The following is a 71,085-nucleotide window of genomic DNA, read 5'->3' as shown; positions in this document are numbered from 1 at the left end:
GCACGAAATAACCAATAGTGGAGCCGGTGGAGACAAGGATGTGTTACCGGAGTTCCTTCCTTTTAAAGGGAAGTACGTCTCCGTTAGAGCGGTGTGGAGGCACAATGCTCCCCAAGGAGCCACTAGGGCCACCATATTCTCCTCACGCCCTCACACGATGCGAGATGCCGTGATTCCACTATTGGTGCCCTTGAAGGCGGCGACCGAACCTTTACAAGCAAGGTTGGGGCAATCTCCACAACAATCGGAGGCTCCCAACAACAACACCACGAAGCTTCACCGCAATGGAGTATGGCTTCGAGGTGACCTCAACCGTCTAGGGTGCTCAACACCCAAGAGTAACAAGATCCGCAAGGGATAAGTGGGGGGAATCAAATATCCTTTGGTGGAAGTGTAGATCGGGCCCTTGTCAGCCAATCCCGAGCAAATCAACAAGTTTGATTGGCTAGGGAGAGAGATCGGGCGAAAATGGAGCTTGGAGCAACAATGGAGCTTAGAGGTGGAAGAGATAGTCAACTAGAGGTAGAAGACATCCCTTATATAGTCGTGGAAAGAATCCAACCATTATCCACTAGTTCTGCCCGCGACTCACGGTACTACCGCTCCAAGGACGCGGTACTACCGCGGCGCCGCGCGGTACTACCGTGGACCACCACGGTACTACCGTGGCAACTGCACAGGCCGGAACGAGCCTGAAGAAGGAGCAGTACTACCGCTTGCGCGGTACTACCGCTCCCCTTGCGGTACTACCGCAAGGCAGGAGGGTCATGGCCTCGGAAGGGCGCGGATGAAATAAAATACATCCGTGCAAACTTCCGCAGAAACTAGGGTGGTGCGGAAACCCGACGCGGTACTACCGCCTGCGAGGCGCGGTACTACCGTGGTCGGCGCGGATGTAAAAAATTTCATCCGTGCCTACTACTGTGACACTGCGGTACTAGGCCTATGGGCCACGGTACTACGACTCCAAGGGAGCTGTACTACCATGGGCCGCCACAGTACTACCGCGCTGGACGAGCGGTACTACCGTGGGAGGCGCGGATGTAAAAAATTACATCCGCCCCTACTACCGCACCGGAGCGGCACTAGGCCAGGGAGCCGCGGTACTACCGCACCAAGGGGCGGTACTACCGTGAGGCGCCACGGTACTACCGCTTGTACCTGCGGTACTACCGCAAGTACAGCAATAGTCGCCAGATTTCCACACAACCAAGATAACGACGGGAAGCTCCAAAGTGCAAGGAAAGGAGGGACAAGTGTACGTGTGATTCCACCCTACCTTTCCGCCGCGGACCCCCTCTTAATAGTACGGCTCTCCTACGACTCAACTCCACCAAGGAGAAACGTAGAACAACGCCGGCTTCAACAGTCTCCGAGGGGCACGAAATCGTCTTGTGCCTAATGATGAGGAGTCTGAGGAACTCAAAGCACACGATTAGTCCGCACGAGCATTGTCATCAATCACCAAAACACTTAGGGAAAGATATGCCCTTACAGTCTCCCCCTTTTTGGTGTATTGATGACAACACGGGATTTGCACAAAGATAAGATAATATTAGAGCAGTGGCAAACCCCACTTCTCTAAAATATAGACGGGGCTCCCCCTAGATGTGTGCACTTTAGAAGAATGCTTTGGACTGCATGGCACACACACTAGGATCAACACTCCCCCTATATTTTTGAGACCAAGACAGGATAATAGGCATAGCATAGCATGAAAGTAGCACAATAGCACAAGCTAGCTAGGATAGATAGAGTGCATATGTCTTACACCATATGAGGTAAGAAACCAAGGTTCAAACGAAAGCAGAGAGAACAACTGAAAGCAGCAAACACACGACACACACACTCGCAAATCCCTACACTCTCTCCCCCTTTGGCATCAAGACGCCAAAAAGGCAGAGAGGACACCTAAACACACAAGAGGTGGCTCAAGCAGAGAAGTCGTCCCATGGCTCTTTGTCAGACGCCTCTGTAGATGGAATGGACTCCTCGACCTCCTCCTCAGAATCAGTCCACCTATATCCTTGCTTCTCCATCCACTCGGTCTCAGGAGTGATGTGCTCCTCAGACCCGCCAGACACATCCTTGCCATAGAGCTGCAAGACCTTGTTGTGCCGGCGACGACTCTCCTTGGACTCCACGTGAGCCCTGTACTGGCCCTTGGCTTGCATGCAGAAAAGAGACTTCATCTTATCCTTCAACTTCTTGGCCCAAGATGGCCTAGAGTCACTCTAAGAGGGCCTAGCAGAATGGCCCTCGGCGCCAGCAACATCCTCATCAACAGCAGCAGCCCTAGCAGCAGACGCCTCAGCACGGGTAGCGGTGTTAGCCCAGTTGGGTTTAACCCTCAAACAAATGGGCTCGTGGCGAATCCAGTCTGGAGCCAGGAACTCCTCCGCAGGGTACATCTTCTCCCAAGTCTTCGAAATCAGCAGAAACAGGTAGGGCCCATAAATAGGCACCTTGCGGTTGAACACGGCAAACCGAAGCTCACACCACATGATGTGAGAGACATCAAGTGGCTGAGTCTGAGACGAGCGAGCCTCCTGGCAAATAAGCATCATGTCCACCATATAGGCATGAACCTTGTCTTTGTCACCGATGCGGGGGAACAAGGAGTTGCGGAAGATGCGGTACATGATATCCAGAAAGGGGTTGAGAACCAAGATTGTCTTGCTATTGGCGAGCGTCTTCTCAACCATGAACGGGGTGAGCTTGTCCTTGTCAGCAGAGTCAGCATTGCCGTGAGGGCGAACACCAACAGGAGTGTCAAGTCCATCATCAACAACTTGAAGCAAATCCATGAACTCCTTCCAGGTAGCAGACAGCTTGCGGCCATTGGTCATCCAAGTCATCCTCCATTCATCATTGGTGTGAAAATACACTGAGGCAAAGAACTGACAGATGATCTCAGGGTCATAATCCAAGTGGAAAGAGAGCACATGCTCAATTCCAAACTGCTCCACCAAGTCCAGAGCTTCCCCAAAGTAGTCACGAAACTTGTCCTTCCTCATGTGGTGCATATCAATCCACTTTACCTCCACATAGGTATTTTGCTTGTTCTTGATGACATCCAAGTAGATCTGGGTTTGGGTCTTGTTCCAGAACAGTTCACACCCTCTGACAGTGGAGCGAGGGGTCGCATAAGGGTGAAGCTGCCTGAGACGGACATACTCTGTAGGGCCTATCTCATCCATACCCATGGCGGGCTCCTTGTGCTTGCTAGATGTGGTCTTGACATTTCGCTTGGACGCAGAAGATCCCTCGGGAACTTCTCCTGGGTTGTGCAGACGCTTGGAGCCAGTGTCACGAACGGGATTGGCCCGGCGAGAGCCACCACCTGAGGCACACACGCAAGACACCAAAACAAAAGGCGAAAAGAATCAATGCAAAGGCCAAAGACAGCACAAGAAACCCATAGAAGATAAACGAGAAAGTTGGCATGCGATAGATGTGAACCACGGTAGATCTGCCATGGTTTGCGGTACTAAAGGCCTAGTACAGCTCCAGACGCGGTAGTACCGTGCGGGGTCACGGTAGTACCGTGGCTAGGGCAGTAGTAAAGTTTTAGTACCACACAATGCGCGGTAGTACCGCACCGTAGGGGCGGTAGTACCGTGCGAGCAGTAGTACCGCTCCCTACGGGCGGTAGTACCGCGTCGCGACAGATCTAACAGGATTTGAATCTGAAAAAGAACCGCAAAGCCATGGCGGTGCTACGGAGATCAGATCTAGCGCTAGACAACAATACAAGTGTAAATCCTATGCAATACCACACTCCTTCATCCTAATCTTGCAGAGATTTAGTCTAGGAATCTCAAGAACATACAAGCCTCCCCCAAAACCTAGAAGGACCAAACACAAACAAAAAGGAGAAGGAATTGGGGAAAAACCTTGGTCCATAGCAAGAGCACGTGGTGGGGAACGATCCCACCGGACGGAGTCACGGGAGGGCAGCCGGTGGAGGAGATCCGGCGACGAACGCCGGCTCCGTTCGTGAGCACGAGAGAGGAAGAGACAACGTGGAGAGAAAAAGGATGAAAGGGTATGGGAAGTTAGAACTCCCCTTGCCCGGCCTTATCCCCACGCGCTCGAACCGGCACGGTAGTACCGCGGGTCATCGCGGTAGTACCGCCCGGGCGGAAGTACCGCGCCGAGGCGGTAGTACCGCTCCACCAGGCGGCAGTAAAAAATTACTGCCGCTTGGGGACGGTAGTACCGTGCTCCCATCAGCGGTAGTACCGTGGTTGGCTGCGGTAGAACCGTGGCCGATTGCGGTAGTACCGTGAGCTCATGCCACCGAAGGTTTCAAACAAGAGAAAAGAAAATGCCTTTGCACGGAAAAACAGACACAACCCAAAACTACACAAAAAAAGCAAGCACAAACCAAGGAAACAACAGAAAAACCCTAAGCGACAAAACCTCTCGAGGAGAGAGGGCGGTGGCCGAAGCCACCTATGTTTGAGTTGGATGGTATGGCACCGCGAAGAATTATCCTTGGGCCCATGACCAAAACTCGTCTTTGAAGCACAAGTACCATCAAAAATGGCTAATGTGAAAGAGGTGATCTATTTATGCATAATGGGGGGAGGGAGAGTTCATTGAGAGAACAGCACTCCCCCTATGTCCATGCCTACACCTAAACTAGACAACAAGTTGAGTGTGGTGGGGGTGCACGGGTTCAAGTCACATTGCTCAAATCAATGATATTTAGCTCATGCCTTAACTCACGAAATCTTGCTTCATCCAAGGGCTTCGTGAAAATATCTGCAAGGTTATCATGAGTGTTGACATACTTGAGCTCGATCTCCCCTCGCCTAATGTGATCCCGGATGAAGTGATACCGAATCTCAATGTGCTTCGTCTTGAAGTGTTGCACCGGGTTGAGAGAGATCTTGATGGCACTTTCATTGTCACACCAAAGAGGCACTTTGTCACAAATGACACCGTACTCCTTTAAAGTTTGCCTCATCCATAGGAGTTGAGCACAACAACTACCGGCCGCCACATACTCCGCTTCGGTGGACGAGAGAGACACACAACTTTGCTTCTTGGAAGACCAACTTACCAAGGAGAAACCAAGAAATTGGCACCCTCCAGAAGTGGACTTCCTATCCACTTTGTCTCCCGCCCAATCGGAATCCGTGAAACCTTCAAGCTTGAAGTTTGCTCCTCTTGGGTACCATAAGCCAAAGTTTGGGGTATGAGCCAAATATCGAAAGATTCGCTTGGCCGCCACAAAGTGACTTTCCTTTGGTGCGGCTTGAAAACGTGCACACATCCCCACACTCAACATGATATCCGGTCTAGATGCACAAAGGTAAAGCAAGGAGCCAGTCATGGAGCGATATACCTTTTGATCCACCGCTTTACCATTGGGATCGATGTCAAGTTGGCACTTGGTAGGCATTGGTGTAGTAGCCGGCTTGACATCACTTAGCTTGAATCTTTTAAGCATGTCTTGAGTGTATTTGGCTTGGTTGATGAAGGTTCCTTCTCTTCTTTGTTTGATGTCGAAACCAAGGAAGAACTTCAACTCTCCCATCGAAGACATCTTAAACTTGGAGGTCATGAGAGCGGCAAATTCTTCATTGAAAGCTTTGTTAGGAGAACCAAAGATAATATCATCAACATATAGTTGGCATACAAACAACTCCCCGTTTACCTTCTTAGTAAAAAGAGTGGGGTCGATTAGCCCTACTTCAAAACCACGATCTTGTAGCAACTCGGTAAGGTGGTCATACCACGCACGTGGGGCTTGTTTAAGGCCATAGAGTGCCTTATCGAGTTGATACACATGATTCGGAAAGTAGGGATCCTCGAACCCGGGGGGTTGTTTGACATAGACCAACTCATTAATAGGACCATTAAGAAAAGCACTTTTCACATCCATTTGTTGCAACTTAAAGTTGTGATGGGAAGCATAAGCAATCAACAAACGAATGGATTCAAGACGAGCAACGGGAGCAAAGGTTTCACCGTAGTCGATACCCTCGACTTGGGAGTAGCCTTGTGCTACCAATCTCGCCTTGTTGCGAATGATGTTCCCATGAGCATCTTGCTTGTTCTTGAAGATCCACTTGGTTCCAATGACGTTGTGGTTCCCGGACGGTCTTGGCACCAATCTCCACACCTTGTTGTACTCGAAGTTGTTGAGTTCTTCATGCATGGCATTGAGCCAATCCGAGTCTTCGAGCGCCTCATAGACCTTTTGGGGTTCGACACAAGAGACAAACGCGTGATGTTCACAATAGTTTGCCAATTGTCTACGAGTGCTTACCCCCTTTCTTAGGCTTCCAACCACATTTTCCATGAGATGGCCTTGGGTGGTGAGCTTGGAGGCAATCTTCACGGCACGACGCTCTAATTCCTCCTCGGGTGTGGAAGGAGGAGGGTTGACTTGATGATCTTGAGCGCCGTCTTGAGCTTGTTCTTGACCTTGAGGTTGATCTTGGTCTTGAACTCGCTCGAGGGGAAGAACTTGACCTTGGGCATCAATTAGTGATTCATCACCGTCTTGAGGTGGATCTTGCCCTTGGTCTTGTTCACGAGGTTGAGGGCCTTCACTTTGTTCTTCAGAAGCGTGTGGGTCTTGATGAGGTGATGGCTCTACTAGAGTAGAGCATTGTCCTTCTCCTTCGGCCACAAGGGGTTCCTCAATGGGTAGGATTTGACCAATACCCATTCTTCTTATTGCTTGGGGAGGAATTTCATCACCTATATCACAAGTACCACTTTGCTCCACTTGGGAGCCGTTATTTTCGTCAAACTCCACGTTACACGTCTCCTCGATGAGTCCGGTGGACTTGTTGAGGACACAGTAAGCATGAGAGTTTGTAGCATAACCAACAAATATGCCCTCATGAGCTCTAGCCTCAAATTTAGACAACCGAACACCTTTCTTGAGAATGAAACACTTACAACCGAACACCCGGAAGTACTTGAGGTTGGGCTTGTTGCCGGTGAGGATCTCATAAGGAGTCTTGTTCAAGCCTTTGCGAAGATAGAGCCGATTGGATGCATGACATGCGGTGTTGATGGCTTCGGCCCAAAAGTTGTACGGAGACTTGAACTCCGCCATCATGGTCCTTGCCGCATCCATCAACGTCCGGTTCTTCCTCTCCGCAACACCATTTTGTTGAGGGGTATAAGGTGCCGCATATTGATGCTTGATCCCCTCATCACTAAGAAACTCATCCAAGGTGTAGTTCTTGAACTCAGTGCCGTTGTCGCTTCTTATTGTCAAGATCTTTGCATCATGTTGACATTGAGCTTCATTTGCAAAGTTGATGACGGCTTGTTGGGTCTCACTTTTCCTCTTGAAGAAGTATACCCAAGTGTATCTTGAATAATCATCCACAATCACCAAGCAATACTTTCTTCCTCCAAGACTATCAAAAGATGGAGGCCCGAAGAGATCCATGTGAAGGAGCTCCAAGGGTCTCTTCGAGTAGATGATGGTTGAGGGAGGGTGAGCCTTTTCATGAAGCTTTCCTTCGATACAAGCACTGCAAGCACGATCTTTGGCAAAACTAACATTTGTTAGTCCACGAACATGGTCCCCCTTGAGAAGACTTTGCAAAGATCTCATATTGACGTGGGCTAAACGGCGATGCCAAAGCCATCCCACGTCAACTTTAGCCATTAGGCATGTCGCGGTCTTAGTAGGTTGCTCCGAAAAGTTAACCACATATAGACCGTTCTCGACATGCCCAACGAAGGCTACTTTAAGAGTCTTGCTCCACAAGAGGGCCACGGTATCAATATCAAAGAATATGGCAAAGCCCATGAGTGCAAGTTGACGAACGGAAAGTAAATTAAATGCAAGGGACTCAACAAGCATCACTTTCTCGATCGTTAGATCATGAGAAATGACAACCTTGCCGAGACCTAATACCTTAGAATGTGATGCATCACCCCACTCGACATTGGTGGGCATAGATGGAATCTCTTGCACGTCCACCACCAAGTCCTTGCTCCCGGTCATATGATTTGTTGCTCCACTATCGAGCAACCATGATCCCCCACCGGAAGCAAACACCTACACGAGATCAATGCTTGGTTTTAGGTACCCATTTTGTAATGGGTCCTTTGATGTTAGTAACAAGGGTCTTGGGAACCCAAATAGACCATTCAATGTATTCATACGAGGAACCAACAAATTTAGCATAAACATGTCCATCACTAGCACGGCACAACACATATGAAGGGTTAAAGTCGCCGGCTTTGTTTGAGGAAATGTTCTTGCCCTTTTGGACATCAACTTCCTTCACTTTATCCTTCTTCTTCTTAGAAGTACCCTCTCCCTCTTTCACGAACGTTTGTTTGAGGGGAGGAGGACGATTGGCCTTGTTGTTCTTCTTCTTCTTGCTCTTAGACTTGGGTGCAAACCCAATTCCTTCTTTGCCCACAACTTCCTTTTGGTTGCTCAAAAGGTCGTTGAGGGTTTTCTCACCTTGAATACAAGTCACAAGGCCCTTCTCAATTTGTTCCTTCAACTTGGCATTTTCCTCACAAGATGCACATGCTCACAACAAGGGTTAGTAGCACATGCATTATCAATTAATACCATATGAGGAAAGGTGGCCTTTTCCTTGATTAGCTTAACTTGGAGTTGAGCATGAGACTCCTTGAGGCTAGCATGAGTACCCTTCAAGACCTTGTGGGCCTTGTCAAGTATCTCAAACTCCTCTTTGAGTCTAGCATGATCAACCCCAAGTTTAGCCTTCTCGGAGGTTAGCACACGAGACATGACAAGAGCATGATCAAAATCTTTCTTTAACTTAGCATGGTCATCATTGTGTGACTCCTCAAGAGTCAAACGATGCACACGCTCTTCCTCAAGAGCATTAGAGAGATCCGATATCTCATCGGCATAGTCACGACTATGACCTTCCATCTTGGAGATGGTTTCTTCGTGAGCCTCGATCATGTCATTGGCCTCACCAAGTTGTTCCAAGAGAGCAACAAAGTGCTTCTTGGACTTTCCCTTGAGCTTACTCATAAAAGACTCAAATTCATTCACTTCCTCATTAGACTCAACATGTCCATCAATGCAATCCTCCACAGAAGGATTAGTAATGATGGTGGTTGTGATGTTGGGGGTTACCTTGTTTGAAGCCTTAGCCATGAGGCATCTAGCGGTGATGTTTTCGTTGGGTGATTCGAAGAGAGACACCCGGGGAGTAGCAATGGCAATGGATGCCATGGCCGTTGCTTCTTCATTCTCATCATCATCATCATCCTCTTGGTATTCTTCTTGAACCACCAACCCACGCGTGGGAGTCTTCTTGGCGAAGTTGTTCTTGTTGGGGAAGTACTTGGCTTTGTCTTTTCGAATGAACTTGCCACCATTGTCTTCCCGCTTCTCGTAAGGACAATCCGCAACGAAATGGCTCACATTGCCACAGTTGAAACAAGTTCTCACTCGTTTCTTGCCCTTGACGCCACTTGAGTTGTTCTTGTTGAAGTTGGGTCTTGAGCTCTTCTTGCTCCAAAATTGTCTTGAAGCAAGGGCCATGTGCTCATGGTAGTCAAACTTGGTGTCTTCGGGGTTGCTTTCCTCATCCTCCACTTCTTCCTCTTCTTCCACAATAACCTTGGCCTTCAAGGCAATGTTAGGCTTCTTTACTCTTTGAGAACGGAGTACCGCATTGTCGGCGGTCTTGTCCAAGATGCTCATTGCAACAAACTCATCCAACACTTCACTTGAGGTCATGGTGTGGAAGTCCGGTCGTTGACGAATGACGGAGGACATGGCTTTGTTGTAGGGCATCATGGCCTTGAGGAACTTCCGCTTGATCCAATTGTCATCCGTGTCCTTGCTTCCATGATCTCGGAGTGCCACCGCGAGTTTGGTCACTCTTCGAAAGAGCTCACGAGGTTCTTCGTCTTCTTTCATTGCAAACTCATCGGCTTCATCTTGCACCACTTCATAGTTGGACCGTTGAATGCTAGCACTTCCACGATAGAGACCCTCGACACATTTCCATGCTTCTTTAGCCACGACATGGGGTCGAAGGTGAGGGAGATCTTCGGGGAGGATTGCATCTTGGATGATGAAGAGAGCACTCTCATTGAATTGATTGTCCACGGCTTCTCGGGGGGTGAAGTTGCTTGGGTCATGAGGATAAAAACCTTCTTCAATGATTCTCCAAAGGTTAGTGTTCACATGTTTCAAATGACGCTTAAAGCGATAGACCCAATTATCAAAATCTTCATGTTTCTCATATTTAGGAGGTGGACCGGCATGATTCAAATGAGTGGAGGGGATAGGCCCTCCATAAACCGGGGGTTCCACATGGGCAAAGATGCCGGTGCCATTTCTACCACTAGTAGAAGGACTCTTTTCATTGTTAGCTTCCCCTTTGTCGGAGATAGCATCCGTCACCTTGTTAGTAGGATCACCCACTTTCATAGGCGCGGTAGATAGTTTGAGTCCCTCTAGGAAATCATTAAACATGCTTTTAACCTCGGCCGTCATGGAGGTTTTCAATGTGTCTAAAGCCACATTGAACTCCTCACGAGAGACCGAGGTTCCCCCTTCGGCCGAAGATGAGATGGGATTCACACCGGAGTGTTCCTCCGCACCATCGTTGGTGTCAACCATACTCTTCGGACGGCAAAGTCCTTAATAAAGAGACGAGGCTCTGATACCAATTGAAAGGATCGATATGGTTGACTAGAGGGGGGGTGAATAGGCAACTAACAATTTTTAACCTTTTCTTTACCAAATTAAACTTTGCAACAAATAGGTTGTCTAGATGTGCAACTAAGTGAGCAACCTATATGATGCAATATCAACTAGCACGCAAGCAAACAAGAGATGTAACAATAAGTAAGCTTGCGAAAGTAAAGGCACGAAATAACCAATAGTGGAGCCGGTGGAGACAAGGATGTGTTACCGGAGTTCCTTCCTTTTAAAGGGAAGTACGTCTCCGTTAGAGCGGTGTGGAGGCACAATGCTCCCCAAGGAGCCACTAGGGCCACCGTATTCTCCTCACGCCCTCACACGATGCGAGATGCCGTGATTCCACTATTGGTGCCCTTGAAGGCGGCGACCGAACCTTTACAAGCAAGGTTGGGGCAATCTCCACAACAATCGGAGGCTCCCAACAACAACACCACGAAGCTTCACCGCAATGGAGTATGGCTTCGAGGTGACCTCAACCGTCTAGGGTGCTCAACACCCAAGAGTAACAAGATCTGCAAGGGATAAGTGGGGGGAATCAAATATCCTTTGGTGGAAGTGTAGATCGGGCCCTTGTCACCCAATCCCGAGCAAATCAACAAGTTTGATTGGCTAGGGAGAGAGATCGGGCGAAAATGGAGCTTGGAGAAACAATGGAGCTTAGAGGTGGAAGAGATAGTCAACTAGAGGTAGAAGACATCCCTTATATAGTCGTGGAAAGAATCCAACCGTTATCCACTAGTTCTGCCCGCGACTCACGGTACTACCGCTCCAAGGACGCGGTACTACCGCGGCGCCGCGCGGTACTACTGTGGACCACCACGGTACTACCGTGGCAACTGCACAGGCCGGAACGAGCCTGAAGAAGGAGCAGTACTACCGCTTGCGCAGTACTACCGCTCCCCTTGCGGTACTACCGCAAGGCAGGAGGGTCACGGCCTCGGAAGGGCGCGGATGAAATAAAATACATCCGTGCAAACTTCCGCAGAAACTAGGGTGGTGCGGAAACCCGATGCGGTACTACCGCCTGCGAGGCGCGGTACTACCGTGGTCGGCGCGGATGTAAAAAATTTCATCCGCGCCTAATACCGTGACACTGCGGTACTAGGCCTATGGGCCACGGTACTACGACTCCAAGGGAGCTGTACTACCGTGGGCCGCCACAGTACTACCGCGCTGGACGAGCGGTACTACCGTGGGCGGCGCGGATGTAAAAAATTACATCCGCCCCTACTACCGCACTGGAGCGACACTAGGCCAGGGAGCCGCGGTACTACCGCACCAAGGGGCGGTACTACCGTGAGGCGCCGCGGTACTACCGCTTGTACCTGCGGTACTACCGCAAGTACAGCAATAGTCGCCAGATTTCCACACAACCAAGATAACGACGGGAAGCTCCAAAGTGCAAGGAAAGGAGGGACAAGTGTACGTGTGATTCCACCCTACCTTTCCGCCGCGGACCCCCTCTTAATAGTACGGCTCTCCTCCGACTCAACTCCACCAAGGAGAAACGTAGAACAACGCCGGCTTCAACAGTCTCCGAGGGGCACGGAATCGTCTTGTGCCTAATGATGAGGAGTCTGAGGAACTCAAAGCACACGATTAGTCCGCACGAGCATTGTCATCAATCACCAAAACACTTAGGGAAAGATATGCCCTTGCACCCTCCCATGGCAGCGGGGTCCTATTGGAAACTAAGGGATATTAAGGCCTCCTTTTACCGGACCAAAGCATTAACACATAGTGAATACATGAACTCCTCAAACTACGGTCATCACCGGTAAGTATCCCGATTATTGTCACTTTGGGGTTAACGGATCATAACACATAATAGGTGACTATAGACTTGCAAGATAGGATCAAGAACTCTCATATATTGATGAAAAGATAATCGGTTCAGATCTGAAATCATGGCACTCGGACCCTAGTGACAAGCATTAAGCATAGCAAAGTCATAGCAACATCAACTCAGAACATAGTGGATACTAGGGATCAAACCCTAACAAAACTAACTCGATTACATGATAAATCTCATCCAACCCATCACCGTCTAGCAAGCCTACGATGGAATTACTCATGCACGGCGGTGAGCATCATGAAATTGGTGATGGAGGAAGGTTGATGATGACGATGGCGACGGATTCCACTCTTCGGAGCCCCGAACGGACTCCAGATCAGCCCTTCCGAGAGAGTTTAGGGCTTGGCGGCGGCTCCGCATCATAAAACGCGATGAACCCTTCTCTCTGATTTTTTTTCTCCCCGAAAGTGAATATATGGAGTCAAGGTTGAGGTCGGTGGAGCATCAGGGGGCCCATGAGGCAGGGGGCGCGCCTGGGCGCGCCCCCCACCCTCGTGGACAGGTGGTGGGCCCCTGACGTGGATCTTTCTTCCAGTATTTTTTATATATTCTAAAATAATTCTCCGTTGATTTTCTGGTCATTCCGAGAACTTTTATTTCTGCACAAAAATAACACCATGGAAATTCTACTGAAAACACGTCAGTCTGGGTTAGTTCCATTCAAATCATGCAAGTTAGAGTCCAAAACAAGAGCAAAAGTGTTTGGAAAAGTACATACGTTGGAGACGTATCAGGAACGCAGTATTTCAAAATTTTCCTACGATCACGCAAGATCTATCTAGGAGATGCATAGCAATGAGACGGGAGAGTGTGTCCATGTACCCTCATAGACCGAAAGCGGAAGCGTTTAGTAACGCGGTTGATGTAGTCAAACATCTTCACGATCCAACCGATCCAAGTACCGAACGTATGGCACCTCCATGTTCAGCACGCGTTTAGCACGATGACGTTCCTCAAGCTCTTGATCCAGCTGAGGACGAGGGAGAGTTCCGTTAGCACGATGGCGTGGCAACGGTGATGATGAAGTTACCAGCGCAGGGCTTCGCCTAAGCACTACTACGATATGACCGAGGTGTGTAACTATGGAGGGGGGCACCGCACACGGCTAAGAGAAGACTTTGTGTTTCTTTGGGGTGCCCCTGCCCACGTATATAAAGGAGGGAGGGAGAGAGGCTAGCCCCCTAGGAGCGCTCCAAGAGTATGGAGTCCTATTAGGACTTCCAAGTCCTAGTAGGAATCCCTTTCCTTTTCGGAGTAGGAGAGAAGGAAAGAGGGAAAGAGAGAGGGAGTAGGAAAAGGCAAGGGGGTGCCTCCCCCTTCCCCTAGTCCAATTCGAACCCATGGGGGGGCGCGCCACCCCCCCTTGGCCTGCCTCCTCTTTTCCCGTATGGCCCAATATGGCCCATTACTTCTCCCGGTGAATTACCGTAACTGCCCGATACTTCGAAAAATACCTGAATCACTCGGAACCTTCCGATGTCTGAATATAGCCTTCCAATATATGCATATTTACCTCTCGACCATTTCGAGACTCCTCGTCGTGTCCGTGATCTCATCCGGGACTCCGAACAAATTTCGGTTATCAAATCACATAACTCATAATATAAATCGTCATCGAACATTAAGCGTGTGGACCCTACGGGTTCGATAACTATGTAGACATGACCGAGACACATCTTCGGTCAATAACCAATAGCGGAACATGTATGCTCATATTGGTTCATACATATTCTACGAAGATCTTTATCGGTTAAACCGCATAACAACATACGTTATTCCCTTTGTCATCGGTATGTTACTTGCCCGAGATTTGATCGCGGGTATCATCATACCTAGTTCAATTTCGTTACTGGCAAGTCTCTTTACTCGTTCCGTAATGCATCATGCCGCAACTAACTCATTTCACATTGCTTGCAAGGCTTATAGTGATGTGCATTACCGAGAGGGCCCAGAGATACCTCTCCGATACACGGGGTGACAAATCCTAATCTTGATCTATGCCAACTCAACAAACACCATCGGAGACACCTGTAGAGCATCTTTATAATCACTCAGTTATGTTGTGACGTTTGATAGCACACAAAGTGTTCCTCCGGTATCCGGGAGTTGCATAATCTCATAGACAAAGGAATATGTATAAGTCATGGAGAAAGCAATAGCAATAAAACTAAACGATCGTTGTGCTAAGCTAACGGATGGGTCTTGTCCATCACATCATTCTCTAATAATGTGATCTCGTTCATCAAATGACAACACATGTCTATGGTTAGGAAACTTTAACCATCTCTGATCAACGAGCTAGTCAAGTAGAGGCATACTAGGGACACTCTGTTTTGTCTATGTATTCACACATGTACTAAGTTTCCGGTTAATACAATCCTAGCATGAATAATAAACATTTATCATGATATAAGGAAATATAAATAAAAACTTTATTATTGCCTCTAGGGCATATTTCCCTCACGCCCTATATTTAGGCTAGATATGGGGTGCCGGTCAGCCCGAGAATTTGAGGGCGGTTTGAGAGGCCCGTCTGGGTCCAAATTTTGTGACCGGACGGCAATGTTCGGGCGTTTGAGACGGGTTTGAGGGATCCGTTTGTAGATGCTCTAAATGAAACTTCTATGGATACATATATTCCTAGTGGCAAATAACAAAAAATGGGGCAATTTTTTTTCTTTGTGAGAAAACTTTCAATATTTTTATCAACTGTCAAGGTAGTACAAAGAACACTAGAAATAAAATTTACATATAGTTCTGTAGATCACCTAGGACGACTATAAGAGCATGTCTAGCAGACCCCTTAACACATAGGAAACTGTAAAATAATCGTCGTTTTACAGTTTTAGGTGAAAAAAGCAACTGGAATAGAACCCGTAAACGACCCCCACCCGTAAAAGATTTTAAGAGGCGCGGAAAACATCCCGGCCAAACCCGTGAAAATAAGGATTTTGGAGACAACCCAAGGGCGCCATGTATATGCGAACGACCGTTGATGAGAATCCAACTTTCATCGGAACCTTCATGAATCGCTCACGTCCGCCCGTTCCCGGCCGCCGCGCTCGTCCCGACTACCGCGCTTGCCGGCCATCCCGGTTGCCCCGCCCGTCCCGACCCCTCGGCCGCCCGCCCCAACCGTCGCTCGCCCCCCCGGCCGCCCGCCGCCATGCCCAGTCGTCGCATGAAGCTAGCTAGGTAACTCGATTTAGCTAGCTAGCTCTCCGTCCGCTCGAATTGCTAGGCTTCATGCGAGTCGGCCGCGGCGGCTGCTGCTGCAGTCGGCATTGCTACTGGCTCCAGCCCGGTCGCGCTCGGTGACGAGCACGAGGAGGCGGTCGCGGAGGCATGACGCGCACACGTCGAGGGGACGGAGATCGAGATGGGAAGGGCGTGAGGAAGAAAATGGTATATTTAAAGAATATTGTTTTTCACGGGTTGATTATACGGGCTCTATTCGGCCGCAGCTAAAATCGGCTCTTATAATGTGTTTTCCTCGACCTGTAAAACACTTATACGGGTTGCAGTTTTAAAGGGTCTGCTAGAGGTGCTTTAAGTATGCCTGTTTACAGGACTATGGTGCCATCCTCTGACATGAACGTTTCAAAATGTTGACTGGCTGTGTTTTTTTTTTCTTTTTGAGGAAAGGAAACAAGCACCTACTCGACCACTGGTGTGGATTGATCAGGGTTCCGGGGAGAGATTGCTTGCCCTGCTCTATGAGACGGAGCTTCGTTGTCACCACTGACCTCACAGTTTGTCTAGGAGGCACTATAATTTATTTTTCGTAGCATAATTAAGCCCACGATAATTTGTCGGCCGCACTTGCCGTTTCTGGGCAATCATTGGAATCTCTTTCTGGAAGCATATGTTTTTTTTCTGTCCTTTTTTACAGAGACATCAGTCAATCCATGAGACCCTGTGTGGCACAGTCCAAAGCCGGTGGTGTGGTAGCCTGTTCAGCTGCGTTGGGGCGCGAATGCAATGTTTTCTTTTAGAGAACGTCGGCACTTTATTACTTACTCCCTCTGTATCTAACTTTGATGATCTAAACAATCTTATATTAGTTTACAAAGGAAATAAATAATAAGATTACATAGAGTCTTCCGGATACGATATAGAGCAGGATCCATGTAAGATTTTGCTAAGGTATGAGCAACAACATTGTACCGCCGACGAACATGTTTGAAGGACACAAATAAGAAGCTCGATGACACATTTTTTATGTTCGCCACCAAAGAACCAACAGAGGAGCGATCACGGGCATGAGGCTTGGCAATCCGAGGCGAACGTAACACAGGCGAAATTCTCCTCACGTGCCAAGTAAACTGCACGGCGAAGTGCAAGAGCTTCTGCCAGCTCAGGATCAAGAGCTTCTGCCCGAGAGGGATTAAGAACAAGCCAGCACACATTGGCATACATGGTCCAGAGCAACAATGCCAGTGTTGGACCTACCTTTTTTTTAGAAAGTGTGTTGGACCTACCTAGGTCAGCAAAAATAGCAGCATCTGAAAATAGAGCAATGGAACCAGCGCGGATGCCATGTTTTGCGCTCTGCGAGAAATACATTTTTTAGGCATCTCATTGTGCTCACCAGCGGGAGCAACCGAAGTAGAACAGCCTAGTACTAGCGCCCTTTAAAAAAACATTCATTACCATTTTCTAAATTTGTGAATTTTAAAATTCATAACTTTTTTAAAAAGTTTGTGAACATTTTTTCAATTTTCTGAATATTTTTTAAAACTCGCTTATAATTTCTAATTCATGAAATTTTTACACACTTTTCAGATTCATGAATATTTTTCTAAATTAACTCAAATTCGAAAATATATTTTATTTATTTTTAGTTCATGAACATTTTTTGGAATTAATAAACAGTTCACAGATTCTAAAAATGATTATTAGTTTAATCGTGTGAGAAAACAAAAGGGGGGGAACCATTCAAAAAGGTTCCCAAAACCAGGGGAGCTCCTAATCGGCGCCTGTTGCACCAGTTTTCCTTCCAGGCGCATAGAGCTGCCCTGATTGGGCCGGGCGTTTGCGCAGTACAATAGCAGGGCGCGAGGCTCTGTAGCGATATCAGTTATTTCAGGGTCACGTGGTACTGTAGCGATTTCAGTTACTTCAAGGTCACGTGGTACTGTGGTGAATTGAAAAAAGTGAACTTGAAGAAAGATCCTAAATTTGAAAAGGTTCATACAAATTAAAAAAAGTGTGTGAATTTGAAAAACTTCACGAATTTCAAAAAAAAAGTTCATGAAAATTAGGGAAAATAACAAATTTGAAAATAAGTTCATCAAATTTGCAAAAAAATCGATTTTGAACAAAAAGTTATCAAATTTGAACAAAAATTCATCAATTTTAAAAAGTTCATCAATTTTGAAAACAAGCTCATCGACTTTGGAAAAAGTACATCGACTTTCAAAAGAAGTACATCAAATTTAAAAAAAAATCGATTTTTGAAAATGTCCATTGATTTTTGAACAAAAAGTTCATCAAATTTGAACAAAAGTTCATCAATTTAAAAAAAGGTTCACCAATTTTGAAAAAAAGTTCATCCTTTTCATTGATTTTGAAAAAAAGTTCATCAAGTTTGAAAAAAGTTCATCAATTTTGAAGAAAGAGTTCATCGATTTGAAAAAAAATCATAAAATTTGGAAAAAAATTCAAAAATTTAAGAAAAAGAAAAAATAAAGTTAAAATAGGCCGGCCTAGTTCAGAGGTGGGTGTACCCGATTGCACGAACACCGCGCAAAGAGCGCCGTTTAGAATTTGCCCAAAAACAGAGGGGAAAAAAGGGAAAGAAGCCATAGTGGGCCGGCCCATAGAGGACGCATATGGACAAATGCCACTCTGCATGTGCGACACTTGTGGCAACTTCAGAGTTTTCTATTTTTTCATAGATCCGTTTATTCAAAATGTTTTATCTCTTAAACCGTGCGTCCAAATCTCAAACCATTTTCACCATTGGATTCCTCACGTCAGGGTCGTCAAAACTAGGTCCCATGTTGACAGGTTTTGACGAACTTGTTTTTTCACGAGAAAAATCGGACGAAAAAACCGAACTAAGAACACGTTTTTCCCTTCCCGGAAGCTGTTTCCGAGAGGCACGGCCGTGCCTCTCACGGAATCAAAATCGTTTCTCTCGCAAAGAAAAAAAGAAAAAACATTTTTCCCATTTTTGACAGGCACGGCACGGTCGTGCCTGTCGCAAAGGAAAAATAATTAGAACGCATTTTTTTCCATTAACGAAGCAAAAAAAATGCATTTTTCGTGCAAAGGAAAATTTTAAAGTTTTTTGGTCGAAAAGCTAAGAAAGACAGATGAAAATTCAAGAAAAAAAACATTTAACAAGTCAAAAACGCGTGCAAAAATATAAAAAAGCAAAATTCAGAGGGAACATGACACGTGGCGACGGCTGAGAGCGCGCGTTCTTAGGCCACCGCAAATGATCGTTACGAGGATCCCGAAGAAGAGCTCGTCAACTAGTTGCTCTCGCGATACGCAGGTACACAATCAGCACTAGGCATTCTCGGGCCAGCCCAAGCAGATCATGTAGAGAATGGGCCAAGCCCGTGGGCATCGATAAACGATGATGGTTGGTGGTGTGAAGACTGAAGACGAAAATGCCCGGTGCTCAATTTTGTTTTTATTTTTGAATTGGAGCTCTGAACTGAACCACGTACGCGTGCCATGTGAGCAAATTGACCAGGTCTGGATTTTTTTCCCTTCTTCTGCTGGTACCGTGCACATCAGGTAGAATTAGGCAACGGATGTTACACAAAAGCTTGTCGTTCAGCGTCTGCTCAGCAGTCCCCTACTCGGCCAGCATTACTGAGAAGAGACTGTAAGGCCAACTCCACCGCGCGATTCTAAACGGATATTTATTTTGTCCGGATTCTGTTCGTTTGGCTAGGGATTTGAGGTCGTGTACGGACGTGTCCTGGGATGCAGTGGGTATGCGCCCAGCGCGCGGACGCATCCCGGCCATATCCTGTCAGCGTATTTTTCTTTGCAAGTCCTTAACTTTTTTTATCATTCATTTTTGATACATGACAATACATCATCACATTTTGACTAGTAAAGTAAGGCCAAAAAAAATAAGAACAATAAGAATACATTTTAGAAGATAGCCAACTTCCATAACTGCCCCCTTGAGTTGGGTTAGGACCTTCTCGATGCACTCATTGTTGATCTGTGAATGAGGCTCGATCTGGCATCCTCCTTTCTTCTTCAAGCCAGATGTAAATATTGCTTCCTCAGACCTAGTCTCGTGTCTAGCCTTTAATCTAGCAACAAGTGCAATTGTCTCATTTACAACCTCTATGCTAGCTAAAAGTGCACGAACATGTACGAAATTTCGCTCTATCAATATATCGATGTACTCTTCTTCCCAATACCAAAACTTGCATCCATTCTACACAGCAAAATTTGAAGTTAGCACAACTAGTCAAATCTAGAGTACAAACCGAAGCTAAAAAAAGCGCATACCCCATCGTTTAAGCACTTGATGAACACCCATCCGGGGTGTTTCGGCGTTGTAGACACGCGGCGCATGACCATCCTTGGGCAGTGGTCGCACTTAATGAGTGGCAACGCTGCGCCGGCGAGCTTTTGGGCAAGCACCGAGCCCGGCCGACCGCCATTCGTGTATCTGACGGCGGACCATCGACGATGCAGATCCGAGCGGCTAGAGGAGGAGCCACTGCCTGCATGTGGCATTGCGGCCATTCCAGGGCCTTCCGGCGAGGTGCCGGGCCAGTCCATGGCGCGGCCCGGCCTCCCACAGCCGGCCGAGCTCAAGACCGACCGGATCCACCCCAAAACCGGCCGGCGGGTGCGCAAACCAGGTGGCCGTGGTTGGGTAGCTCGGCGGCGCCGAGGGAAAGGGGTTGGGCAAGCTCGCGTCTGAACTGCACGGCTGCAATGGCAGCGGCGACGGCGGCAGCGAGGGGAAGAGTGGGAAAGAGTGGAGGGGGCGGATAGAAAAAGACGCGCCTTGTGCCACCGACGGACGGGCCAGGGGAGGACACGCGCAGACGACCCGTGCGTCCGTATGGTGTCCGTTTCACCTCAAAAACGGCATAAATTTGGGTCGCGGATGGGTCAAAAGCAGACACAAAATGGACAAAAGTCCGTTTGCTTCCGCGCGCTGGACCGGCTCTTTTGTTTCTTTTACCTCAAATGGACGGGGCCGAACAGAATAGGGTCGTGCGGTGTTGGCCTAAACACGCTTACGTGAGCGCGGTGAGCCTGACTTTGTGCGCCCAGCGGTGGACGCCAAATCTGTCCCTGTAGCTAGGTTCCAAGACAGAGCTAGCTAAACGCAACGCAAACTCGCAGTACATACGAGATACTACGACAGACAGACAGACAGGTAGCCTGCCGGACCTTCTCATCTCACCGCTTCGTGCCCGCGGGAGAGGATGGGAGGGAGGTGGCGTACGTGCGTGCTCCATCGCGCGCTCCGGCTGGTGTCGCTCTTGCCACGTTCGTGCAGGCAAAGCAGCTGCCTGCCGACACACAAGAACACGTTACCCTGACCTAGCATGTGTGTCAAAGTGTTGAGGATGACGTACGCCTTCTCATGCACATCTAGCTTTACGGGGGCCTTTCTTCTTGATGGCGTGTTTTGATTTTTATTTTTTTTGGTTGGTCCTATCTCCTATGCGGCCGGCCATGTCTGCGGTTTTTTCTTTTCTTTTTGCGAGCTATGTCTGCGGTTTTCTGGACATGGAGTTTTGCCTTCTTGGTGCACGTGAACTCCCGTGTATACACTAGTATAAAATCTAAACATTTAACGCCAAAAAAAAGGAAACTGAATATTTCTTGGCGACTACTGTAACATGCATATGGTTAAGCGTTTTGCGCGCGAATGGAATTGAAGAAACGACATTTGTGGTGCTCTGTAAAACAAAATTGGTGCCCTATGCTGAGCGCCAATCTTGAAGCATCTTACAGGTCTACTTTTTCCCTGAACATTCAGGATGTCATTTCTTTTGAGCAGGAAATATGCACGCTCTCAATCTGGATGCATTTGAGCAGGCACGACTTTTGAGCACGTGTTTGACACGCATGAAGAAACCTCTAGCCTGAACAGTGTGCTTATAAATTAATCAAATCTACCACACGGGAGAGTGCCAATTACACAAGCAAAGTCACCACGCCCAGCCAGCCACCACTAGCTGGGCAGCCCTTACGAAGACACGTCTCCCTCCAAGTCCCAGCAGGCACGCGCCCACCAGCGATCAAGCTCTGCACAGTTCCACAATGGCCGGCGCCACCGCGGCCACGCCGTCAGCCTTCACGCCGGCGGCCCCGCGTCTCCTCCCACGTCGGAAGTCGCCAGGTTCACGCAGAAAGGCAACGTCGCTGCCGCGGTGGGCCGCGTCCGCGTCCACATCCAAGAGCCGAGCGCCGAGGCCGCGGCCCGCGTCGCCGGCGTCGTTGTCGCTGGACGCGACGGCCGCGGCGGGGAGGAGACCAGGGGTGAGGGAGTACGTGGAGGCGTCGCGGGAGATGGCGCGGCGGCCGGACGGCGGGCCGCCGAGGTGGTTCGCGCCGCTCGGGTGCGATGCCGGCGAGCGCGTCCCCGGCGCGCCGACGCTGCTCTACTTGCCCGGTATGTATGTATGTATGTACGCGCGCTTCTTTGTGGCATCTTTTTACAGCGCGAATTCGCTCGTTTGGCGTTGAAGAAATATGCACCTCCTCCAAGTTTGAATTTTCTGCCACACGCGGTCAAGGTTGAGCATTATGCTTATGGATTCATGGAACTTGGATCTTCTTGTCAATAGGAAAAGTGGATCTGAATACTATTCTCAAGTGGTGGCACTGTCGTTTTCGTTTACAATGTGCGCATGCACCTGTGATGTACTCCCTCCGTTCATAAATATTTGTCTTTTTAGAGATTTTAAATGGACTACCACATACGGATGTATATAGACATATTTTAAAGTGTAGATTCACACATTTTGCTCCGTATGTAGTCACTTGTTAAAATCTCTAAAAAGACAAATATTTAGGAACAGAGGGAGTAGTATAAATAATATGCAGAAAATCCAATACTAATCAAAATAGACAAGTATGACAACGACAAAAAATACTCATGGCAGCCAAATATATGCTCTTGACCTGCTTGGCCACTTTCAGACCCTTCCGAAACCATAGAAAAAAGCACTATGAAAATCACACACATGCTCCGGTGCATGGACCGCGTGCTGCTCAATTCCTCACTATAATTAGCATGGCAAAACCTGGCTTTCTTCAGCAGTGGCAGCAGGATCAGATGGACAGTGACTTGTTCTGTACTGTCCAATTCCTGGGTTCAGTTGTGGAGCCACCGAATCAGGGCTTTGATTCTTTTGACAGATTCAGATGTGTGCTAGAAAAATAGTTCTCCTTTTACATGAATCTGTTGCCATGTCCTTTTTGTATTGTGGCTGGATAATTGGAACACTGGGACATTTTCTCATTGATCGAGTCACTTCGCTCCCTGCCATTTCCAAGAGAAATGAAGTAACAGTCTTCAGTGATGTTGCCCTTGCAGGAATCGATGGAGTTGGGTTAGGGCTCATCCGGCACCACGACAGATTAGCAAAGTAAAAAAGCTCTCACAAGGAATCCGATATCAGCACCCTCTGTTTTCTCACCACCGCGGCTAATGACTGTTTCCGCTCTGCAGAATGTTCGACATGTGGTGCTTGCATATACCCGTCCAAGACCGCACGACCTTCCAAGGTGCGTGTTTCTCGTGTGGGTTTTCTGAACTGAAGTAGCACACAAATGTCATGCTTCATTCTTCAAGAAAATGTCCATCTTGGAGTATTCCAGTATGACTATTGCCACATATTCTGGGGCCTTGCTGATAAGAGCAACTTCAATGGGGCGATCCATTTCTCCCGTCCACATCTGGCCCCCCACCACTTCCTTTGTTTCCTTGCTGGCGACCGCAAACCCTAGCGCGCGCCATGAGCCTCTTCGACAAAAGCAATGGCAAGGGGAAGGGCACCCCCGGCGCCTCGTCATCCCGTGCTCCCCCTCCCCCTCCACCGCCGGCGCGTTTCCGTCCTGGACGCCGGCGCCTGCACATCCCGGTGCACCAAGCACGGTGGCACTGGGAGTACAGGCAGCCCCTCCCCTACCCCGACGTGACGCTGCCGCACCATTGGCATTTGGATCCAAACCGGATCCCGGTGCCGGCGGTTCCGCGGACCCAGCTGGCGCACGACGACGAGGTGCACTGGCGTCGCGCGCTGCTCACACCATAGCAGCGTCGGCTGCCCGAGTACGCCGCCGACTCTCCTAACTAGGAGGCTTGGTTCGCCCTCGAACACAAGGAGCAACGGTGCTCGGGTGTCGACGTCGTCCCGCCGCCGTTCCCGCCGCCGCCCCCGCAGGAAGAGCCGGAGGACATGGAGGCGGAGGCGGAGTAGCAAGCCGCCCTCGAGGAGGCCCTGCAGCACGCGCTGGAGGCTAGCCGCATCGAGGAGGACGCGCACTGGGATGGGCCGGAGCAAGCCCTTGCCCTGTCGGCGGCGGGGGACTCCGTCCACACCCCGCTCTTCGTGCCGCTGCCTCCGTCGTCGCCGCCCGTACAGCCCAAGCCGGAGCCAGAGCCGGAGCCGGAGCGTAAGCGCTCCCCACCTCCACCCACTTGGCCGGAGGAGGCCTACTCGTGGACGGGCCAGTACCGCGAGTGGGTGAGCGCGCCTCCCGTCTACTTCGCCGCGACGCCGGAGGAAGAGGCGGCCCACCTCGAGCGATGGAAGGAGCACTGGCTCCGCCAGGAGCAGGGCAACGGCGAGGAGCAGATGCGCTACGAGGCCATGCTCCAACGCGACGCGAAGGCACTCCGGCTCGAGAAGGAGGAGGAGGAGCGCGCGCGGCTTGCCGCAATGCCGCCGCCCCAGCAGACGCCGGAGGAGGCTGCCCTGGCAGCGTACCAGGCGGCGTTCGGGTGGGCTGGCCGCTCTGATCTTCATCGACCTCACCGACGACGGCGACGTCGAGGGCAAGGGCAAGGCCGACGACGTCTAGGGCAGCGTGCGGGGCGGCAGCAGGCGGGCGCAGACTTTTTTAATGTTTTTATTTAATGTTTATTAGATGTAGGTGGACTTTGGCCGACGTTTGACCGGCCATTTTTATGTTTAATTATGTTTATTTCATGTAACTTGTTTTTTTTTTACGCCGCCACATTTGGGTCGGCCTCCCCGTTGGACGGTTAAGCCGACCCATTTTAAAATGCGGACGCCGGCGTCCGCCTGGCCGATCCAAACGGATAAAAAGCGGACAAAGCGCGCGTCCGTTTGGGTCGCCCTGTTGGAGTTGCTCTAAGCAATCTGGATGGAACTTGGGCGACGGATGCAGGTCTTGTTGAGTACGTGGAGAGGACAGTGAGATCAGAGAGGTCACGGGCACCGGACAGACCAATCTATCTGGTTGGAGAATCCATTGGAGCATGCATTGCTCTCGCCGTGGCGGCACGGAACCGAGACGTCGATTTGGTACTGGTCCTAGTCAACCCAGGTCTTGCTTCCATCATCCATGGCTTCTGCATGCATTGCTCTGTTTTTTCTTTCGTTGACAGTAACTTCTTACTAACCAGTCTGTATTTTGGCATCTTCATTTTACAGGGACATCTTTCCACAGGTCACAGCTGCAGTCTCTCTCAGCACTCCTAGATTTGGTCCCTGATCCATTCCATTTAAGCACTCCACAGTTCCTAAATTTCCTCACAGGTTTGGCACCATCTCTGCGAGGAAAATTTCTGACTTGCTGTTAGATGAATAGCACTAGCAGACTTTGACGTGCATCTACTGATCACAGCTCAATTCTTTCAGGCAACTTCATGAAGATGTCATCAGGAATTGATGGAGCTGATCAGGCATTATCGGAGGTCACCAGTGCTTTGCTGCCTTCTCTCATGGTAAGCTGCAAAATATTGAGGAAATTGCTTCTCTGTAAAAAAAAGTTGCCACGGTCCTAATGATGCTTTTGTGTGCTTCTTTCTGCAGTACTTGGCTGATATTCTGCCAAAGGAATCCATTGTGTGGAAGATGAAAATGTTGACGACGGGGGCATCATATGTCAGTTCTCGCTTACATGCAGTCAAAGCCCAGACCCTGGTGGTTGCTAGGTATGATCTGCAATAGTCACACTGAAAAAATATATCTGTGATCTAAGGAAATGTTCCCTTACAAATGATGAGAAGAGTACAGTGTCCAAATGCTTTACATGAATCCTCTGCAACATTCCAATGATTTTCCTTTTGAGCCTATTATGCTCATTTACCAGAAATTGCTGATCTTTTTTTCAGTGGAAATGATGAACTGCTGCCAAGCCGCGACGAGGCTGAAAGGCTACGTGCCACGCTAAAGAACTGCAGAATCCGTCACTTCAGGGACAATGGCCACAAAATCTTGTTGGTAATGAAGATAAATAATCCTCAGTCCTAAAAGACACACAGAAACAGCCTAGTTCTTTACCCATGTACTATGTCCATGTTTGCACTTGAAAGTTGAAACCCACTTCTTCCATGGACCAAATTACCAATATCACCATTTGCATCAACTATAGCATTCAAGCATTTCAAAATTCTAACCTGTTACTGCCCAAAACCGTGGCAGGAAGATGGATTTGATCTAGCGACAAGCATTAAAGGATCTACATACTATCGCCGCTCCAGGCAGCCAGACTTTGTTTCAGACTATCTACCGCCAACTCCTGATGAGCTAGAAAAGGCGATTGATCACGACAGGTACCATTTCTGGTAAATTAAAGCTTGATGGATTGTTATGTGACTACTAAACTGCTGCTGAATTTCCTGAAACTTCAGGTTCCTGAATTTTGCCACCGACCCGGTGATGCTATCAACACTGACTGATGGGAGGATAGTGAGGGGACTAGCAGGGCTGCCAAGGGAGGGGCCTGTCCTGTTCGTTGGGTACCACATGCTCATGGGGTTTGAGCTTGGACCCTTGGTCACAGGAGTGCTGAAAAGCACTGGAATCCACATCCGCGGCTTAGCGCATCCATTCTTGTTCAACGAGAGTTCAGAGCAGCTCCTGCCGGATACGTCGTACTTCGATCTCCCCCGGATCATGGGTGCGGTGCCTGTCACCGGGGTGAACTTTTACAAGCTCCTTTCAGAGAAGCAGTTCGTGCTGCTGTTCCCGGGAGGCGCGCGTGAAGCTCTTCATAGGAAGGTAAGAATTTGGTATGGAGAGCAAAACATATCTTGTGGGCAGTGAAAACATCGATTGTTTTGGGAGATGACATAGTCGTCTACAGGGGGAGGAATACAAGCTGTTTTGGCCTGAGCAGTCTGAGTTCGTGCGGATGGCATCAAGGTTTGGAGCAACAATAGTACCATTTGGTGTGGTTGGAGAAGATGATATATGTGATGTAAGTGCCACCTCAAAAATATGTTGTCTTAGTCTGCCATCTCCTTGATTTATCTAATGTATACAAGCAATGTTTTTCACCTCAGATGTTGTTAGACTACAACGATCTTGTGAAGCTCCCATTTTATGACGCCATTGACAAGAAGATAAATGAAGGTGGCCTAAGAAAGCTAAGGTATATTTTGATCTTACTTTAGGATCAGAAGTTTCTTTTTGGTTTCCCAGATACTTTGCCTGTAAGAGATCAATGATCTTGATTTACCTTGTTGTTTCACAGGACTGATTCTACGGGGGAGATAAAAAACCAAGATATGCATCCTGTAGTGCTTACGCCAAAAGTGCCAGGGAGGTTTTACTTCATCTTTGGGAAGCCCATTGAAACAAGAGGTAAACAGTTGCACTAACAAATACTAATCTGAAAACAAATTTATTTTCCATGTCCTCGTGACAGAATGGAAAAAGAGTCAGAATGCATGCAGCCTTATTTCGGAGACCCGATGTCTGATTAGGTTTGCTTCTTGTGTTTTCGACTGGTTTACTTGTTTGCACAGGGAGGGAGAAGGAGCTAAGAGACAAAGAGAAGGCCCAGCACCTGTATTTGCATGTCAAATCTGAAGTGGAGAGCTGCATCGAGTATCTGAAGGAGAAGAGAGAGGAGGATCCCTACAGGAGCATACTGCCCAGGCTTCTGTATCAGGCAACTCATGGTTCTGATGCAGAAATACCCACATTTAAACCCTGAGGCTGAGATGAGCACTTCCAGAACACCATTAGTTAGGATCCAAACCAATTGTTTATATTCCTCATGTTAATCTTTTATGTACATAGTTATTTGTTATTAATTTACCTCAAAATAATTGTAGTCTATTCCTTTTTTTGCGGGGAAATTATAGTTGTCAGAGTGTAAACTCAAGACACCAGGGATCGAGGATACCCTGTATTTGTGTGTTCGGCAAAGGCTCTAGGTTTCTCTGGGTAAGCCGCAAATTTTGTTTCGCTCTATGTGAACCTGGTTGGTTAGGGGCCTTATTCGAACAGAAAAGTTCAGAATCCATGCAGTTTTGATGACACTTGCCAGAACAGTTACAAGAAAAAAAATCTGGAAATTTGGTCATTTCGCCCGGGACCAGAAAGCCTTCCACCGCAACACATGTGCCTATAAATTAAGAGAACACACGCTCGTTTACAGAAGTGAAGTTAAGTATTCCCTCCGTTCCAAATTACTTGTCATAGGTATGGATGTATCTAGATGTATTTTAGTTCTAGATACATCCATTTCTGCGACGAGTAATTTGAAACGGAAGGAGTAGTTAACAACAAGCCACCATTTTTGGCTAGCTGGGATGGCAATCTTGGATCCTCTTTTAGGCCGACTTTGAGACGAGGAATCAATGGTGGATTTGGAGTGAGGATCGGCCAGGCTATTTGAGGAAGGCGGTCCACTTTCGGTTGGCTGGGATGGCAATCTTCGACCCTCTCTTCTGCTTAATTAATGAGATGAGGCAAAGCTTTTGCCTTCGTTTAAAAAACTAAAGAAAAAACAAGCCCCCATTCTTCTGTTGGGCAACCCCGAAGGCAGACACGTCTCCCTCAGAGTCCAAACACACGAACACGACGACACACAAGCGCAGGCAGCAGCACGCGCGCACCAGCGAGGCAGCGATCGAGAGCACAGCGCGCGCATGGCTGCCACGCCGTCGGCCTTCGCCCCGGCGCGCCCGCGTCTCCTCTCCTGCCGTGCGCCGGGCAGGAGGCCGGCGCAGCTACCGCGGTGGACCGCGTCCGCCACCAGGAGCGGAGCGCCATCGTCGTCGATGGACGCGACGGCGAAGGCCGGGAGGAGGCCAGGGGTGAGGGAGTACGTGGAGGCGGCGCGGGAGATGGCGCGGCGGCCGGACGGCGGGCCGCCCAGGTGGTTCGCGCCGCTCGAGTGCGGCGGCGGCGGCGGCGAGCGCGTCCCCGGCGCGCCGACGCTGCTCTACTTGCCCGGTATGTAATGTATACGCAGGCGCATTTCTTTGTCCTTTCTTTTTGCGTAGTATACGCGCGCATTTCTTCTACCGCTCGCGTTGCAAAATATACACCTCCGAGTTGAAAATTTCTACCGCACACGGTCAAAACGCACTGTGAATCTGAATACTGTTGCTCAAGTAATCTTGCTCTGCTGCATCAGCAGCCTAATAAAGTTAGAGAAATATATTGAAGCCTCGGCCACATATTATTATTATCCAAGCACATCAGCAGCAGTGCAGCAGCACTAAAATAAGTGGCATGATAATCGAAGATGAGCGCTACTTTTTAAACAATGGAGTGGATGGATATCCAAGATTTGGATGGGCTCATGGCAGCAGCCAATCTTCTTGACCTGCCAGATCGTGCCCAAACCATAATCAACAGTTTAAAAAGTACGTACGTACGCTTGAAAATCCCACACACATGCGTCGGTGCACGGGGCCACGTGATGCTCAGTTTCTCACAATAATTAGCATGAGAAAACTGGGCTTTCTTCAGCAGTTGGTGGGCAGCAGGATCAGATGGACAGTGACTTGTACTATTCCTGGGTTCAGTTGTGGAGACACCGAATCAGGGCCTTGATTCTTTTGCCAGATTCAGATGTGTATGTGTACCAAAAACAAATATTACTACTAGCGTGGAAATGCCAAACGGAGACTGAGCCCCGTGGAGGCCTTAATTTGAAAACATCAAAATTCAAACTTCAGTTTCAATTTCAATTTATTTATTTTTTGAAAAAAAAATACGCATATACCTAGTCCTAGATACATAATGCAAATTTTCAGGTTGAAATATGCTAAAATGAGATCTACACAAAAAAAGATAAATCTGGGGCTTTTTAGCAAATGTATTATTCATCCTCAAAGTCCATGATTTTGTTTTTTTTGTGGAGCTCACGTTTCAAGGTATTTCATCCTGAAATTTTACACATGCACATTACATCCTTGCATACATGTGTATTATCTTTCAGATTTTTTGAAACTGAAAATTTTGAATTTTAAAATTTTTCTAAATAAAGGCCTCCATGGAGCTCGGTCTCCAAAATGCCCTACCCCTACTAGTGATCCTATGAACTTGTTGCCAAATCTCTCTTTTTGTGTGGCTGGTACCAACTACATATGGCTGGATGATTGGAGGAGCTTCCAAACATTTTCTCATTGATCAAGTCACTTTGTTGTTCCTTGCCACTTGAAAGAGAAGAAATGGAATAACTGTCTTCAGTAATTGTGGTTTTGCAGGAATCGATGGAGTTGGATTAGGGCTGATCCGGCACCACGAGAGATTAGCAAAGTACGAGCAAATCACAAGGATCCAAAATCGCCTCTCTGTTTATTCATCACTGCAGCTAGTGACTGTTTCTGCTCTGCAGGATGTTCGACATGTGGTGCTTGCATATACCCGTCCAAGACCGTACCACCTTCCAAGGTGCGTCGACTTTCAGAACTGAACTGAACAAAATTCATGCTTCATTCCTCAAATGCTCATCTTGGAATTCCAGTTTGCATATCTACTTTGAGGCCCTGACTGAAAAAAAAACTCACCGATGAACGCCAGGACTTGTTGAGCACGTAGAGAGGACAGTGAAATCAGAGAGCTTAAGGGCACCGGACAGGCCAGTCTATCTTGTTGGAGAATCCGTCGGAGCGTGCATTGCTCTTGCGGTGGCGGCGCGGAACCGAGACGTCGATTTGGTGCTGGTCCTAGTCAACCCAGGTCTTGCTTCCATCACACTTACACCCAGGCTGTTTCTGCCTCGTTCTGTTCTTTCTTGTGGTGACAGTAACTTGTTATTGACCAGTCTGCATTTTGGAATTCACTTACAGGGACATCTTTCCACAGGTCACAGCTGCAGTCTCTCTCGGCACTCCTAGATTTGGTCCCTGATCCCTTCCATTCGAGCACTCCACAACTCCTAAATTTTCTCAGAGGTTTAGCACCACCTCCATGAGGAAAATTTCAGCAGGCTTGATGTGTGCACCTACTGATCACGGTAACTCTTTCAGGCAACTTCATGAAGATGTTGTCGAGATTTGATGGAGCTGGTAAGGCATTATTGGAGGCCACCAGTGGTTTGTTGCCTTCTCTCATGGTGAGTTGCAAAATATCGAGGAAACTGATTCTCCATAAATCTCTGTGTGCCGCAGTCTCAATGATGCTTTTCTTCTTTCTGCAGTATTTGGCTGATATTTTCCCAAAGGAATCCATTGTTTGGAAGATGAAAATGTTGAGGACAGCGTCGTCGTTTGTCAATTCTCGCTTACATGCAGTCAAAGCCCAGATCCTGGTGGTCGCTGGGTATGTATGACCTGCAGCAGTCACACTCCTAAAGTACAGCTGAGATCTGAGGAGAATGTTCCCTTGCAAATTCTTTCATCAACTCACTGCCACACTCCAATGATTCTCCTTTCGAGCATATTGCACTTGTTTAGACATATCTGAAGTTGGCAATCTTTTTTGTCAGTGGAAATGATGAACTTCTGCCAAGCCGTGAAGAGGCTGAAAGGCTACATGGCACACTGAAGAAATGCAGAATCCGTCACTTCAGGGATAATGGCCACAAAATCTTGTTGGTAATACAGATAAATAATACTCACTGATAAAAGGCATTCAGAAACAGCCTCTTATTTTAGCCATGTGTGTGAAGTCATATCCTTGGCTTGCACTTGGAACCCCATTTCTTCCATGGAACAAAACACCATTTGCATCAACCATAGCATTCAAGCTTTCTTGAGAAAGAAAAAACTACAGTTATTCAAGCATTTCAAAATTCTAACCTATAACTGCACAAAAACCTGGCAGGAAGATGGATTTGATCTAGCAACAACCATTAAAGGAGCCGGATACTACCGCCGCTCCAGGCAGACAGACTATGTTTTAGACTATCTACCGGTGACCGATGATGAACTCGAAAAGGCGATCGACCGTGACAGGTACCATTCCTCTAAGATTCAAATTTGATGGGTTGTGACATGACTATTAAACTGCTGCTGAATTTACCGAAACTTCAGGCTCCTGAATTTTGCCACTGACCCAGTGATGCTATCGACACTGCCTGATGGGAAGATAGTGAGGGGACTGGCAGGGCTGCCAAGGGAGGGCCCTGTCTTGCTTGTTGGGTACCACATGCTCATGGGGTTTGAGCTTGGACCCCTGGTAACAGGAGTTCTGAGGAGTACTGGAATCCACATCCGCGGGTTAGCGCATCCATTCATGTTCAACGAGAGTTCAGAGCAGCTCATACCGGATTCGTCGAACTACGACATCCACCGGATCATGGGTGCGGTGCCTGTTACGGCAGTGAACTTTTACAAGCTCCTTTCAGAGAAGCAATTTGTTTTGCTGTATCCAGGAGGCGCGCGTGAAGCTCTTCATAGGAAGGTAAGAATTTGGTATAGAGAGCATAATATATCTTTGGAGACAGTAAAAACATCGATTGTTCTGGAAGGTGACAGTTGTTTACAGGGCGAGGAATACAAGCTATTTTGGCCTGAGCAGTCTGAATTTGTGCGGATGGCATCAAGGTTTGGAGCAAAAATAGTACCATTTGGAGTGGTTGGAGAAGATGATATATGTGATGTAAGTGCCACCTCAAAAATATGTTATCTTGCTCTGCTATTTCTAATGTATAGAAACAATGTTTTTCACCTCAGATGTTGTTAGACTACAACGATCTTATGAAGCTCCCATTTTACGACATCCTTGACAAGAAGCTAAATGAAGAGGGGCTAAAGCTAAGGTATATTTTGATTTTATTTTAGAAGCAAAATTGTATTTAGTTTTGTAGTCTCCCAAATGCTTTGCCCATAAGAAATCAATTGTCTTGATTTACCTTGTTGTTTCAAAGGACTGATTCTACGGGAGAGATAAAGAATCAAGATATGCATCCTGTAGTGCTGACGCCAAAAATGCCAGGAAGGTTTTACTTCATCTTTGGGGGGCCTATTGAAACAAAAGGTAACCAGTTGCACTAGCAAATAGTAGTAATCTGAAAAGATTTTTCTAAATGTTCCCATGGCAAGTCAACACACACTACACCGTTATTCTTTTCTGATGATTGAAAAACAAGTCAGAATGCATGCAAACAAATTGCTGTGACCCGATGTCTGATTAGGTTTGCTTCTTGTTTGCATAGGGAGGGAGAAGGAGCTAAGAGACAAAGAGAAGGCCCAGCACCTCTATTTGCATGTCAAATCTGAAGTGGAGAGCTGCATCAAGTATCTGAAGGAGAAGAGAGAGGAGGATCCCTACAGGAGCATACTGCCCAGGCTTCTATATCAGGCAGCTCATGGTTCTGATGTAGAAATACCCACATTTGAACCCTGAGGCTGAGATGATCACTTCCAGATTACCGTTAGTTAGGATCCAAGCCAATTGTTTACATTGTTCATGTTAATCTTTTATATACATAGTTATTTTTAATTGCAGTTTATTCAAATTAGAAGGGTTAATAAATATTAAAAAACTAAGTTCAGAACTGTAAATTTCTATGTGAAGTACATTTGCGGATTTACTAAGCTGGGCAGGGGCTCTGATTCCAAATGATGACTGAGTGAAGGACCAGAAGCTTTCCCAGTCACTAAATGTTCTTTCGTATATCTACCAGTATATTGTGCTAAAGGACAACAAAACGAAACTAAGCACAGTGGTTGCGCATCACTAGAATGGCAATTTCCCAAATAAAAGAAAACACACCATAACAAAGATTGTGTTGACCATGTTCTAGACAAAACACGAAATTGGAAATGGGATATTCCATTGCAATTATTAATTCTGTACATGGTAATAGTAATAAACACAAAGAGACTAACTGACAAGTTAGTGATGGCATGATATGTACACATTTCATGTTAGGTGTTCAAGCATCAGTTGCTTATGTCGAAGTACTTGGGATCAGCTGGGAAGTCATGCTCAACCCGGAGCTGCAACAAGACAGAAAATTCAGTTAGAGATACAGATGTAACTTCAAGACAGGAAAATTAAAGCAATAAATATACTAATAAGATATGCAACGCCGCACTTTTAATAACATTTATGTTAAGATCTGCATGTGCCAAATTGATGTGCCCTATAATGTAATCTGTCAGAATGTAGAGGTCAAAAGAGCAACAGCAAAATCTCAGTATTTTATATCATCCTAATCAGCAATTTTGGGAAATCTAGAATGCTATCCATGTGTCAAGGCCCTGTGGAGGCTGCCACTGCACCCTTGGATTCTCCGCTAGCTTTGCATGCGCCAACCCTTTTCTGCTGATCTTTTTCGCTTTTTTGTAGTGCTGTGCAGACTTGTTGTTTTTGCCAATTCCAATTTTGTTCGGTTTGTTTGGCTTTGTAGTTTTGTTACGGTTCTTGGTCTTGCAAGTTTTTGGCCTTGTCACATATTACTGCATGTTCGAGGAAAAGAAGAATACTATACGTGCTATAGGCAAAATTACTCGGTTTCACTAGTGCAGAAAGGAACAAAAAGGAAGTTGTGTTAAAGGAGATAGCTACACAACCTAGAGTGATCTCAGTTTCTACATACCTCGCCTTCGTCTGAATCTGAGTGCCTTTGAGGAAAGACAACTCTAATATCATTGTAGAGATAAAATCGCCTCTCTTCCTCGATAACAGTACTCCGATTGAATGGTTCTGGTGACATGCCAGGTTCGATCCGCTGCATCGATCTTGATGATTTCTTGGAAAAGGGGCTCAGAAAACGCAGGTGCAAAGCATAACGAAGAACGCCTCCAGCTGAACTATCATTCACTTTGGAAGGTCTGCAGCAAGACTTCTTTTCACTGTCTATTTGACAGAAGCAACCACCATTGGCATTAGTCCGACTTTCTGAGCTCCCAATGGGACTCGATTCATTTGATTCGCTAATGTCACATTCCATTGAGCAACATGTTCTGTTGGTGTGACCTCCCTTCTCTGATTCATCAGTCAAGTAGCAGTTCTGCCCCTGTTCACAGCCTGCAAAAATAAAATAATTCATCAGCAAATTGAACTCGACAATTTCACTTTAGCTATCAAGGTATTGGCATTACATTCAGAAAACAGAGTGCCGCATTCTCTAAGTTCACTTCCATATTGGACTGACTCGACCTTTGTGTGACTGGCATCGCTTCCTTCTTTCACTGGATTAGAAGGAGGAACAGATGATAGAGTGACCTTTTGCCGCACGAAAGTCTGTCCCATTTTAAAATAAAAGAAATAAGATGAACTCGAGAAAAGAAGTTAAAAAAAAAGACAAATAATCATGACACACTTTCTTATTCAAAACAAATAAAGCCCGTCTTGATGCAAGTTTGGGACAAAAGGCGAATAATTATGAGCCCTTTTAAATAGGCAAACACCATTACTCGAAATACTTCAAAATGGCTCCTTTTGACACACGTCAAGTTATCTTTTTCCAGTGTATCAGTATATTGCAGGTCAAATTTACTGGACATCCAATGAAATGGTAACATTTTCAGTTACAGCCAGACGATCAGTATACTGGCCTAGTCACCACAGCGGCAACCAGTGTTGCTAACTATAAAACAAACCTGGGACAATTCTACTATCATCTCACAGTAAGACTACTGATATGAGTGCAAACCTTTTGCTTGTTATATCTACCAAAAATAGAAGTTTGTGAATGGCATTGGCATACAACCACATTTAAGATATATGTTTCGTGTATGAACTTAAAGGGAGGGAGGAGGGGCATTTCACCTATGAAACAGTTGCATATATGTCATCGTAATAACTTGACAAAATTGAGAAATACACCATCATAGGAACTCAACTAAATTGAGAATTCCTATGGAATAATCAGCACGATAATAAAATTCTATATATTTCCAAGTTCTGATATAACAGCTATAAACACTTGCAGATATGGGATCCCAGTAACTCAACAAAGTTGACAAATATGCCATAGGAACTCGAAAATATTGAGAATCTCAACAGAGCAAGTCTACACAATAAATATTCTGCTGGTAAACCATATGGAAACAAGAAATCCAAGCCATGGCGGTAAAGAAAATCTGTGATTGTCTTCAGTATTTAGGTCTACATGACAATGAAAATAGTGAGAAGTTACAGGCCTTGTAACAACTCCCTAGTTCACATACCTTGGTTCCAGCAGGCATGCCACTCAAATCATAGTTGCAAAAGAAGGTGTGCAGCGGTGTCTTCTCTGGGTTACTGACCACCTGTCGAGGGCAACAGTTTGCTTCTTGTAAAACAGGTGCATCAAAGTATGACGGTTAAATAGAACTTTAAATAGATTAGCCAAGAAAAGAACGACTCGAGGGTGGTGGAGATGGAGACAGTACATCAGCCTCACAATTAGCGTCAGATATTGACATGCACACACGAAGAGCAAACTTTGAATTTCATATTCCATTTTCGAAGTGGCAGAAGATAGTAAACGGATACTTGAGGCATCCATTATAGTGAATTGAGGATGTTTTATTTGTTTAGATAGTTCAGCACAGTGGTGTGAACTTGTGAAGATTAGCAATAGGGTGAGAAAGAAAAAGAAATTATCAGTACAAATCAAAAACCCAGGCATGCACCCATGCCCCACCTATTGTATACTCTAATATTTTCATCATTCAATTAGCGTATTAAAACTTCAGGGCTTCACCCACAGGCAAAATGAGTCAAGTGTTATATTTGGAAAAGAGTGAGAGACTACTATACTAGCAAGGGCGGGCATCCCAGAGAAAGTTGAACTCATGCCCAGTGCAAACATGTACATGGTAATGCACCAATTCATCAGAAACAATCCAGTATTTAGTAAGGCCAATAATTTAGTACCAGCTGAATGCGCCCTTTAATTGGGATGTGTAAGCGACTTCTCGATGATCTTGAATCATTATTGTTGGAGCTTCTTTTAAGTTTTGGGCTTTTGCTGTTGTTAGTAGGCAACCTCCCAGCAAGATCAATCGACGAATAGTACATCAGGGAGCTATCCTCATCAATGCTGGTTACTGCAAATGGAAGCTTCTGAGTTGGGGGAGAGAAGTTGCCGCCGGTCACATTCAGGACAGCCAGAAAGCCATCAATATTCTGCATTTCAAGAAAAAAACAGAATAAATACCAAAAAATGTGTGCGGTGTCCAACTGAAAAACTCAGTTAGGAGGAAAGTAGTAAAAGACACACTGCAGACCTGCTTATCTTTTCCACACGAATAGCGACCAGATAAAAGGGACTCCTCGAAGGAGCCAACTAGTGACCTTCTTACAGGAAAGAGGCTTAAACCCCGAAGGCATCCAATGCGTGGGGATACAGGCACAGATTCTGGGACCCAATTTTGGAGTCTTCTATCTGAACACCTCTTAGGGGTCATCGCATCAAAGTTAACATGCAAGATAGTAGTTTTTCCTGCTGCATCCCTTGCCCTGATTCTATCGCCATGTTCAGAACGATCTTCACGTATTGATATTTCTGTTTCCTTCAAGTCAAGAAAATCATTTTCAAATTCTCTGGCTAAATCTCTCTGAGCCCCCACATTCTTCCCTCTCTGCATCCATTTTGGGCCGAGAGGGGACAAGCTGAGTGGAGGGGAATGTGCTAATTTTGGTAGTGGGACAGCTACCGCAACCCTTTTGAGATTTACAATCCTTTCGGCCTCTAGGTGATCTGAACAAGAATATGACTCCCTGCCCTCAAGCAAAGGACCGTCGGTGAATATATTACTGCTAAACTTATCAACTACCTGTGTTTTGCTCCAACTGGAGTGTCTGAAGGCTGGCCAAGTAGGTGATTCAAATGAATCAAGAGACGCAGTGTGGGCTTTTTTACAATCTTGAAATCCAGAGGTGCAAAGTTGCCTAACTTGATCAGAATGCTGCATTTTGGCATCAGCAGAACCAATATTTAGCGCATCGCCGCTGAAGTGTCCATGGAGCTCATTAGTTAAAGGCGATAACACCCTTTTCCTTGCTTGAGGCCCATGCTGTTCAATAGATGAATGGCAAGTGTTGATGACTAAAGATGAATTCATTTTGTCAGCTACCATTGTATCAGAATCTCCCTTGAAACCAGCAAAACCTGATTCAAACCCAATAACCCTCCTCGCAGGCATCTGAACAGGTCGCAACTTAGGGCATGATCTAAAACTTGGATTCCTCGGATCAGGTTTTAAGCCTTGGGAGCCAGCAGGCCCATCGACAGCATGGCTGGCTCCAAAATTTCCATCAAATCCAATCAAAGAATCTAATGCAGCTTTTCTCTTCAGATCGCTGATGGATGGGTATGGAAATGCCCTGTTACTTGAGCCTCCGGTGGGAAGCCTGCCCAAATCACTATTATCACTACCACCAAAACAAGGAGGACTAACTACACATGTACTTAGCTTAGGAGGCTCCTCCTCCTTAATTGCAGGAACTTGAGGCAAACCCATCACAATGTACCTTCAACAAAAGGAGAACAAACTTGAAGTTGCTCCTAAAATGCGCTAATTTTGATCTTCCAATGACCCCTTCAGCTATTACTTTCAATCTCCAAAACTGTTGCAGTTGTTCTAGTAACAACTAACTCCGACTCTGCACGAAGGCTTCAACTGCATTGAGGTTTCTGATTCGAATCCATCAGCAGTGAAGATGCCATCCTCGAACCGCCAATCATGCTCTTGTAGTTACTGCAACAATTGGAGATGAAGCACAGTTTAGAGCCTGAACAAACAACAAGGAACCTGGGATGAACCATGCCAACAGTTCAGATCGCAGTCCTGCATAAACAAATCAAAGGCTGTCACCACATTGTCGAATTGGAGTTCCATGGCCATTTATCTCTGCAGAAACAGTATGGCATTGTCCATTTACAGAGCCTCTACACATCAGAAACAACATCGAACTACCAACTACGTAATATATGATGCAATGCAGCAAAATCAGCAAATAAAAACCGTCCATTGCACATCAGCAGTGTTAAAAATTAATCTTGCAGCTAAATCTATGGGCAACAGAAGGCATCTAAGATGGCCTCGGATCGAGGAAACTAGGAACGATCTGAAAGCGATCACCACATCGATGACCAGAGCGCAAGAACTAGAATCACACATGAACGCATCCAAGATCCCCCACCATACGGACCAAAAATCCATCCATACATACAAAGCAGAAAAGGGTGCCGCAGAAATCCAGGGCGACAGGCAATCAGCCCATGAACGAACCAGATCAAGAAACTGACCGGAAAAGCAGCCGCGGAGCAGCGATCAAGGGATTTCTTTGGTTCAGGAAAAGGGGGAAACCAGATTGGGTTTCCTGCGGCAACCGGGGCGATTCGATCGGAAGCACGGGGAATTTAGGCAGGATGATGATCTTGCTAGCGGATTTACCGAGGAAGGGATTGGGCCATTCGCCCGGGCGATCCCCTTCTCCGGCCCCGGGCTATCTTGTGCGGTTGCTCTCGGCCTCCGCGTCCGCCTCGTGATGTGCTAGCTTGGGCATTGGGTTCTTCTCTCTCCCATCTCCGCCATGGCTTAAATAGATTCCTACCGTCCGAGGATTTTCTCCCTGCGGCCCATTCCTTTTCACCTTTTTTTTTTTTGCGGTTTGCGCCAAATTGAAAATAATATTTCTTTTCCAATTTCAACTGTATGGAAACCATTATTTTTCAACATCCTATTTGTAGAGGGGGAAAAAGTAGTGTAGCAACACCAAATCAAATTACGAGCGAAAAGGTTATTAGTAATGCTCGATGTTTTCCCGCTTTGGCGGTTCTTAATTCTGAATTGTCGGATGTGGCATTGTGATTTGCTCTCCGAACATTGTTACGAGATTAGGCCTATGTTAGTCCTGCAGGGTCCATGCCCTACCCTCCCCATCCCCCCGCCCCCCATAGTGTTGTGGGGCCAGCATTTGGCGGGGAGGGAGTGTGTGGGCAAGGAATTGGGGGTGGGCCAACGAGTGCTATCGATGACAATGTAGGTAGTTATGGTGGAAGAAGTCGCTCAACTGCTCAAAATATATGGTTTGGTTAGAAAAGATATTTTACTTTCTGAAAGGATTGCTCAACTATGTGGGTGGAGATTGCGATGTGTCGGTGGTGTTGAGAGCCGAAGGTCTTGGTGAGTTCCTGCGTGGCTCCGTGGTTCCTGCATGGCTCTGTGGTGCCTTCCATGGCAACCTCGCTCTATTGTTTACGCCCATTGTGTGCTTTTTACTATGGGCATGGGCGATTCTTCTTGGGTTCACTTTTGTGGTAAGGTGGTTGTGCTTGATGTTGCGTGCTATCAGCAAATCGTGGTGTGTCCATGTGTGCTCTTAGGGGAGCTCCTCCACCTAGCTAACAGTGCGGTGCCCTCTGGTCTACGGTCCGAAGATAGTGGCCTTCTTCGATGGTGGAGGCGGATGGCTCTGTGATGCTGTCTCGTCAAGTGGGTGCGAGCGGTGACTGGACAGTTATCTGGCGGCTTAATTTTCCCCGCGATTCACCCCTCTCTCTCTCTCTCTCACTCTCTCTCTCTAGTCCAAATGCACTATGGTCGGGACTTCGATTATGTAGCTTGTGCTTCCAATTTCTTAGTCAGTAGTTTTTATTCTTCACCTTGTATCGTCGTATGGGGTTGCATCTCTATTGTCCTTTTATTTTTCTGTTGTTTGTAAGGTATCGTTCATTGTAATCATCGTCGGTTGATGGTTTTGTCAATCCAGAGTTGAGCTAGACCCGAGCCTTTTCTCGAGCTCGGCTTGAGAGTTTTGTCTAGAAAGAAACAATTAGAGAGATTTTCTTATTTGGCCCCGAAAAAGAATCTATTTGACACTCGCCGTAAATTTATTTCCTTATGTGACACTTGCATCAACTAGTAAATGCCTACGCATAATGCATGTTAATATTAGGGAGGAAATTAATTGCACTTAGGATATTAATTACATTTTAGTTGCATGTTTATATTAGGTAGTTGTGCTAGAATATCAGTTAAACATTAATTATTGTATGTGATTAGCACCAACGTTGATATTTGATATGGTATTAATTACGCGCTAAACATGTTGAGCACTCATCATTGGAGTAATATAGGTCTTTTTTTAATAACAAGAAAGAAAAATGTAGAGGAGATGAGCTCGTCGTTCCTTGTCCCTGCCTGCGGGATTTACTTTTCCACGAGTGCCATTTCATTCATTCCCAGCACCTACATTTTGGTGGTGGGCGACACTCCTGTTTGCTGTCCTGCACCGCACCGCTGCTGGTCCAGCGTCGTCCTTGCTTCCTGCCCGCTGCTGCTCGTGATCGAGATCGTCGGTCCACACCACCTTTCTCTTTTTCTTTATCTTTATCTTTATAAAAAGGTGCCAAATCTGGCTGGCTGGTTGGTTGTTGGTATGTGAATCGAGATCGTACATGTACCCCTTAACTCACAGCCAAGCTAAAGAAGACTTGTGATTGCTTGTGCGCATATAGTAAGTACCCTCTGAAATATCCTACGTCTCTCCAAGAGACTTTCGTACTACTCCAACTTCACAACACAAGCCAGCCATCCGTACCCGCCATGAGAGGTCAATCAATCGGGAGATGCAATGGATCCCAGAATTCGCGACGAATGATTGCGCGGTTGTTGCGGACCAACAACAAATGTTGGCCCAGAAATCAGATGAACAGGTCAGGTCTCCAGCAAATCTTCTCTGAATAAATAAATAGGTTGGGCAGACGGACCGAAATAGCCAGAGGACCAAAACGAAATGGAAACACCACACCATCCTTGGCGTTCAAACAGGCCAAACTTCTTGCTTGCCCCTGGAAGCACGGTCAAAAGTTCAACCCAGAGTGCGAGAATTACAAGGATGGCGACAACGACAGGCATACTTCGGTGTTCATTCAGTTAAAACCCCACTGATATGCATCTCTCACCGCCACACCAAAATCCGCTCACGTCGAAAGACACATGACTCAAAAGGCCAGGAAGCAACTGCACGCTTGCATGTGGTGGCCCTGTTCTAGTGCGCGCCAAAACGTTTGGCGATCATCTCGCTCATGTCGATGAACCTCTGCGCGCAGTTGCTCAGGCAGCTCGTCTCGCCGGAGCTCAACTTGCTCCCGGGAGCGCCTGTGATGCACTTGTCCCAGCACTCGCTCGTCACCTTGCCGATCATCTCGCTCACCATCATCTTCTCCTTCTCTTGCTGAGTATACAAATACAGAATTTGGGTTAAGACTTGGAAGTTGGGGCACACCATCGGGTAATGGATAAGTTGCCCGCGTCAACTAATGAATCACCCTGGTAACAGATGGGTAATGGTCAGGGGCGACACTCAAATATGAGCCACCCTGGTAACAAATAAGTAGCAAAAGGTAAACGCAGGTTATGCCTTTCAGTTTTCAAGAAAGATAGTATAGTACGAATCTGACACCGAACATAAGATACCGATGATAACGGCTCTACTTTGTCTACAAATACATACAGCAAACTTTGTGCGTAACTGACTATCCATTCCCCCCCACACCAAAAGGCCCAAACTAACCCGACAGACACTTGCAAACAGAGCATAATATTATGGCATTCTGAAGGATGACGCTCACACCCATGTTTACATATATATCATAGTAGAACCCATCCTGCAGGTGGTTCAACACTTATGTGCATCTGTTGAACCGTGAAACCTAGTAGAAAAAGGAATTGATAACATTAACTGCATCTCGTAAAGATGCCACTAAATAATCGTTACACGTTATGTTGGTATGGGCCAGGGCCAATACTACCTGCAAGCTAAAACTACAGAACGAGATTTATTAGTTTAGTAAAGTTATAATTGGAGAACCTAGAACATCGGCTGGGCCAAAACTCATAGGCTTGCATGGGTATCTAGAAACTGCTATACATCACAACCGCAGCCGCTCACAGGTTTGAAATAAGAAATGCCAGCAACTGAATCACAAGGCAAGTGCTTGCAAGGAAAATAGCCTGCTAGCTTAAGTCGATGAAGGGAATCCTCAAGGCTACGCCGGTTGCGCAACAGAGACAGAAGGTGGCAGCTAAAGCTGAAGAACGGAATCACTCAGAGCTGCTACCACCAGTCGCACAACGGAAACGCAGACATGAAGCCCTCTGAAACCAAGGTTAGCAGGCACTAACATGTAAGAACAGGCAGTGTGGACCGTGCGACCACTCAACCGTTCCAGTCACCCACACAATCAGCGCTATGAAACCCCCAGAATCCCCCATCCTCTAGCACCCAGCGAGCATAGCCTGTACCAACAGACGGATCCGCGCAACAGCCGAAACCGGCCCGCTTCATGGAAAACGAAAATCTACTACCACGCGACGCCTGGAACGAGCACGAGCAAGGGCGACCCCCCGCCCGCGGCCACGCCTAGGGCAGGGCAGGTGCGCCGCGAAGTGGAGCGCGCGGGGCTCGGAAATCCGAAGGCCAGCGGCGGCCGGGACGGCGCGTGCTTCGGGCGGGGCTCGAGAAATTTTGAAATCGATTGAGGGGAAGCTGCGCCGAGGGAGCTCTCACCTCGATGAACCGCTGCAGCTCGGCCGAGGCGTCCATGGCTGATGGCTCCCGAGGGCGACGGCCGGACGGGCGAGGACCGCTAAAACCCTAGTTCCGGCGGAAGACGAGGGGGGCAAGGGGAAGAGGAGAGCGGAGAGTGTCGGGAGAGAGACAGGGGAGAAGCAGGGGTTTATGTGGCGGCCGTTGACCCGCTCCACGAGACCTGGGCTTGGGTTTGGGTTCGAAACGGGCCCAGTTCTACCAGGCCCAACAAGGCCATGCTCCTCCGTTCACAAAAACAAAAGGATTTTGTCTAAAAAAAAGGTGAAGCACCCCTAAAAAAAGGGACAAACGGGGCAGCCCAGCGCGCGACGGCCCGGACCCATCTGGTCCGTTTTGTGTCCGGGCCGATCCATTTCGAGCGCAAACTTGCGTCGGGTTTGGGTCGCGGCGGATAGCGAACGGACGCTTCGAACGTCTGCGTCGGGGCCGCGTGGCAGGCGGCCACCTACCTCCCACCCGCCAACATAAATGCGCAAGGGAGGGTGGCCCCACCTGTCATCCGCACAACGAAGGGTCACCGTCCTTCTTAAATGGGAAGCCGTGGACCGGTCGTCGTCCACAGTTCCCACTTCGGCCCCTCTCTACCCCCTCGAAACCCGACACCCTCAAAACCCTAGCCGCTCCCCGTCGTCGACCTCGCCGGTCGGCCGCAACCATGGGCCTTTGGAAGCACGACCGCAAGGGGAAGCACGACCGTGAGGCCAGCTCCTCCTCGGGACGCGCGCCTGATAACCCACAAGTATAGGGGATCGCAACAGTTTTCGAGGGTAGAGTATTCAATCCAAATTTATTGATTCGACACAAGGGGAGCCAAAGAATATTCTCAAGTATTAGCAGCTGAGTTGTCAATTCAACCACACCTGGATAACTTAATACCTGCAGCAAAGTATTTAGTAGCAAAGTAATATGATAGTAGTGGTAACGGTGGTAAAAGGTAATGGCAGCAAAAGTAATATTTTTGGTATTTTATAGTGATGATAACAATAGCAACGGAAAAGTAAATAAGCGAAGAACAATATATGGAAAGCTCATATGCAATGGATCGGTGATAGAGAATTATGCCGGATGTGGTTCATCATGTAACAGTCATAACATAGGGTGACACAGAACTAGCTCCAATTCATCAATGTAATGTAGGCATGTATTTCGAATATAGTCATACATGCTTATGGAAAAGAACTTGCATGACATCTTTTGTCCTACCCTTCCGTGGCAGCGGGGTCCTAATGGAAACTAAAGGATATTAAGGCCTCCTTTTAATAGAGTACCGGACCAAAGCATTAACACATGGTGAATACATGAACTCCTCAAACTATGGTCATCACCGGGAATGGTCCCGACTATTGTCACTTCGGAGTTGCAGGATCATAACACATAGTAGGTGACTATAGACTTGCAAGATAGGATCAAGAACACACATATATTCATGAAAACATAATAGGTTCAGATCTGAAATCATGGCACTCGGGTCCTAGCGACAAGCATTAAGCATAGCAAAATCATAGCAACATCAATCTCAGAACATAGTGGATACTAGGGATCAAACCCTAACAAAACTAACTCGATTACATGATAAATCTCATCCAACCCATCACCGTCCAGCAAGCCTACGATGGAATTACTCACGCACGGCGGTGAGCATCATGAAATTGGTGATGGTGGAAGGTTGATGATGACAACGACGACAAATTCTACTCTCCGGAGCCCCGAACGGACTCCAGATCAGCCCTCCTGAGAGAGTTTAGGGCTTGGCGGTGGCACCGTATCGTAAAACATGATGAATCTTTCTCCTCTATTTTTTTCTCCCCGAACACGAATATATGGAGTTGGAGTTGAGATCGGTGGAGCTCTAGGGGGGCACGAGGCAGGGGGCGCGCCCCCCACCCTCGCGGCTAGGGTGTGGGCCCCCTGGCCTTGATTCTTTGCCAGTATTTTTTATTATTTTCAAAAATAATCTCCGCGGAGTTTCAGGTCATTCTGAGAACTTTTGTTTCTGCACATAAATAACACCATGGCAATTCTGCTGACAATAGCGTCAGTCCGGGTTAGTTCCATTCAAATCATGCAAGTTAGAGTCCAAAACAAGGGCAAAAGTGTTTGGAAAAGTAGATACGACGGAGACGTATCACCGCCGCGGCTCCATCAAGAAGGAGGAGCCCGCATCACCGCCACGCTCCTCCATTCGAGCCCCCGCGCCTGCCCCCTTCACTATCGCGCCTAGGCCGCCGGCGAGCACGACCGGCGGTACCTGGCCGTGGATGTGTGCTGGCAGTACTGGGAGACGAGGACGCCGGTCCCGTGGAGCGACGTGCACCTCCCCAACAACTGGCACCTCTCCACGGACCGGGTCCCCATCCCGCCGGTGCGAGTGAGCGGCCGTGCCAGGCACGATGAGATCGAGCGCCGCCGCTGCCTCCTCCCCGATGACCTATTCGACGATGAAAGGTACACCCCCGACTCCGTCCCGTGGGACACTTGGCTCCAGCACGAGCACGACGTGTGGCGCGCGTCGTACTTCGCCGGCACGGTGTCGGGGCCGCGGCGGCCACGTCGGGAGGTGCGCGGGCATACGCGGGTGCGCGGCCTGACGCCCATGACGTTGTCTTCCCCCATCTCCGTCGCCACCTCCACCTCCTCGCATGATAGCGGAGGAGGAGGCCCGGCTCATGGCGCGTGTCATGGAGGACTCCATGCACACGCACGATGAGCACCAATGGCCGGGCCTCGAGAAGACGATGGCCCTCTCTGCGGCCGGTGATGACCCACAAGTATAGGGGATCTATCATAGTCCTTTCGATAAGTAAGAGTGTTGAACCCAACAAGGAGCAGAAGGAAATGATAAGCGGTTTTCAGCAAGGTATTCTCTGCAAGTACTGAAATAAGTGGTAACAGATAGTTTTGTGATGGGATAAATTGTAACGAGCAACAAGTAACAAAAGTAAATAAGGTGCAGCAAGGTGGCCCAATCCTTTTGTAGAAAAGGACAAGCCGGAACAAACTCTTATAATAGGAAAAGCGCTCCCGAGGACACATGGGAATATCGTCAAGCTAGTTTTCATCACGTTCATATGATTCGCGTTAGATACTTTGATAATTTGATATGTGGGTGGACCGGTGCTTGGGTGCTGTTCTTACTTGAACAAGCATCCCACTTATGATTTAGGTCATATGTGGATGTGGGAAGGTAGTTGAGGGTTTTGGAGCATATCAGTAAGCACTATGAAGCAAGAACCTCATCAAGCAACACCTCATCCCTCCTTGATAGTATTGGCTTTTCCTATAGACTCAATGTGATCTTGAATCACTAAAATATAAAATGTAGAGTCTTGAGCTTTGAGCTTGAGCCAATCTTTTTGTCCTTAGTATTTTGAGGGGTCCACTTTCCTCATCCATGCCATGCCATTCATTGAGCTTTTCCTGAAATATTAATCTTGGAATAGCATTAGCTCAATGAGCTATATGTTGTCAGGAATTACCAAAACCACCTAGGGATAGTTGCACTTTCAATCTCCCCCTTTTTGGTAATTGATGACAACATATAGATCAAAGCTTCGACAAATGATAATAAGAGTGAAAAACATTGTCGCTTTGAGAAGTATGTGAAAAGCAAGAGCTCCCCCTAACTTTGTGCATAGTTTATGATTTGCTTTGGACTGCAAATACACAGAGAGTTAGGCTCATGGGTTACTCTTCCATGTCACATACTGTTGGAAATATGCCCTAGAGGCAATAATAAATTGATTATTATTATATTTCCTTGTTCATGATAATCGTTTATTATCCATGCTAGAATTGTATTGATAGGAAACTCAGATACATGTGTGGATACATAGACAACACCATGTCCCTAGTAAGCCTCTAGTTGACTAGCTCATTGATCAATAGATGGTTACGGTTTCCTGACCATGGACATTGGATGTCGTTGATAACGGGATCACATCATTAGGAGAATGATGTGATGGACAAGACCCAATCCTAAGCATAGCACTAGATCGTGTAGTTCGTATGCTAAAGCTTTTCTAATGTCAAGTATCATTTCCTTAGACCATGAGATTGTGCAACTCCCGGATACCGTAGGAGTGCTTTGGGTGTGCCAAACGTCACAACGTAACTGGGTGGCTATAAAGGTACACTACGGGTATCTCCGAAAGTGTCTGTTGGGTTGGCACGAATCGAGACTGGGATTTGTCACTCCGTGTGACGGAGAGGTATCTCTGGGCCCACTCGGTAGGACATCATCATAATGTGCACAATGTGACCAAGGAGTTGATCACGGGATGATGTGTTACGGAACGAGTAAAGAGACTTGCCGGTAACGAGATTGAACAAGGTATCGGGATACCGACGATCGAATCTCGGGCAAGTATCGTACTGATAGACAAAGGGAATTGTATACGGGATTGATTAAGTCCTTGACATCGTGGTTCATACGATGAGATCATGGTGGAACATGTGGGAGCCAACATGGGTATCCAGCTCCCGCTATTGGTTATTGACCGGAGAACGTCTCGGTCATGTCTGCATGTCTCCCGAACCCGTAGGGTCTACACACTTAAGGTTCGATGACGCTAGGGTTATAAAGGAAGTTTGTATGTGGTTACCGAATGTTGTTCGGAGTCCCGGATGAGATCCCGGACGTCACGAGGAGTTCCGAAATGGTCCGGAGGTAAAGATTTATATATGGGAAGTCCTGTTTTGGTCACCGGACAAGTTTCGGGGTCACCAGTATTGTACCGGGACCACCGGAAGGGTCCCGGGGGTCCACCGAGTGGGGCCACCTGCCCCGGGGGGCCACATGGGCTGTAAGGGGGTGCGCCTTGGCCTATATGGGCCAAGGGCACCAGCCCCAAGAGGCCCATGCGCCAAGGGATAAGGAAAGGAAGAGTCCTAAAGGGGGAAGGCACCTCCGAGGTGCCTTGGGGAGGAGGGACTCCTCCCTAGCCGCACCCTTCCTTGGAGGAAGGGCCAAGGCTGCGCCCCCCCTCTCCCTTGCCCCTATATATATGTGTGGGGGTGGGAGGGCAGCCATACCTTTGCCTTTGGTGCAGCCCTCCCCTCTCCCAAGTCCTTCTCCTCTCCCGTGGTGCTTGGCGAAGCCCTGCAGGATTGCCACGCTCCTCCACCACCACCACGCCGTTGTGCTGCTGCTGGATGGAGTCTTCCTCAACCTCTTCCTCTCTTCTTGCTGGATCAAGGCATGGGAGACATCACCGGGCTGTACGTGTGTTGAACGCGGAGGTGCCGTGCGTTCGGCACTTGGTCATCGGTGATTTGGATCACGACGAGTATGACTCCATCAACCCCGTTCACTTGAATGCTTCCGCTTAGCGATCTACAAGGGTATGTAGATGCACTCTCCTTCCCCTCGTTGCTAGTTTCTCCATAGATAGATCTTGGTGACACGTAGGAAAACTTTGAATTTCTGCTACGTTCCCCAACAGTGGCATCATGAGCTAGGTCTATTGCGTAGATTCTATGCACGAGTAGAACACAAAGTAGTTGTGGGCGTTGATTTTGTTCAATATGCTTGCCGTTACTAGTCTTATCTTGATTCGGCGGCATCGTGGGATGAAGCGGCCCGGACCAACCTTACACGTACGCTTACGTGAGACCGGTTCCACCGACAAACATGCACTAGTTGCATAAGGTGGCTGGCGGGTGTCTGTCTCTCCCACTTTAGTCGGATCAGATTCGATGAACAGGGTCCTTATGAAGGGTAAATAGCAATTGGCATATCACGTTGTGGTCTTTGCGTAGGTAAGAAACGTTCTTGCTAGAAACCCATAGCAGCCACGTGAAACATGCAAACAACAATTAGAGGACGTCTAACTTGTTTTTGCAGGGTATGCTATGTGATGTGATATGGCCAAAGGATGTGATGAATGATATATGTGATGTATGAGATGATCATGTTCTTGTAATAGGAATCACGACTTGCATGTCGATGAGTATGACAACCGGCAGGAGCCATAGGAGTTGTCTTAATTTATTTATGACCTACGTGTCAACATAAATGTCATGTAATTACTTTACTTTATTGCTAACCGTTAGCTGTAGTAGTAGAAGTAATAGTTGACGAGACAACTTCAAGAAGACACGATGATGGAGATCATGATGATGGAGATCATGGTGTCATGCCGGTGACGATGATGATCATGGAGCCCCGAAGATGGAGATCAAAAGGAGCAATATGATATTGGTCATATCATGTCACTATTTGATTGCATGTGATGTTTATCATGTTTATGCATCTTGTTTGCTTAGAACAACGGTAGTAAATAAGATGATCCCTCATTAAAATTTCAAGAAGGTGTTCCCCCTAACTGTGCACCGTTGCAACAGTTCGTTGTTTCAAAGCACCACGTGATGATCGGGTGTTTGATTCCAACGTTCACATACAACGGGTGTAAGACAGATTTACACATGCAAACACTTAGGTTGACTTGACGAGCCTAGCATGTGTACAGACATGGCCTCGGAACATAGAAGACCGAAAGGTCGAGCATGAGTCATATGGTAGATACGATCAGCATGAAGATGTTCACCGATGTTGACTAGTCCGTCTCATGTGATGATCGGACACGGCCTAGTTGACTCGGATCATGTAATCACTTAGATGACTAGAGGGATGTCTATCTGAGTGGGAGTTCATAAGATGAACTAAATTATCCTGAACATAGTCAAAAGGTCTTCGCAAATTATGTCGTAGCTCGCGCTTTAGTTCTACTGTTTAGTTATGTTCCTAGAGAAAAATTAGTTGAAAGTTGATAGTAGCAATTAAGCGGACTAGGTCCGTAAACTGAGGATTGTCCTCATTGCTTCATAGAAGGCTTGTGTCCTTAATGCACCGCTCAGTGTGCTGAACCTCGAACGTCGTCTGTAGATGTTGCGAACATCTGACATACACGTTTTGATGACTACATGATAGTTCAGTGTGTAATGCTAAACGGTTTAGAGTTGAGGCACCGAAGACGTTTTGAAACATCGCGAAACATATGAGATGCTTCGAGGGCTGAAATTGGGATTTCAGGCTCGTGCCCACGTCAAGAGGTATAAGAACTCCAACGATTTTCTTAGCCTGCAAACTAAGGGAGAAAAGCTCAATTGTTGAGCTTGTGCTCAGATTGTCTGAGTACAACAATCATTTGAATCGAGTGGGAGTTGATCTTCTAGATAAGATAGTGATGTTTCTCCGAAGTCATTACCACCAAGCTGCTAGAGCTTCGTGATGAACTATAATATATCAGGGACATATATGATGATCCTTGAGATATTCGCGATGTTTGACACCAAAGTAGAAATCAAGAAGGAGCATCAATTGTTGATGGTTGGTGAAACCACTAGTTTCAAGAAGGGCAAGGGCAAGAAGGGATACTTCATGAAACGGTAATTCAGTTGCTGCTCTAGTGAAGAAACCCAAGGTTGAACCCAAACCCGAGACTAAGTGCTTCTGTAATAAGGGGAACAACCACTGGAGCAGAATTACCCTAGATACTTGGTAGATAAGAAGGCTGGCAAGGTCGATAGAAGTATATTGGATATACATTGTGTTGATGTGTACTTTACTAGTACTCCTAGTAGCACCAGGGTATTAGATACCGGTTTGGTTGCTAAGTGTTAGTAACTCGAAATAAAAGCTATGGAATAAACGGAGACTAGCTAAAGGTGAGCTGACGATATGTGTTGGAAGTGTTTCCAATGTTGATATGATCAAGCATTGCACGCTCCCTCTACCATCGAGACTGGTGTTAAACCTAAATAATTGTTATTTGGTGTTTGCGTTGAGCATAGACGTGATTGGATTATGTCTATAGCAATACGGTTATTCATTTAAGGAGAATAATGGTTACTCTGTTTATTTGAATAATACCTTCAATGGTCTTGCACCTAAAATGAATGGTTTATTGAATCTCGATCGTAGTGATACACATGTTCATGCCAAAAGATATAAGATAGTAATGATAGTACCACCTACTTGTGGCACTGCCACTTAAGTCATATTGGTATAAAACGCATGAAGAAGCTCCATGTTGATGGATCTTTGGGATCACTCGTTTTGAAAAGTTTGAGACATGCGAACCATGTCTATTGGTGTATATGCATGAAGAAACTCCATGCAAATGGACCATTTGGACTCACTTGATCTTGAATCACTTGAGACATGCAAATCATACCACATGGGCAAGATGACTAAAAGCCTCGTTTTAGTAAGACGGAACAAGATAGCAACTCGTTGGAAGTAACACATTTTGATGTGTGCAGTCCAATGAGTGCTGAGGCGTATAGTGGATATCGTTATGTTCTTCACAGATGATTTGAGTAGATGTTGAGTATATTTACTTGATGAATCACGAGTCTGAATTATTGAAAGGTTCAAGTAATTTCAGGGTGAAGTTGAAAGATCGTCGTGACAAGAGGATAAAATATCTATGATATGATCATAGAGATGAATATCTGAATTATGAGTTTGGCACAGAATTAAGACATTGTGGAAATCGTTTCACAACTAATACAGCCTGGAACACCATAGTGTGATGGTGTGTCCGTATATCATAACTGCACCCTATTGGATATGATGCATACCATGATGTCTCTTATCGAATTACCACGATAGTTCATGGGTTAGGCATTAGAGACAACCACATTCACTTTAAATAGGGCACCACATAATTCCGATGAGATGACACCGTATGAACTATGGTTTAGAGAAACCTAAGTTGTCATTTCTTAAAAGTGTGGGGCTGCGACGCTTATGTGAAAAAGTTTCAGGCTGATAAGCTCGAACCCAAAGCGGATAAATGCATCTTCATAAGACACCCAAAACAGTTGGGTATACCTCCTGTCTCAGATCCGAAAGCAATAAGGGATTGTTTCTAGAATCGGGTCCTTTCTCGAGAAAAAGTTTCTCTTGAAGGAATTGAGTGGGAGGATGGTGGAGACTTGATGAGGTTATTGAACCGTCACTTCAACTAGTGTATAGCAGGGCACAAAGAGTTGTTCCTGTGGCACCTACACCAATTGAAGTGGAAGCTTATGATATTGATCATGAGACTTCGGATCAAGTCACTCCCAAACCTCGTAGGATGACAAGGATGTGTACTACTTCAGAGTGGTACGTAATCCTGTCTTGGAAGTCATGTTGCTGGACAACAATGAACCTACGAGCCATGGAGAAGCGATGGTGGGCCTGGATTCCGATAAATGGCTCGAGGCCATAAAATCCGAGAGAGGATCCATGTATGAAAACAAAGTGTAGACTTTAGCGGAACAGCTCGATGGTCGTAAGGCTATTGAGTACAGATGGATTTTAAAAGGAAGACGGACAATGATGGTAAGTATCACCATTAAGAAAGCTCGACTTGTCGTTAAGATGTTTTCCGACAAGTTCAAGGAGTTGACTACGGTGAGACTTTCTCACTCGTAGCGATGCTAAGAGTCTGTTGGAATTATATTAGCGATTACTGCGTTATTTATGAAATCTTGCAGATAGGATGTCAAAACATTGTTTCCTCGACGATTTTTCTTGAGGAAAGGTTGTATGTGATACAACCGGAAGGTTTTGTCAATCCTGAAAGATGCTAATAAGTATGCAAAGCTCCAGCTATCCTTCTGAGGACTGGAGTAAGCATCTCGGAGTTGGAATGTATGCTTTGATGAGATGATCAAAGATTTTGGGTGTATACAAAGTTTATGAGAAACTTGTATTTCCAAAGAAGTGAGTGGGAGCACTATAGAATTGCTGATGAGTATATGTTGTTGACATATTGTTGATCAGAAATGACGTAGAATTTCTGGAAAGCATATAGGGTTATTTGGAAAGTGTTTTCAATGGAAAGCCTGGATTAAGCTGCTTGAGCATTGAGCATCAAGATCTATAAGGATAGATCAAAACGCTTAATGGAACTTTCAAATGAGCACATACCTTGACATGATCTTGAAGGTGTTCAAGATGGATCAGTCAAAGAAGGAGTTCTTGCCTGAGTTGTAAGGTATGAAATTAAGACTTAAAGCTCGACCATGGCAGAATAGAGAGAAAGGATGAAGGTCGTCCCCTATGCTTAAGACGTAGGCTCTACAGTATGCTATGCTGTGTACCGCACCTGAAGTGTGCCTTGCCATGAGTCAGTCAAGGGGTACAAGAGTGATCCAAGAATGGATCACAGGACAGCGGTCAAAGTTATCCATAGTAACTAGTGGACTAAGGAATTTTCTCGATTATGGAGGTGGTAAAAGAGTTCGTCGTAAAGGGTTACGCCGATGCAAACTTTGACACTAATCCAGATTATTCTGAGTAGTAAACTGGATTCGTATAGTAGAACAATTATTTGGAATAGCTCCAAATAGAACATGGTAGCTGCATCTAGGAGATGACATAAAGATTTGTAAAGCACACATGGATCTGAAAGGTTCAGACCCGTTGACTATAACCTCTCTCACAAGCATAACATGATCAAACCCAGAACTCATCGAGTGTTAATCACATGGTAAATGTGAACTAGATTATTGACTCTAGTAAACTCTTTGGGTGTTAGTCACATGGGGATGTGACCTTGAGTGTTAATCACATATCGATGTGAACTAGATTATTGACTCTAGTGCAAGTGGGAGACTGTTGGAAATATGCCCTAGAGGCAATAATAAATTGATTATTATTATATTTCCTTGTTCATGATAATCGTTTATTATCCAGGCTAGAATTGTATTGATAGGAAACTCAGATACATGTGTGGATACATAGACAACGCCATGTCCCTAGTAAGCCTCTAGTTGACTAGCTCGTTGATCAATAGATGGTTACGGTTTCCTAACCATGGACATTGGATGTCGTTGATAACAGGATCACATCATTAGGAGAATTATGTGATGGACAAGACCCAATCCTAAGCATAGCACTAGACCGTGTAGTTCGTATGCTAAAGCTTTTCTAATGTCAAGTATCATTTCCTTAGACCATGAGATTGTGCAACTCCCGGATAACGTAGGAGTGCTTTGGGTGTGCCAAACATCACAACGTAACTGGGTGGCTATAAAGGTACACTACGGGTATCTCCGAAAGTGTCTGTTGGGTTGGCACGAATCGAGACTGGGATTTGTCACTCCGTGTGACGGAGAGGTATCTCTGGGCCCACTCGGTAGGACATCATCATAATGTGCACAATGTGACCAAGGAGTTGATCACGGGATGATGTGTTACGGAACAAGTAAAGAGACTTGCCGGTAACGAGATTGAACAAGGTATCGGGATACCGACGATCGAATCTCGGGCAAGTATCGTACCGATAGACAAAGGGAATTGTATACGGGATTGATTAAGTCCTTGACATCATGGTTCATCCGATGAGATCATCGTGGAACATGTGGGAGCCAACATGGGTATCCAGATCCCGCTATTGGTTATTGACCGGAGAACGTCTCGGTCATGTCTGCATGTCTCTCGAACCCGTAGGGTCTACACACTTAAGGTTCGATGACGCTAGGGTTATAAAGGAAGTTTGTATGTGGTTACCGAATGTTGTTCGAAGTCCCGGATGAGATCCCGGATGTCACGAGGAGTTCCAGAATGGTCCGGAGGTAAAGATTTATATATGGGAAGTCCTGTTTTGGTCACCGGACAAGTTTCGGGGTCACCGGTATTGTACCGGGACCACCGGAAGGGTCCCGGGGGTCCACCGGGTGGGGCCACCTGCCCCGGGGGGCCACATGGGCTGTAAGGGGGTGCGCCTTGGCCTATATGGGCCAAGGGCACCAGGCCCAAGAGGCCCATGCGCCAAGGGATAAGGAAAGGAAGAGTCCTAAAGGGGGAAGGTGAAGGAAATATGCCCTAGAGGCAATAATAAAGTTATTATTTATTTCCTTATATCATGATAAATGTTTATTATTCATGCTAGAATTGTATTAACCGGAAACATAATACATGTGTGAATACATAGACAAACAGAGTGTCACTAGTATGCCTCTACTTGACTAGCTCGTTAATCAAAGATGGTTATGTTTCCTGACCATGAACAATGAGTTGTTATTTGATTAACGAGGTCACATCATTAGTTGAATGATCTGATTGACATGACCCATTCCATTAGCTTAGCACCTGATCATTTAGTATGTTGCTATTGCTTTCTTCATGACTTATACATGTTCCTATGACTATGAGATTATGCAACTCCCGTTTACCGGAGGAACACTTTGGGTACTACCAAACGTCACAACGTAACTGGGTGATTATAAAGGAGTACTACAGGTGTCTCCAATGGTCGATGTTGGGTTGGCGTATTTCGAGATTAGGATTTGTCACTCCGATTGTCGGAGAGGTATCTCTGGGCCCTCTCGGTAATACACATCACATAAGCCTTGCAAGCATTGCAACTAATATGTTAGTTGTGAGATGATGTATTACGGAACGAGTAAAGAGACTTGCCGGTAACGAGATTGAACTAGGTATTGGATACCGACGATCAAATCTCGGGCAAGTAACATACCGATGACAAAGGGAACAACGTATGTTGTTATGCGGTCTGACCGATAAAGATCTTCGTAGAATATGTAGGAGCCAATATGGGCATCCAGGTCCCGCTATTGGTTATTGACCAGAGACGTGTCTCGGTCATGTCTACATTGTTCTCGAACCCGTAGGGTCCGCACGCTTAAGGTTACGATGACAGTTATATTATGAGTTTATGCATTTTGATGTACCGAAGGTTGTTCGGAGTCCCGGATGTGATCACGGACATGACGAGGAGTCTCGAAATGGTCGAGACATAAAGATTGATATATTGGAAGTCTATGTTTGGACATCGGAAGTGTTCCGGGTGAAATCGGGATTTTACCGGGTTACCGGGAGGTTACCGGAACCCCCCGGGAGCCATATGGGCCATCATGGGCCTTAGTGGAAAGGAGAAAGGGGCAGCCCAAGGGGGCTGTGCGCCTCCCCCCTTCCCCTAGTCCTATTAGGACTAGGAGAGGTGGCCGGCCACCCCTCTCCCTCTTTCCCCCTTGGGAATCCTAGTTGGAATAGGATTGGGGGGGGGGGGAGTCCTACTCCCGGTAGGAGTAGGACTCCTCCTGCGCCTCTCCCTCTTGGACGGTGCACCCTCCCCCCTTGGCTCCTTTATATACGGAGGCAGGGGCACCTCTAAACACACAAGTTGACACAAGTTGATCCACGTGATCGATTCCTTAGCCGTGTGCGGTGCCCCTTGCCACCATATTCCTCGATAATACTGTAGCGGAGTTTAGGCGAAGCCCTGCTGCTGTAGTTCATCAAGATCGTCACCACGCCGTCGTGCTGACGGAACTCATCCCCGACACTTTGCTGGATCGGAGTCCGGGGATCGTCATCGAGCTGAACGTGTGCTCGAACTCGGAGGTGCCGTAGTTTCGGTGCTTGATCGGTTGGATCGTGAAGACGTACGACTACTTCCTCTACGTCGTGTCATCGCTTCCGCAGTCGGTCTGCGTTGGGTACGTAGACAACACTCTCCTCTCGTTGCTATGCATCACATGATCCTGTGTGCGCGTAGGAAATTTTTTGAAATTACTACGAAACCCAACAGTGGCATCCGAGCCTAGGTTATTGATGTTGATGTTATATGCACGAGTAGAACACAAGTAAGTTGTGGACGATACAAGTCATACTGCCTACCAGCATGTCATACTTTGGTTCGGCGGTATTGTTGGACGAGACGACCCGGACCAACCTTACGCGTACGCTTACGCGAGACCGGTTCCCTCGACGTGCTTTGCACAGAGATGGCTTGCGGGCGACTGCCTCTCCAACTTTAGTTGAACCAAGTATGGCTACGCCCGGTCCTTGCGAAGGTTAAAACGGAGTCTATTTGACAAACTATCGTTGTGGTTTTGATGCGTAGGTGAGATTGGTTCTTACTTAAGCCCGTAGCAGCCACGTAAAACAAGCAACAACAAAGTAGAGGACGTCTAACTTGTTTTTGCAGGGCATGTTGTGATATGATATGGTCAAAGCATGATGCTGAATTTTATTGTATGAGATGATCATGTTTTGTAACCGAGTTATCGGCAACTGGCAGGAGCCATATGGTTGTCGCTTTATTGTATGCAATGCAATCGCGATGTAATGCTTTACTTTATTACTAAACGGTAGTGATAGTCGTGGAAGCATAAGATTGGCGAGACGACAACGATGCTACGATGGAGATCAAGGTGTCGCGCCGGTGACGATGGTGATCATGACGGTGCTTCGGAGATGGAGATCACAAGCACAAGATGATGATGACCATATCATATCACTTGTATTGATTGCATGTGATGTTTATCTTTTTATGCATCTTATCTTGCTTTGATTGACGGTAGCATTATAAGATGATCTCTCACTAAATTATCAAGAAGTGTTCTCCCTGAGTATGCACCGTTGCGAAAGTTCTTCGTGCTGAGACACCACGTGATGATCGGGTGTGATAGGCTCTACGTTCAAATACAACGGGTGCAAAACAGTTGCGCACGCAGAATACTCAGGTTAAACTTGACGAGCCTAGCATATGCAGATATGGCCTCGGAACACGGAGACCGAAAGGTCGAGCGTGAATCATATAGTAGATATGATCAACATAATGATGTTCACCGATGAAACTACTCCATCTCACGTGATGATCGGACATGGTTTAGTTGATTTGGATCACGTGATCACTTAGAGGATTAGAGGGATGTCTATCTAAGTGGGAGTTCTTTAGTAATATGATTAAATTGAACTTAAATTTATCATGAACTTAGTCCTGGTAGTATTTTGCAAATCATGTTGTAGATCAATAGCTCGCGTTGTTGCTTCCCTGTGTTTATTTTGATATGTTCCTAGAGAAAATTGTGTTGAAAATTGTTAGTAGCAATGTTGCGGATTTGATCCGTGATCTGAGGTTAAATCCTCATTGCTGCACAGAAGAATTATGTCCTTAATGCACCGCTAGGTGACGGACCTATTGCAGGAGCAAATGCAGACGTTATGAACGTTTGGCTAGCTCAATATGATGACTACTTGATAGTTTAAGTGCACCATGCTTAACGGCTTAGAATCGGGACTTCAAAGACGTTTTGAATGTCATGGATCATATGAGATGTTCCAGGAGTTGAAGCTAATATTTCAAACAAATACCCGAGTTGAGAGATATGAAGTCTCCAACAAGTTCTATAGCTAAAAGATGGAGGAGAATCGCTCAACTAGTGAGCATGTGCTCAGATTGTCTGAGTACTTCAATCGCTTGAATCAAGTGGGAGTTAATTTTCCAGATAAGATAGTGATTGACAGAGTTCTCTAGTCACCATCACCAAGTTAGTAGAACTTCGTGATGAACTATGACATGCAAGGGATAACGGAAACGATTCCCAAGCTCTTCGTAATGCGGAAATTGACGAAGGTAGAAATCGAGAAAAACATCAAAGTGTTGATGGTAGACAAGACCACTAGTTTCAAGAAAAGGGGCAGAAGGAAGAAGGGGAACTTCAAGAAGAACAGCAAGCAAGTTGCTGCTCAAGTGAAGAAACCCAAGTCTGATCCTAAGCCTGAGACTAAGTGTTTCTACTGCAAAGGGACTGGTCACTGGAAGCGGATCTACCCCAAGTGATTGGCGGATAAGAAGGATGGCAAAGTGAACATAAGTATATTTGATATACATGTTATTGATGTATACTTTACTAGTGTTTATCGCAAACCCTCAGTATTTGATACTAGTTCAGTTGCTAAGATTAGTAACTCGAAACGGGAGTTGCAGAATAAACAGAAACTAGTTAAGGGTGAAGTGATGATGTGTGTTGAAAGTAGTTTCAAGATTGATATGATCATCATCGCACACTCCCTATTCTTTCGGGATTAGTGTTGAACCTAAATAAATGTTATTTGGTGTTTGCGTTGAGCATGAATATGATTTGATCATGTTTATTGCAATACGGTTATTCATTTAAGTAAGAGAATAAACTGTTGTTCTATTTACATGAATAAAACCTTATATGGTTACACACCCAATGAAAATGGTTCATTGGATCTCGATCGTAGTGATACACATAATCATAATATTGAAACCAAAAGATGCAAAGTTAATAATGATAAGTGCAACTTGTTTGTAGCACTGCCGTTTAGGTCATATCGGTGTAAAGCGCATGAAGAAACTCCATAAAGATGGATTTTCGGAATCACTTGGTTATGAATCATTTGATGCTTGCGAACCGTGCCTTTTGGGCAAGATGACTAAAACTCCGTTCTTTGGAACAATGGAACGAGTTACTGACTTGTTGGAAATAATACATACCGATGTATGCGATCCAATGAGTGCTGTTGCTCGTGGCAAGCATCGTTGTTTTCTGACCTTCACAAGATGATTTGAGCAGATATGGGTATATCTACTTGATGAAACATAAAGTCTGAAATAGTTGAAAGGTTCAAAGAATTTCAGAGTGAAGTGGAAAAATCATCGTAACAAGAAAATAAAGTTTCTGCGATCTGATCGCGGAGACAAATATTTGAGTTACGAGTTTGGTCTTCAATTAAAACAATGTGGAATAGTTTCACAGCTCACGCCACCTGGAACACCACATCGTTATGGTGTGTCCGAGCATCGTAACCGCACTTTATTTGATATGGTGCGATCTATGATATCTCTTTACCACTATCGTTTTGGGGTTATGCATTAGAGACAGCTGCATTCACGTTTTAAAATAGGGCACCATCTAAATCCGTTGAGACGACACTGTATGAACTATGGTTTAGCAGTAAACCTAAGCTGTTGTTTATTAAAGTTTGGGGCTGCGATGCTTATGTGAAAAAGTTTCATCCTGATAAGCTCAAACCCAAATCGGAGAAGTGTGTCTTCATAGAATACCCAAAGGAAATTGTTGGGTACACCTTCTATCACAGATCCGAAGGCAAGACATTCGATGCTAAAATGGATCCTTTCCAGAGAAGGAGTTTCTCTCGAAAGAAGTGAGTGGGAGGAGAGTAGAACTTGATGAGGTAATTATACCTTCTCCCTTATTGGAAAGTAGTTCATCACAGAAATCAGTTCCAGTGATTCCTACACCAATAAGTGAGGAAGTTAATGATGATGATCATCAAACTTCAGATCAAGTTACTACCAAACCTCGTAGGTCTTCCAGAGTAAGATCCGCACCAGAGTGGTACGGTAATCATGTTCTGGAAGTCATGTTACTAGACCATGATGAACCTACGAACTATGAGGAAGCAATGATGAGCCCAGATTCCACGAAATGGCTTGAGGCCATGAAATCTGAGATATGATCCATGTATGAGAACAAAGTGTAGACTTTGATTGACTTGCCCGATGATCGGTGAGTCATTAAGAATAAATGGATCTTCAAGAGGAAGACGGACGTTGATAGTAGTGTTACTATCTACAAAGCTAGACTTGTCGAAAAAGGTTTTTGACAAAGTTCAAGGTGTTGAATACAATGAGATTTTTTTTACTCGTATCGATGCTTAAAAGTCTGTCCGAATCATGTTAGCAATTGCCGCATTTTATGATTATGAAATTTGGCATATGGATGTCAAAACTGCATTCCTGAATGGATTTCTGGAAGAAGAGTTGTATATGATGCAACCGGAAGGTTTTGTCGATCCAAAGGGAGCTAACAAAGTGTGCAAGCTCCAGCGATCCATTTATGGACTGGTGCAAGAATCTTGGAGTTGGAATATACGCTTTGATAAGTTGATCAAATCATATAGTTATTGTACAGACTTACAGTGAAGCCTGTATTTACAAGAAAGTGAGTGGGAGCACTACAACATTTCTGATAAGTATATGTGAATGACATATTGTTGATCGGAAATAATGTAGAATTATTCTGCAAAGCATGAAAGGATACTTGAATAAAAGTTTTTCAAAGAAAAACCTTGGTGAAGCTGCTTACACATTGAGCATCAAGATCTATATAGATAGATGAAGACGCTTGATAAGATTTTTTCAATGAATACATACCTTGATAAATTTTTGAAATAGTTCAAAATGGAACAGTCAAAGAAGGAGTTCTTGCCTGTGTTGCAAGGTGTTAAGTTGAGTAAGACTCAAAGCCCGACCACGGCAGAAAATAGAAAGAGAATGAAAGTCATTCCCTATGCCTCAGTCATAGGTTCTATAAAGTATGCCATGCTGTATACCAGATCTATTGTATGCCATACCATTGAGTTTGGCAAGGGAGTACAATAGTGATCTAGGAGTAGATCACTGGAGAGCGGTCAAAATTGTCCTTAGTGGAATAAGGATATGTTTCTCGATTATGGAAAAAGGTTCGTCGTAAAAGGTTACGCCGATGCAAGTTTGACACTAATCTAGATGACTCTAAGTCTTGATCTAGATACAGATTGAAAGTGGGAGCAATTAGCTAGAGTAGCTCCGTGCAGAGCATTGTAGACATAGAATTCGCAAAATACTTACGGATCTGTATATGACATACCCGTTGACTAAGATTCTCTCACAAGCAAAACATGATCACACCTTAGTACTCCTTGGGTGTTAATCACATAGCGATGTGAACTAGATTACTGAATCTAGTAAACCCTTTGGGTGTTGGTCACATAGCGATGTGAACTATGGGTGTTAATCACATGGTGATGTGAACTATTGCTGTTAAATCACATGGCGATGTGAACTAGATTATTGACTCTAGTGCAAGTGGGAGACTGAAGGAAATATGCCCTAGAGGCAATAATAAAGTTATTATTTATTTCCTTATATCATGATAAATGTTTATTATTCATGCTAGAATTGTATTAACCGGAAACATAATACATGTGTGAATACATAGACAAATAGAGTGTCACTAGTATGCCTCTACTTGACTAGCTCGTTAATCAAAGATGGTTATGTTTCCTGACCATGAACAATGAGTTGTTATTTGATTAACGAGGTCACATCATTAGTTGAATGATCTGATTGACATGACCCATTCCATTAGCTTAGCACCTGATCGTTTAGTATGTTGCTATTGCTTTCTTCATGACTTATACATGTTCCTATGACTATGAGATTATGCAACTCCCGTTTACCGGAGGAACACTTTGGGTACTACCAAACGTCACAACGTAACTGGGTGATTATAAAGGAGTACTACAGGTGTCTCCAATGGTCGATGTTGGGTTGGCGTATTTCGAGATTAGGATTTGTCACTCCGATTGTCGGAGAGGTATCTCTGGGCCCTCTCGGTAATACACATCACATAAGCCTTGCAAGCATTGCAACTAATATGTTAGTTGTGAGATGATGTATTACGGAACGAGTAAAGAGACTTGCCGGTAATGAGATTGAACTAGGTATTGGATACTGACGATCAAATCTCGGGCAAGTAACATACCGATGACAAAGGGAACAACGTATGTTGTTATGCGGTCTGACCGATAAAGATCTTCGTAGAATATGTAGGAGCCAATATGGGCATCCAGGTCCCGCTATTGGTTATTGACCAGAGACGTGTCTCGGTCATGTCTACATTGTTCTCGAACCCGTAGGGTCCGCACGCTTAAGGTTACGATGACAGTTATATTATGAGTTTATGCATTTTGATGTACCGAAGGTTGTTCGGAGTCCCGGATGTGATCACGGACATGACGAGGAGTCTCGAAATGGTCGAGACATAAAGATTGATATATTGGAAGTCTATGTTTGGACATCGGAAGTGTTCCGGGTGAAATCGGGATTTTACCGGGTTACCGGGAGGTTACCGGAACCCCCCGGGAGCCATATGGGCCATCATGGGCCTTAGTGGAAAGGAGAAAGGGGCAGCCCAAGGGGGCTGTGCGCCTCCCCCCTTCCCCTAGTCCTATTAGGACTAGGAGAGGTGGCCGGCCACCCCTCTCCCTCTTTCCCCCTTGGGAATCCTAGTTGGAATAGGATTGGGGGGGGGGGAGTCCTACTCCCGGTAGGAGTAGGACTCCTCCTGCGCCTCTCCCTCTTGGACGGTGCACCCTCCCCCCTTGGCTCCTTTATATACGGAGGCAGGGGCACCTCTAAACACACAAGTTGACACAAGTTGATCCACGTGATCGATTCCTTAGCCGTGTGCGGTGCCCCTTGCCACCATATTCCTCGATAATACTGTAGCGGAGTTTAGGCGAAGCCCTGCTGCTGTAGTTCATCAAGATCGTCACCACGCCGTCGTGCTGACGGAACTCATCCCCGACACTTTGCTGGATCGGAGTCCGGGGATCGTCATCGAGCTGAACGTGTGCTCGAACTCGGAGGTGCCGTAGTTTCGGTGCTTGATCGGTTGGATCGTGAAGACGTACGACTACTTCCTCTACGTCGTGTCATCGCTTCCGCAGTCGGTCTGCGTTGGGTACGTAGACAACACTCTCCTCTCGTTGCTATGCATCACATGATCCTGTGTGCGCGTAGGAAATTTTTTGAAATTACTACGAAACCCAACAGAAGGCACCTCCGAGGTGCCTTGGGGAGGAGGGACTCCTCCCTAGCCGCACCCTTCCTTGGAGGAAGGGCCAAGGCTGCGCCCCCCCCTCTCCCTTGCCCCTATATATATGTGTGGGGGTGGGAGGGCAGCCATACCTTTGCCTTTGGTGCAGCCCTCCCCTCTCCCAAGTCCTTCTCCTCTCCCGTGGTGCTTGGCGAAGCCCTGCAGGATTGCCACGCTCCTCCACCACCACCACGCCGTTGTGCTGCTGCTGGATGGAGTCTTCCTCAACCTCTCCCTCTCTCCTTGCTGGATCAAGGCATGGGAGACGTCACCAGGCTGTACGTGTGTTGAACGCGGAGGTGCCGTGCTTTCGGCACTTGGTCATCGGTGATTTGGATCACGACGAGTATGACTCCATCAACCCCGTTCACTTGAACGCTTCCGCTTAGCGATCTACAAGGGTATGTAGATTCACTCTCCTTCCCCTCGTTGCTAGTTTCTCCATAGATAGATCTTGGTGACACGTAGGAAAACTTTGAATTTCTGCTACGTTCCCCAACACATACATCTTGGTGGAGCGCTCAAAATGATAATAATTAAATACATGCACTCATCACCAAGCAAAGTGAATGATCATATAGGGATAAAAAGATAATGTCATCCAACAAGCATTAAAGTGGCATATGATCAAACACATATGATCATCCAAGTATCACGCAGACAGAAAGTATCTCAAACAAGCAAAGCAAATAATGTTCAACCACCAAAGCAAGAGAGAATAAAAGGAAACGCTCTCTCTTGAAGCCTATGATCTATACATTTTTCTCCCCCTTTGGCAACAAGTTACCAAAAAGTTCCTAGAAAATGCATAGCACTAAATTGTCTCTCAGGCTTGGTCTTCAGGTGGTGGTGTCCGAATAACTCCAAGAACGAAGGCTTCAGTCGATGTAGATGGAGCTGATGGAGTAGGTGCTGGAGCTGGTGGCACTGAAGCTATAGCTGGTGCAGATGAAGTTGCTCTGGTATCTGGAACAGGCACTGCAGCAGATCTCTGAGCTCTAGGCACTCTGGCAAATGCATCAGTGGTTGTCTTACCCTTCCTCTCCTGCATATCATCCTGAAGTTGCTCCACAATAGAATGGATCTCAGTTACCTTCACATCCAAGTCATAGAACTTCTGCTCTATGATCCTTTCCAGGCTCTCCTGGTTTTGAGTCAGGGTGGCCAATCCCTTCTCAATCCTCAGAGTGGATGCAATCAAGTAGCCAAGCTGATCTTGCTTGCTCTTCATAAGATACTGAGATGCCTCTTCCATGGTTGGCATCCTTGCAGCTTTCTCAACCTTTGCCTTCTCCCTATTTGCTTGAACGTGCACAGAAGATGGTTCATCCTCATTCATAACCATAGTGTTGTCCTCAAATTCTGGGTAGATGGGCAGGTGCTCCTTGTCCAGCAGATATGTGCCGGTGCCCATCTTGGAGTTAATCAGCTCCTGGATCTGTGGGGCATACCCACAACTCCTCTTCTGATTTGCAGCTGTCCTCTTTATGGTTTCAACTATTAGGCTCATGACTTTGAACTTTTGTGGAACATCAAAAATGTGCAGCAAGTTTATGTTGGGGATCGTAGCAGAAATTTAAAATTTTCTACGCATCACCAAGATTAATCTACGGAGTAATCTAGCAACGAGGGGAAGGAGAGTGCATCTACATACCCTTGTAGATCGCTAAGCGGAAGCGTTCAAGTGAACGGGGTTGATGGAGTCATACTCGTCGTGATCCAAATCACCGATGATCCTAGCGCCGAACGGACGGCACCTCCGTGTTCAACACACGTACGGAACGGAGACGTCTCCCATGCCTTGATCCAGCAAGGAGGAAGGAGAGGCTGGGGAAGACTCCGTCCAGCAGCAGCATGACGGCGTGGTGTTGGTGGAGGAGCGCGGAACTCCAGCAGGGCTTCGCCAAGCACTACGAGAGACGAGGAGGGAGAGAGGTAGGGCTGCGCCAAGAGGGAGATGATCTCGTGTATCTTGCAGCCCCCAATACCTCAAGTATATATAGGGGAAGGGGAGGGGCTGCGCCCCCATCTAGGGTTCCCTCCCTAGGGGTGGAGGCAGCCCCAAAACCCATCTAGGGTTGCGGCCAAGGGGGGAGAGAGAGGAGGCGCACCTAGGGTGGGCCTTAAGGCCCATCTGCCCTAGGGTTTGCCCCCCTCCCCTCTAGGAGGCGCCTTGGGCCTTGGTGGGAGGCGCCCCGGCCCACCTAGGGGCTGGTCCCTTCCCACTATTGGCCCATGTAGGCCTCCGGGGCTGGTGGCTCCTCCCGGTGGACCCCCGGACCCCTCCGGTGGTCCCGGTACACTACCGGTGATGCGCGGAACACTTCTGGTGGCCAAAACCATACTTCCTATATATTAATCTTTACCTTCGGACCATTCCGGAACTCCTCGTGACGTCCGGGATCTCATCCGGGACTCCGAACAACATTCGGTAACTGCGTACATACTTTCCCTATAACCCTAGCGTCATCGAACCTTAAGTGTGTAGACCCTACGGGTTCGGGAGTCATGCAGACATGGCCGAGACAACTCTCCGGTCAATAACCAACAGCGGGATCTGGATACCCATGTTAGCTCCCACATGCTCCACGATGATCTCATCGGATGAACCACGATGTCAAGGATTTAATTAATCCCGCATACAATTCTCTTTGTCTAGCGGTATAGTACTTGCCCAAGATTCGATCGTCGGTATCCCGATACCTTGTTCAATCTCGTTACCGGCAAGTCTCTTTACTCGTTCCGTAACACATCATCTCGTGATCAACTCCTTGGTCACATTGTGCATATTATGATGATGTCCTACCGAGTGGGCCCAGAGATACCTCTCCGTTTACACGGAGTGACAAATCCCAGTCTCGATTCGTGCCAACCCAACAGACACTTTCGGAGATACCTGTAGTGTACCTTTATAGCCACCCAGTTACGTTGTGACGTTTGGAACACCCAAAGCACTCCTACGGTATCCGGGAGTTGCACAATCTCATGGTCTAAGGAAATGATACTTGACATTAGAAAAGCTTTAGCATACGAACTACACGATCTTGTGCTAGGCTTAGGATTGGGTCTTGTCCATCACATCATTCTCCTAATGATGTGAACCCGTTATCAACGACATCCAATGTCCATGGTCAGGAAACTGTAACCATCTATTGATCAACGAGCTAGTCAACTAGAGGCTTACTAGGGACATGGTGTTGTCTATGTATCCACACATGTATCTAAGTTTCCTATCATACAATTCTAGCATGGATAATAAATGATTATCATGAACAATGAAATATGATATAATAATAACTAATTTATTATTGCCTCTAGTGCATATTTCCAACAGTCTCCCACTTGCACTAGAGTCAATAATCTAGTTCACATCGCCATGTGATTAACACTCATAGGTCACATCGCCATGTGACCAACATCCAAGAGTCTACTAGACTCAATGATCTAGTTCACATCATTATGTGATAAACACTCAAAGAGTTCTGGGTTTGATCTTGTTATGCTTGTGAGAGAGGTTGTAGTCAACGGGTCTTGCCATATTCAGATCCCTATGTATTTCGCAAAACTTTATGTCATATCATAGATGCTGCTACCACGTTCCACTTGGAGCTATTCCAAATTGTTGCTCCATTATAGGTATCCGGTATCTCTACTCAGAGCTATCCGGATAGGTGTTAAGCTTGCATCGACGTAACTCTTTACGTCGAACTCTTTATCACCTCCATAACCGAGAAACATTTCCTTATTCCTCCAAGGACAATTTTGACCGCTATCTGGTGATCCAGTCCTAGATCACCTTTGTACCCTCTTGCCAGACATGTGGCAAGGCACACATCAGGTGCGGTACTCAGCATGGCATACCGTATAGAGCCTATGACAAGATCATAGGGGACGACCTTCGTCCTTCCTCTTTCTTCTGCCGTGGTCAAGCTTTGAGTCTTACTCAACTTCACACCTTACAACTCAGGTAAGAACCCCTTCTTTGACTGATCTATTTTGAACTCCTTCAAAAACATGTCAAGGTGTGCGTTCTTTGAAAGTATCATCAGGCGTCTTGATCTATTTCTATAGATCTTGATGCCCAATATGTAAGCAGCTTTATCCAGGTCTTCCTTTGAAAAACACTCTTCAAACAACCGTTTATGCTTTCCAGAAATTCTACATTATTTCAGATCTACAATATGTCATCCACATATACTTATCAGAAATGTTGTAGTGCTCCCACTCACTTTCTTGTAAATACAAGTTTCTATCAAACATTGTATAAACCTAAAAGCTTTGATCACTCTATCAAAGCATGTATTCTGACTCCGAGATGCTTGCTCTAGTCCATAGAACGATTGCTAGAGCCAGCATACCTTTTAGCATCTTTAGGATCGACAAAACCTTTTATTGCATCACATACAACTTTTTCTTACGAAAACTCGTTTTGACATCCATCTGTCAGATGCTAACATGATTTCGACAGACTTAAGCATCGCTACGGGTGAGAAATTCTCATCGTAGTCAACTCCTTGAACTTGTGAAAAGATTCTTTCCCACAAGTCGAGCTTCATAGACGGTAACATTACCGCCCACGTCCGTCTTCTTCTTAAAGATCCATTTATCTCAATGGCTTGCCGATCATCGGGCAAGTCCACCAAAGTCCATACTTTGTTCTGATACATGGATCCTATCTCGGATTTCATGGCTTCTAACCATTTGTCGGAATAGGGGCCCACCATCGCTTCTCCATAACTCGTAGGTCCATTGTTGTCTAACAACATGATACCTAAGACAGGATTACCGTACCACTCAGGAGTAGTACATATCCTTGTCGACCTATGAGGTTCGATAGCAACTTGATCCGAAGCTTCATGATCACTATCATTAACTTCCTCTTCAACAGGCGTAGGCGCCACAGAAAACATCTTTCTGTGTTGCATCACTCTCTAGTTCAAGTAAAGGTTCGACAACCTCATCAAGTTCTATCTTCCTCCCACTCAATTCTTTCGAGAGAAACTCCTTCTCGAGAAAGGACACGTTCTTAGCGACAAACAATTTGCCCTCGGATCTGAGATAGAAGGTATACCCAACTGTCATCTTTGGGTATCCTATGAAGATGTGTTTGTCCGCTTTTGGGTTCGAGCTTCTCCGGCTGAAGCCTTAAGCATCACATCCCCAAACATTAAGAAACGGAAACTTTGGTTTCTTGCCAAACCAATGTTCATACGACATCGTCTCAACAGACTTATATGGTGTCTTATCTAAAGTGAATGCAGCTATCTCTAATGCATAACCTCAAAATAATAGCGGTAGATCGGTAAGAGACATCACAGATGAAAGGATCGATATGGTTGACTAGAGGGGGGGTGAATAGGCAACTACCAATTTTTACTTTTCTTTACCAAATTAAACTTTGCATCAAAGTAGGTTGTCTAGATGTGCAACTAGGTGAGCAACCTATATGATGCAATAACAACAAGCATACAAGCAAGCAAGGGAAGAAACACTAAAGAGCTTGCACAAGTAAAGGTAAGAGATAACCAAGAGTGGATCCGGTGAAGACGAGGATGTGTTACCGAAGTTCCTTCCTTTTGAAGGGAAGTACGTCTCCGTTGCTGCGGTGTGGAGGCACAATGCTCCCCAAGAAGCCACTAGGGCCACTGTATTCTCCTCACGCCCTCACACAATGCGAGATGCCGTGATTCCACTATTGGTGCCCTTGAAGGCGGCGACCGAACCTTTACAAACAAGGTTGGGGCAATCTCCACAACTTAATCGGAGGCTCCCAACAAGACCACGAAGCTTCACCACAATGGACTATGGCTCCGTGGTGACCTCAACCATCTAGGGTGCTCAAACACCCAAGAGTAACAAGATCCGCTAGGGATGACTGGGGGAATCGAAAATTTCTTAGTGGAAGTGTAGATCGGGGCCTTCTCAACCACTCCCGAGCAAATCAACAAGTTTGATTGGCTAGAGAGATAGATCGGGCGAAAATGGAGCTTGGAGCATTTAATGGAGCTTGAGCAATAAATGGAGCTTGGGGGAGGAAGAGGTGAGTGAGAGAGAAGAAGGGGACTCCCTTTTATAGTGGGGGCAACAATCCCGTTGCCCCCCCACCAACCAGCCCCGCACAGGGCGGTACTACTGCTGAGAGGGGGCGGTACTACCGCCAGGACAGCGGTACTGCCGCGCTGAGGAGACTAGTAGGGAAAGGACCCAAATGCGGTACTACCGCGGTGGTAGGGGCGGTACTACCGCTCCTGGAACGGTACTACCGCCTCTACAACCGTAAATAGTGCCGCAAAACCCGACACGAGAAAAAGACCTCTCGAATCGAGGCGGTAGGAGCCAGACTGCCCAGCGGTACTACGACAGTGGGGTCACGGGCGGTACTACCGCTGTGGAGCGGTACTGCCGCTTGTGACCCTTCGGCCGTACTACCGCAGGCAGTGCGGTACTACCGCTGGGGCGCGAGAGAAAGAGAGAGAGAATCTCTCAAAGATGCTGAGGACAAGGCAGAGGTGCCAGGCCCCCAGCGGTACTACTGCTGTGGAGCCACGGGCGGTACTACCGCTTGGCTCCTTAGCGGTACTACCGCTGGGTTGCGTGGTACTACCGCTTGGACCCAGACAGGACAAGGAAGAGAGGAGAGATCTCTTCAATGAAAAGGAGATGCTCGGAGGGTGAGAAGCTGATGTGTACGTGATGATTCCACCCATGCAATACCCCAGCGGACCCCCTCTTGATAGTACGGTGCCCTCTACGTAACTAGTCCACCAAGAAAGAAACGAAAGAGCTACACCGTCTTGAAATACACTTTGAGGGGAAGAAAGCGTCTCGTGCCAGGGGAGAATCTGTGAATTATTCAAAGCACAAGATTAGTCCGCAAACATGTTGTCATCAATCACCAAAACTATCTTGAGAGAGATATGCCGTAACAATCTCCCCCTTTTTGGTGGATTGATGACAACTAGGGATTTGCGCAAGGAAAAGAAATAAAACGAAGAAAACTAAGAACTACAAAATATAGACGGGCTCCCCCAGAATGTGTGCACCAAGATATGGCATGACACACACATTCAGACCAACACTCCCCCAATATTTTATAGTCCAACAATACTAAGCACAAGATATATGAGAGAAGAGAATAAACAGGACAAGCATGCATCTCATAATAAACTACCGTACTCTGAAAAGACATAAGTAATAAGGTAGCG

The 71,085-nt window shown here is 46.5% G+C and overlaps 3 protein-coding genes across 9 annotated transcripts; 2 read left to right on the top strand and 1 right to left on the bottom strand.

The window, feature by feature from the left end:
- The first annotated feature begins 21,705 nt into the window (after window positions 1-21,705).
- On the top strand, window positions 21,706-27,923 carry LOC123107381 (acyltransferase-like protein At3g26840, chloroplastic). 2 transcript variants are annotated; one of them, XM_044529363.1, is made up of 14 exons: window positions 21,706-22,170; window positions 23,098-23,149; window positions 23,233-23,288; window positions 24,918-25,076; window positions 25,184-25,288; window positions 25,391-25,476; window positions 25,565-25,686; window positions 25,867-25,975; window positions 26,177-26,307; window positions 26,386-26,755; window positions 26,841-26,954; window positions 27,040-27,128; window positions 27,231-27,340; window positions 27,505-27,922. In XM_044529363.1, exons 1-14 carry the CDS (start codon window positions 21,819-21,821, stop codon window positions 27,693-27,695), a joined length of 2,046 nt encoding a protein of 681 aa, XP_044385298.1. In that variant the 5' UTR covers window positions 21,706-21,818; the 3' UTR covers window positions 27,696-27,922. The 2 variants fall into 2 exon arrangements, with proteins under 2 accessions (XP_044385298.1, XP_044385299.1); XM_044529364.1 differs by lacking the exons at window positions 21,706-22,170; window positions 23,098-23,149; window positions 23,233-23,288; ... (4 more) ...; window positions 25,867-25,975; window positions 26,177-26,307 and having other exon boundaries at window positions 26,395-26,755; window positions 27,505-27,923.
- A 494-nt stretch (window positions 27,924-28,417) lies between these two features.
- Window positions 28,418-33,480, top strand: LOC123104340 (acyltransferase-like protein At3g26840, chloroplastic). 2 transcript variants are annotated; one of them, XM_044526171.1, is made up of 14 exons: window positions 28,432-28,942; window positions 30,205-30,256; window positions 30,336-30,391; window positions 30,521-30,679; window positions 30,790-30,894; window positions 30,970-31,055; window positions 31,140-31,261; window positions 31,428-31,536; window positions 31,766-31,896; window positions 31,975-32,344; window positions 32,429-32,542; window positions 32,617-32,702; window positions 32,811-32,920; window positions 33,099-33,480. In XM_044526171.1, exons 1-14 carry the CDS (start codon window positions 28,636-28,638, stop codon window positions 33,287-33,289), a joined length of 1,998 nt encoding a protein of 665 aa, XP_044382106.1. In that variant the 5' UTR covers window positions 28,432-28,635; the 3' UTR covers window positions 33,290-33,480. The 2 variants fall into 2 exon arrangements, with proteins under 2 accessions (XP_044382105.1, XP_044382106.1); XM_044526170.1 differs by having other exon boundaries at window positions 28,418-28,942; window positions 31,975-32,542.
- A 222-nt stretch (window positions 33,481-33,702) lies between these two features.
- On the bottom strand, window positions 33,703-39,432 carry LOC123104338 (uncharacterized). Of its 5 annotated transcripts, XM_044526169.1 has the most exons (8): window positions 39,132-39,408; window positions 38,354-38,670; window positions 37,108-38,233; window positions 36,755-37,006; window positions 36,064-36,144; window positions 34,993-35,134; window positions 34,488-34,918; window positions 33,703-33,885 (listed from the first exon to the last, which is right to left on the bottom strand). In XM_044526169.1, exons 3-8 carry the CDS (start codon window positions 38,023-38,025, stop codon window positions 33,829-33,831), a joined length of 1,881 nt encoding a protein of 626 aa, XP_044382104.1. In that variant the 5' UTR covers window positions 38,026-38,233; window positions 38,354-38,670; window positions 39,132-39,408; the 3' UTR covers window positions 33,703-33,828. The 5 variants fall into 5 exon arrangements, with proteins under 5 accessions (XP_044382104.1, XP_044382100.1, XP_044382103.1 ...); XM_044526165.1 differs by having other exon boundaries at window positions 37,108-38,670; window positions 39,280-39,432; XM_044526168.1 differs by having other exon boundaries at window positions 37,108-38,580; window positions 39,280-39,417.
- Between the last annotated feature and the right edge of the window lie 31,653 nt (window positions 39,433-71,085).

Source organism: Triticum aestivum, chromosome 5A (genome assembly GCF_018294505.1).
Source record: "Triticum aestivum cultivar Chinese Spring chromosome 5A, IWGSC CS RefSeq v2.1, whole genome shotgun sequence".
Lineage (NCBI taxonomy): Eukaryota > Viridiplantae > Streptophyta > Magnoliopsida > Poales > Poaceae > Triticum > Triticum aestivum.
Note: the sequence above shows the minus strand (reverse complement) of the source record. Positions and strands in the feature narration are given on the sequence as shown.

Excerpts from the sequence above, each read along its gene's own strand:
- LOC123107381 (XM_044529363.1), top strand. The coding sequence starts at position 21,819 with ATGGCCGGCGCCACCGCGGCCACGCCGTCAGCCTTCACGCCGGCGGCC. Across the intron at positions 25,077-25,183 it reads ACTGGTCCTAGTCAACCCAG|GGACATCTTTCCACAGGTCA; the intron begins GTCTTGCTTCCA and ends TTCATTTTACAG. Across the intron at positions 26,955-27,039 it reads GAGAAGATGATATATGTGAT|ATGTTGTTAGACTACAACGA; the intron begins GTAAGTGCCACC and ends TTTTCACCTCAG.
- LOC123104340 (XM_044526170.1), top strand. The coding sequence starts at position 28,636 with ATGGCTGCCACGCCGTCGGCCTTCGCCCCGGCGCGCCCGCGTCTCCTC. Across the intron at positions 30,257-30,335 it reads CACCACGAGAGATTAGCAAA|GATGTTCGACATGTGGTGCT; the intron begins GTACGAGCAAAT and ends TCTGCTCTGCAG. Across the intron at positions 32,703-32,810 it reads GAAGAGGGGCTAAAGCTAAG|GACTGATTCTACGGGAGAGA; the intron begins GTATATTTTGAT and ends GTTGTTTCAAAG.
- LOC123104338 (XM_044526165.1), bottom strand. The coding sequence starts at position 38,343 with ATGGGTTTGCCTCAAGTTCCTGCAATTAAGGAGGAGGAGCCTCCTAAG. Across the intron at positions 35,135-36,063 it reads GCATGCCTGCTGGAACCAAG|ACTTTCGTGCGGCAAAAGGT; the intron begins GTATGTGAACTA and ends AAAATGGGACAG. Across the intron at positions 33,886-34,487 it reads CAGATTCAGACGAAGGCGAG|CTCCGGGTTGAGCATGACTT; the intron begins GTATGTAGAAAC and ends GTCTTGTTGCAG.